We start from the raw sequence: 72089 nt of genomic DNA, 5'->3' as shown, positions 1-72089 counted from the left end.
TCTCACCTCTATTCCACCACCATGTCACCACATCAGCTTCACTTTCATTATTAAATAGGTTACCATTGTGTTTTCCAAAACATTATTAATTCTTAGTATTTTTAAGTGAATTTGTGGTTAAACTTTAAAAAATAATATCCATATACTTATACCTAACAATTAGAATGAGTTTCTTGACATGTGTAGGTACAAAGGAAGCTTCTAAGGCACCCTTATGTGGCACTTTATGATTAAATTCGAATTTGAAGAGATCATGGACCTCATGGATAAGATCATGGACCTCATTGATAAGATCATGGACCTCATGGAGAAGATCATGGAGGATAGGGTTATGTGTCACCATTGGTTGAGAGATATGTGGATTTGAAGCGGGAATAGTGGATCCACATTTATGAGTTTGTTATCATAACTTTTGTAAAAATAAGTGTGTTATCTCCTTTATTTGTAATTTGGAATTTAGAATTGAGAATTGTGAAGTTAGAATTTAGAACCTTAGGATCTTATAAGTTTGTAATGAGAAGTTAGAATTAGAATCATTGTAATGGAGATTTTAGAACCTCTTGGAATGTAGAACTTGTAATTGCAATTTGCAATTGATGATAAATAAAATGGAGCTTCTTTGATCTTCTACATTTGACTTCTCTTTTGATGTGCTTCTGAATCCTTGGAAGGGCCCCCATTGTCTAGCAAGTACACTTTTGTTTTGGTAAGCATTCATTTTATGTTTGTTTGTAAAATTAGAATGATTAGAAATATTAATGAATAGTCTCCTGTAAGGGAGCTTTAATATTTCTTACACTTACACTTTAAATAGGTGTTGGAGATCCTAATGAAAGACTTCCTGTAAGGGAGCTTTGGCATTTCTTCACCTAACTTAGTTTATTTTGTCTCTAAGTCCATATATATTGGATGATCCTCAAAGTTTACTTACCTAGATTGATAGAAAATGAAACTCTAATTTGCATCTACATTTTAGGCCCAACACACTAGAAAAAAAAGTTTGCACCTCGAGAGATTGGCTCCCTCTCGGCACTTGATAGATCTGGGGTTGAGATGGATCAAGGTCGGTTAATATGAAATTAAAGTAGTTTTTATTTGATATTATAGTCTTAAAAGTTAAGAAATTTCTTCAAAGTAATTTCAAATTGGAACTAGATCCAATTAGATTCAATGAATAGATTTTTAAAAAATACATAAAATATTTTTTTTTATTAAAAAAATATATTTTTAAAATTACAAATTACTAGATATAAATAATGCAAAATTAGCTCACCTATACACCATGTGAGGATGAAGAAGTGTTTAAAGAAGGATAACCTTTCAACCAATCTTTAACAGCCTTTCAAGCCCCTATCACTTGTAAGTTTAGATTACTTTACACAATTAAGATAACTAACATAAAAAAACGGATTCATACTATTGTAGTACTTGTTAGGTAGTTGTATTTTTGTTCTTAGACTAAATTAGTCATTCATGTTAGTCATTTTTAGTTGTATTACTTATTAGATAGTCACATATTTTAACCGCGACTAAATTAGTGGTTTATGTTAGTCGTTTTTAGTTCGGTCACTTAAGATTTCTCATTTTTGGTAGTATTTCACTTGGAAAAGCTGCGGTGACTAACGTTTTTAGTCACCTAGTCACTAATTTCTCATTTTCTACTAGTGTTAAATCTACAAGATAATTCTCTTTACTGACTTTATATATGATATCAAAATCATATCCATCTAACCACAAAGCCCATCTTAAAACTCTCGAATTACCTTGTTCTAGCAACCTTTTGTTTTGCAGCATTTTTTTCATGTGCCTGAGATCTGTCTTAACAATGAAGTGGACACTTTTAAGGAATAACCTTAATCTTTTATACCTTCTTTACTGCTAGAATTTCTTTATGGGAAGAAGGATAATTTTTTTCAGCTTCTGAGAATGTGCCAGAGGCATATGCACATACTTCTTCCTTTTTTCCATGTTTCTGCAATAAAATTACTGCCAAACAATAATCTGAGGCATCTGTTTCAAGAATGAATGGTAGGTCACTGTGGGGAAGAGCCAAAGGTGAAAGTTGTTTGATTTTCTACTTTATGTTTATGACTGCTTTGGTCATCTGGTCATTCCAATTGCTGCTCTTTTTTAATCTTTGTTGTAGAAGCTTTGTATCTGTGGCTTGCTCTGGAAAAAAATTCTTGATGTAATTCAAACATCCTAAAAATCTTTGCACAGTCTTAACATCTGGAAGATAGTCTAGAAAATTTGATAAAGAATTCAATACATGTGGTTGTAATTCTATTTTCCCTTGGGATATGATTAAACCCAAATACTCAATCCGGATTTGTGCAATGATGAACTTATCTGGGGAGGCAGAGAGAACTAGACCATGCTTGAAAACAACCTCATAAAATTTCTCTAAGCGTTTCTTATGTTCATTAATAACTTTGATATCATAACTTTGCTGAAAATTAACAAATCATCGATGTAGACAATAGTAAAGAGTAATCTTTGAAAAGATTTTCCTTTCTCTTTTGGAATTCTGATGGAGCATTCTTCAAACCAAATGGCATAATTGTCCATTGAAACTGTCCTTTAGGTAGCATGAATGTTGTTTTATATCTATCCTCAGGATTAATGCCAATTTGCCAAAACCCACTTCTAAGATCAAACTTATTGAACATATTTGCTTTGGCGATCTTTGATAACAACATTTCTTTATTATGCAGAGGATATTTAATGGGCACAAGAGCTTCATTTAGATCTTTGTAGTTGATAACTAACCTCTTTTTTTCCACGTTTTTGTTCTGAGTGCTTGTTGACATAAAAAGTTGGAAATGCCCAAGAACTCTTGCACGGTTCTATCAATTTCTTTCTACCAGACTGTTAATTTATGCTTTGCAAAGCTCTTGTTCGAACGGGCTCATGTGATTTGCTAATGCCTTTTGTGCTTTAATGGAGCCTTCTTTTTGGAATGGAAGTGAAACAAAATACTTTTCCCTGAACCAGAATGCGTCATGGTCTTCTGCTATACAATAATTTTTCAATTTGTTTACAATATCAGACAAAATGGCAGGGCCATGGATTTCTGCATGTTTGACAATTTTTTGGATCTTGGAAAGATCTATTACTGCTTCATCAAAATTGCTTACCTCATCAAGTTTTACCCTGAGTGTGTATTTACTCTTAGCAGGGACTTTCACCTTGTTTCCTTGAATGCTGGAAATTATCATATTCTTTTCAATAGTGATTGGCATGAATTTCTTCATAAAATCTTGTCCAAGTAACATATCAGCACCAATATCATAATTATATAATGTGACATATACTTCTTGTGAACCTAAGAGTATTGGGAAGTCTGAAGCAATATATGGGATTTTTATCAGTTGTTTGTTAACTGCTCTAAACTGGACTTGAGTGGGTTTCCAATAGTAAGCAAGAATGACCTTGAATTTGCAACAACTGCTCATAGTTCCAGTATCAATCTGAGCATCAAGAGTATATTCTTTATAGCTTGGCACTTTTATTTTTACAGGGATGACCATCCTATCATCAATACCACTGATGTCATGAATGTTTTCATTACTGTATTGACTAGATGATAGTAATGGAGTTTGAGAGGAAAGGAAAGTAGAAGAAACAAACTGTGAATTCAGACTATCAAGTTCTTTCATGTTGGCTTGAATCCGTTGTGCAAGCTGCTTCATCTGGTTTCTATCTCTTTGGAGATCTTCTTCTACCCTTTTAATTTTATCCAATAATTTTTCTGTAGTATTATCTATGGATTCTTATGATGCTTTCGGTGTTATATGCCAATCTGAAATCTCAAATTCTTCTCCATCAGTTATTTTGTGAGGAATAGAAGCTTGCAACTGGTCAATCTTTTCTTGGAGACGTCTCCGAGGAATAATCAAGCTGGGATGAAGAGAGGCCTTTTGTCTTTGGATTTCTTCAATTTGATGTTGGAGATCGTAAAATGAAAACATAAAACAATTAGACAGATATGTACATTCGTTGCTGTCACTATTACTGTCTGAAAGAGAAACCTTTTGGAAATTTTCATCAATGTCATAGCTATTATCTGAATCAGTACTATGTACAGAAAAACATTCAAAATCAGAATCAGTCTAGGAAACTATGTCCCAGTTAGCTGGGTCATAAGAGGATTTAAAAACTTTTGCAATCTTTTTCTAGATCCCTTTCTTTCCTTTGTTGGGACATTTGTTAGCCCAATGACCAGTCTGACCACAAATAAAGCATTTGGACTGCTTAGCTGGTTTAGACCTTTTCTTGAAAATAAATCTTGATCTTCCGATTGTGGGAGATTTTGACCGATATTGCTTTTTCTTAGTAGGAGGTCTCGACCTACAAGAACACTTACCACTTTGGTCTTTTTGAGAACCCTTTCTGGAGTGGTTCTTATAACACCCAAAATGATATGTTTCAGTAAAGGAGTCATAGATGGTGGGGCTGAAATGCAACTGCTTTTTGACATTCTTACGAGTTTTGTTGGCGGCACATTCATTTTTCATAATGGTAAGAATGTGTTGGTGAAGTGCGACTAGTGACAATGTATCTATGGCAATGTGTTGTGCGGACAATGACTATTGAACTAATTCAGGTATTTTGCCTGGCATGGAGGCTATGTAGTGCTTGAGATAAGCCACATTATGGTGATCAGGGATTTTATAATAAATATTTTGCATTGTGCAATAATATTCTGATAATAAATCTAAATTTCACAATCTTTTACTCATAAACATTTGGGCATAATGTTCATTGTCAGAGGAAATAACTTCCAGAAATTCATGGGAGAGAGCCATCAAGATAGCTTCCAAAAGATCATCATTTTCAAGAATTTTTGTTTGCTCTTCTTTCTTAAGTGTTTCCCACCATATTCTGGCATTCCTTGTTAGGTTGCATGTGATTAATATGACTACCTCTTTCCATGAAGCTTTAGTGTCTGCTTTCTTCTGAGAAGCCCATGCATTAATCTGTTGCAGGAGAATTAATGTCTGATCCCTGTTTAGGCAATCAAAATTGATAAAGAAAGTATTGTTTTGATTTCAAAATTTCGTTTGGACATTCATATCATCTCTAAATTCTGCAGATGTTGAGGCAAGATGTTGAGTCCAAGAATGGAATGGACTCTTTTTATGATGAGAGCTAACATCACCTTCTGATGACTTTGCAACTTTGTTAGAAAAGTTGAAAGAACTTGTTCTTTTCTGCTTAGTTGTAGAGGATACACCTTCATCCCCTGACTGGCTTGCCATCTTTATTTCTCTTGCTAACTCAGTACCCTTTGCTAAGGCTTCAAAATGGCTTTCATCCTTTTCAAAAACTTTGAGAGAGAGACTAGATGAGGACTAGGAAGCTTTTATCAAGGTGAATTTGGGGCCTTCTTCTTCTATCTCAGAATATCTAGGGGGAGATCTTGATCTACTCATAGCAGTTTCAAAACTTGTGACTACTTTGCTTATTACCCCCAATTGATCATTAATTGCTCTTAACTGACTTTCATGAGTATTCTGGTGAGCATACATTGTATCTATGCTCTGGTGGATATTTATGACATGCTCTTTTACTTCTACAATGTCTCTTGCTAGATCATCTATGTTTTGGGCCACACAAACATACATGTAGTTAGCATAATTCTGCATTTTTAAGTATTCTAATGGTTTAGGCTCTGTGGCTGATCGATAATGCGGAAATTGCAAATCGCTTTGGATAACGCCATCTTTGAATTTAGGAGTACTATTACCATGTTCCAGTCTCCTTTCCGACAATTATGCTTTTGTGCCTGTCTTTTCTCTAGGTAAACTGAACATTTTCAGGTCTCGGACAAGGAACGTAATGCATTCGGGGACAATCTAAATGTTGTCCATGGTGTGATGGTTTGGTATTTATTTTTTGAATTTTCTTTTTTCTTGTTCATGGAAATATACACAATCTGGTAACTAACGATGATTATGGCTACTTGAAGATACTAACAGTCTAGGTGGTATTTGTACAGAACAAGGGACTCTAACTGATTGACTTCTTGGTAATTGTTTTTGTGAAGTAGTTGGTTGGAAACATAAATTGGTGCTACCATCGGGGTTTGGAACTAACCTTAATTGGTTTGGAGATGAAGAGCTGGCTAGCTGTGGATACTTTTGAGACATCGAAGTATACTCACTATTCCATTCAGATGGCAGACTTAGTTCACAAAATCCTACTTGCAATGGAGTAGTATTACCGGAACCAACAATGACACCTTCTTTTAATGCTCATTGTGATAGATTGGGATGAAGTGGAGGCATAGTAGAGGAAACAAATATAATACATACATTAGATTGGAGTTGTGTTATTTGTGTATGAGGAGCGGTGTCATATCCATGGAATTGTATGTAAGCTTGGAGAAATTCATTAATATATGGATCTGTAAGTGACACTTGGTATCTTGGGATGGTTGAAGACCAAACAGGACCATTATTTAAGGGACTTTGGAATCCTCCTATCAATGCGTCTTCAAACTTATTATGTCTGGTATCAAGAACACAAGTTAGACATGAGTTATCTAACCCTGGTCGTACAAGAGGATTAATCCCAAATTGTATGAGTCTGATATGTATGTATTTGTAATCATGACTCAGACCCCATTCTACATCTTCCTTTCTAATGAGAGGAATTTGATATACACTCTGACCAATAGAAACAAGAACATTTACAGAGGAAAATCTAAATAGTGTAGCAATGCGGAACTGAAAAACTGGGAGTTTATATATTTTTTCCATCTCAATGTTTGGTAGTTCCCAATTAGGCTGTGGATTAAATTCTTACTCTACATCTCTAGTATCAAACAAAACAACTGTATTACTTTCGTTCAAAAACTTTGTAAGCCATACCCATTTTTTCTCATGTGCTGCTTTACGAGATTTAGTAGAGAAATTAAAACTTTGCCTAGAAGCCATACTATTGAGGATAAAAGGATTAAAAGCACTTGAAAATTGCAGATTACACACTCTTTATATGCAACACGCACTCGCGCACTCAAAGATCACATAACACAAAATTCAAAGATCACAGAACACAGAATGCAGATGTTTTGAACTTAAAACTCAAAGAGAACTTCTTTCATATTATAGAAAAACTCGGAAATTTACAAGTGTCTTGAGCTAAGGCTCATGCTTCCTTATATAGGATGGACCCTCGGGGTGTTGCTCCAGCTTTGGAATCTTTCCCCTCCCCTAAGAGATTTTTCATATCACATAAAATCTTAATGATATGATACAAAGTGGAGATTCTGACGAGGGGAATCCATGACAGCCATAATGCATGTACTAAAAGGTTATATACAGTAGATGTTTCTTCACGGAAGAAATCATATATGTACTAAAAGTTGATACATAGTGGATATTCCAATATCTTGAAACCCACGAAAGAAAAACTAAGTACAATGATTATTGACACAGAGGATATTCCTTTTAGGGGAACCCTTGAAAGCCTAAAATAAAGTAAATTAGGTACAATGGTTATCAACATAGAGGAGATTCTTTTAAGGAGAACCCTCGAAAGCCTAAAATAAAATCTCTTTGAAGATTTGGTTACCAGCCTTTGGGGCTATGGTCAGAGTCATAGTTAGGATCATAGTCAGACTTGTATTCTTCAACATACCTGTCAAGACTTAACCCAAGAAGCTATTGTAACCATGATGGTTCCCTTCTGAAGCTAGTTGAAACAGCTGAGAAACACATGAATGGATCTAGCTTATCTGGGGGAATTCCGACTTCACTAAAATAGTCAATTTCAATAGTAAAATTATAACCTATAGGGTACTATCCTGGTTTATCTTCATGATGGTGCCCTTATATAATAAATCAAATTCAAATATATCATATCTTTTTGCTCCATCATGCATGTCATTATACAAAATAGAAAGGGCAAAATTGCTAACAGAGCCTGCCTTGATCTTCTTTTCTGGGAACAAATGAAACAAGTAGGAGATTCATCCAACAACTCCAATGACTGAATGGAGACATGATGTCTTCACAATACATGATGATTTAAACTCTTTCATAGGCACGCGCATATTGAAGAATGGCATAATAATCTATCCATCTCATATTATGATCATAAATATAAACAAGTCTATGATATGGATATCTTACTACACCAAAATAAGCACATTTATTGTTGATAGGTGCTAATGGAATATCATAGTTTTGTCTTGTATCTTAGACCCAAAACCATTTCTCAAGAATGATCTTCTGGATTTCCATGGGTAAAGACAAAACTTTTTCTAAAAGACAATCCACACAAAAAGAATAATGGCCAAAAGAGCATAATGTAACTTGGGATTTGTTCTTGGAGGATGATGAACATTCACCAAATTCAAATTTTTTAACTGCATATTTTTTTTGTATAATTTCTCCTTCTCTGGTCATTAAATCTGCAAGATAATTCTCTTTACCGGCTTTATATATGATATCAAAATCATATCCATCTAACCACAAAGCCCATCTTAAAACTCTAGAATTACCTTGTTCTAGCAACCTTTTGTTTTGTAGCATTCCTTTCATGTGCCTGAGATCTGTCTTAACAATGAAGTGGACACTTTTAAGGAATAACCTGAATCTTTTTATACCTTTCTTTACTGCTAGAATTTCTTTATGGGAAGAAGGATAATTTTTTTTCAGCTTCTGAGAATGTGCCAAAGGCATATGCACATACTTCTTCCTTTTTGCCATGTTTCTACAATAAGATTGTTGCCCAATAATAATATGAGTCATTTGTTTCAATAATGAATGGTATGTCACTATGGGGAATAGCCAAAAGTGGTAGTTGTTTGATTTTTTGCTTTATGTTTCTGACTGCTTTGGTCATCTGGTCATTCCAACTACTGCTCTTTTTTAATCTTTGTTGTAGAAGCTTTGTATCTGCAGCTTGCTTTGGATAAAACTGCCTGATGTAATTCAAACATCCTAAAAATCTTTGCACAGTCTTAACATTTGGAAGATAGTCTGGAAAATTTGATAAAGAATTCAATACATGTGGTTGTAATTCTATTTTCCCTTGGGATATGATTAAACCCAAGTACTCAATCAGGGTTTGTGCAATGAGGAACTTATCTGGGGAGGCAGAGAGAACTAGACCATGCTTGAAAACAACCTCATAAATTTTCTCTAAGTGTTTCTTATGTTCATTAATATATTTGATGAAAATTAACAAATCATCTATGTAGACAATAATAAAAGAATAATCTTTGAAAAGATCTTCCATTCTCTTTTGGAATTCTGATGGAGCATTCTTCAAACCAAATGGCATAACTGTCCATTGAAACTGTCCTCCAAGTACCACGAATGTTGTTTTATATCTACCCTCAAGATTAATGCCAATTTTCCAAAACCCACTTTTAAGATCAAACTTACTGAACACATTTTCTTTGGAAATCTTTGATAACAACATCTCTTTATTAGGCAAACGATATTTAAAGGGCACAAGAGCTTCATTCAGATCTTTGTAGTTGATAACTAACCTCTTTTTTCCATGTTTTTGTTCTGAGTGCTTGTTGACATAAAAAGCTGGACATGCCCAAGAACCCTTGCACGGTTCTGTCAATTTCCTTTCTATCAGACTGTTAATTTATGCTTTGGAAAGCTCTTGTTCGGACGGGCTCATGTGATTTGCTGATGACTTTTGTGCTTAACGGAGCCTTCTTTTTGGAATGGAAGTGAAACAAAATACTTTTCCCTGAACCATAATGCGTCAAGGTGTTCTGTTGTATAGTCTTTTTTCAATTTGTTTACAATATCAAGCAAAATGGCATGGCCATGGATTTCTGCATGTTTGAAAATTTTTTGGATCTTGGAAAGATCTGTAACTACTTCATCAAAATTGCTTACCTCATCAGGTTTTACCCTGAGTGTGTATTTACTCTTAGCAGGGACTTGCACCTTGTCTCCTTGAATGCTGAAGATTATCAGATTCTTTTCAATGGTGATTGGCCTACTATCCTCTTGAGCTTACAATTAGTAACCAAGGCCTACGGTCCTCATCCTTGTCGTATAATCATTCATCTGATTAAGAGAGGTCGACTACCTCCTCACACACCACTCATATTGACCATTCCACAACCTGCAGAAAATTTTAGGAATACAAAATTTATGAAGGAAAACATTCAAAATCATTTCAACACAAGGATTCCACACTTCTTATTGTTAACATGTGCCAATCTTTGACACGGTGACTATATATACCAATAGGTCAGTGAAAGTAATCGTTCATTAACAATGGTTTCTCTCTCTTCGTGCTCTAATAGTTTTAAGCTATCTCAAGCTCATAATATCAACAAGGAATGAACCATTTCATGACATCCAACACAAAACTTTGACAATCCTCACTTAACCAAGGAACAACACTCTTCATCAGTAGCATGACATCACTTCAATGCAATAAACAGAGACATAATAATAACTATAAGCACAAAACACAAGAGTGCACTTATCTTATAAGAGATTCAACAATTGAGAGTGGGACTCTAACTCTTCACTCGACCATATACAAGCTCCACCCACTATTACTTGTAGTTGCCACCCCCGAGCCAGATTTCAGAGCCAGATTCTAGTGGGTTCTTCATCCTTACAGGCAATTCACTGCTCTCTTACAATACTTTTTCACCTAGGAAGCCTATGCGAGGGTTCTTCAGCTGGTTTGATATCTCCAGACCTCAATTGTTGTGATTATGGTCGCTACTCTCCCTATGTTTTTCCAATGTTCTTCTCATTTTCCTATGTGTATGCCTAAGAGCTTGTTCTCTTGCACAACCTACGTACGCCATAGCGTGAGTGCCCCCCCCCTTTTTAAAACAACAATTCCCTCAAGCAATCTCCTTCCTCAAGCACTAAAATCCACATCCCTTCTCTCAAACTTTAATTAATTACAATTTATTTACAATGGGAAAATATTAACTAGGGGATGTCATAACTGCCAACATTTTTCATGGATTATGCAGTGCCTTCCGTCCTCAATCGTAAAGGACCGTCCACTATTTGGCTCCTCTACTCGTTCACATTTCGCATATGGCAAAAAACCACCCCTTTGTCCTGCGATCGATGCCTTGAAGCACCAGATGAGTGCCATCTCTCTTTCAAAAACCTTAGTCTGTCCTCAAAGATCTCCGAAGACCCTCTTTTTCGGCCAAAACTTCCCCTATTTGGTATTGTGGCTTTAATTAGTCCTCATGCATGTTTCCTATCTATTTATCATAAAGATGAATCAATCAAATACTATAAACTAAAGTTATCATTGATTATACTCTATCGAAGAACTAAACATTATGAAGCTTGATTTTTTCTCTTTTTTTGTTGTTTCTAAAAAATTATTCCTCCATAGTTCTAGTAATTTTTTGTACTCTATATTTTGATCATGTTAATTTGTAAAACCTAACTATAATTCAACATTTTATGGTTTATTCATGAGTTTAAATTAATATAACTTAGTTAATGGGCACCTACGGTTATTGGGTTTGTTAATGATAAGTATCCTTACAACCTCAAAAGTACTATTGAAGAGACGTGACTCCACAAGTCCCATGTGAATTCAACATTGGCTCCATTATAACGCACATTCTAAATTACCTATTCTACATTACCTCTACACACATGCCTTGATCTAAATTACATTGTACATTACCTTTACATATTGATGACCGACCAGGTCTATGCTCCATAATCGGTAGCCTCAAAACACTAAGACTACACTACAAGTCTTAACAAAGAGACTTCAACCCTTCATATTCCTCACTCTCTGATTAAAATTGCGCTCATATCAGTTATACATAAACAAGGAAGGATTGGTTTTCAAATTTTTACGCTATATGGAATACCTAGGCATGATTAAGAGAACACATGAGTATGTTGACCCTTTATTGCTCGAACTCCTATCTCAAAATATTTTTGACCAAGCGCGACGCTTCTACAAACTGATGCGACCCTTCTGTCACTCAACACAATCCTTCTGTCTCAGCGCAACCCTTCTATCTTAGGTGCGACCCATCTATTTTCTGGCGCGACCTTTTTGTTTTCCTACGTGACCCATCTACTCCTGGCAAGGCCCTTCTGTTTTTATGGAGCAACCCTTTCTCAACACATTCACAATTCTCTATCATTCATCCTTTGCCCTTCTAGATCACGATTTCCTTTGGCTTGTTGTCTGTTACCACAGATTCCTTCCTTATTTATTACCATTTGCATCGTTCTTCTATACGTTGGATTTAGAAGGATGACTTTTCTGATAGATATACACAGGTTCTCAGGGATGACTGGTCTCCAAAACGTTAACAAAAAAATCTCTATCACTAATCTGATAATCTAACTTTATGTTGACTCGAAAGAGGGTAAAATTGAGTATTCCCCCAATGCCTTTCAAGGTAAGCTCATATCTACAACAAACTCGAAATTTAGGTAGTAACTCAAATATATTCGATCACTAGCACTTAACTCAATGATCTTCGCTACCCTTGATAATTGGATGTTAGATTCAATTACTATTTAACTCCTAAAGAGATTGAATTCTCAATTTGATTACAAATACAGATTGCTGGAATTGAAAATCATATGCACCGTAAGTTACCAACTAGCCACTCCTTCAGAAACAATTATCCTATTGACAAGATAAACCAGAGATATTTGCCATACCATAAGCACACAATTTTCCATCTATTAATTGAATTCAAATACACATCAAACCTGACTAGTTATACAATGTGGGCACGCAACCCTAGTCTCTTCCATTCAAGCTCACTCCACACACACCTACTCTCTGCCTCTTCTCTACATGCCCATAGGTTTACAATTATATGAACAATTACATAATTAGGGATCATTCTAGGTCCATGAACTTCTCCATAGATCTCCCAACTAGTTCCTAAAATCTCTTAATGATCCCATGAGGATCTCAACAACATTTCTATATATAAATTCCGCCTTTATAGCAGATTATAGCAAATCTCTCAATCCACTTTTAACTCAACTAATTCCTATTCTAGGATCTCCTAATCTCCAAGATTTTCTATGAGATCTTCACAAGTCTAACATCTCTCATATTCTCACATAATTTGAGAATATTTACATTTAAAACCTCACACACATATTTCTCACTCAAATTATTAAAAATATACAAAATTTCCTATTAAGAAATAAAAAACATCAGATCCCCCAAGTCAACCAAATATACAATGTTTTTCTTGAGCAGGATGCTCCTGCATTAGACTCCCACATTAGAAAATAATTCATAGACTCGTATCTAAGAGGTCTTTCACTTTTATGTAGTAATGTGATAGTTACAAGTCTTAATGACTTGCTACCTCCAGGATCCAAAAACGTAATTTGTAATTGTCCAAATGCTCTGCACCTTTACTGCTGTTGCATGTCTGTTGTCTTCCGGTTCATTTTCATTTCTTCAATTAGTTTCAAATTCTGATTGATCATCCCTTCTGCTGCCAGTTGTCTCCATTTGGACTGTCTCATCATCAATTTCCACAGTTCTTCAATCACAAAATCAATTTTTGCTTCCTCATGGAATCCTTTTGTCTCAGCAACTTGCCTGAGATCCTTTCTCTACTGCAATTTTTCACATTCATTTTTAATCTGCTGGCTGCTCTTTTCAACTTTTTCTTCCATCCATACATCCTTAATGTCTTTGAAAACATCTTCCTCTGCAATTTTCATTTGCTGCTTCTTATCTTCAAATTTACTTTCAAGAAGTAAATTGTCTGTCATCTTTCTAACAACATACTCATCCACCTCTTCTTCTCGGTTAGTCAATACATCAGAAACTTGGCAACTAACACATATCTCTATCCCAATCAAATCTTGAGACACTCCCTCATTTCTGACTGCAGTTACACTCTCATACTCCGGTTCTTTCAACAAATACCCCAACAACTCAATTTCTCTTTGACACCTCACAAGTACTTCATCATGATGTTGTCTATAATCTATAATAGGTTATTTTTCTTTCTTAACATCTTTTAGTAGCTGTCCTTCCTCTTCATTCAGTCCTCTGACTGTCTTCTTTTTGTTCTGAGACAAATCTGCCTCACCTCCTTCTTCAACACATTTTGCATTACTGTCTTTTTGTAAGCCCTCTTCAAGAGCTATCCTTGCCATGTCTTCTGCCTTAGCATTCTCCCGCTTTTTTTCTTCATCAATAACATTAGTCCAATTCATTGGCTTACCTCTCTGAGACAATGTTCTTTCATCCTTCATCAGAATAAGATTACGATCTTCTATCTCCATGACAACTTAGATGATTGTCTTCTCCCATTAAGTCACTCATCAATGAACTCCTTCTACTGAAACCATTAAAATCCTTCCTCATCCAAGAGGCTTTCTTCTTCATATTTTACTTCAATATCTTCGTCCATCCTGAAGACATCTTCAAAAGTTTGCCTATCTCATGCAATACCTGCAATCATACACAAATTGCCAGTTTTAAGAACATAATACCTTGCGGTCTCACTCGATGCTTCAGCCACCAAGTCTTCTTACTGCTCTGAATCCTTCATATGATTCAAAAGATCCTCTGTAGATTTCTCCTCTGTATCTTCATTGCTTTCAAAAAGCAATGGGCCATGTTCTGGTTCACATACCAAAACTTTATTTACTCCCAGTAACTCTTCCTTCAACTGAGCATTCAATCTATGCTCCCACTTCACTTGCAATCTATGCCATTTGAATTTTATTTTCATAATCCAACCATACCTCTGGTCTTCCTTATTCCTCTGTAACATCTCCATTAATAACTCAAGACAAAATTTTATCTCAAATTTCTCTCTATCAATCTCTTCTTGACTCTTTCTCATGCCATGTGCCTTAGCATATTTCCTTCTATCGTGGCTTTCCTCTGAACCTTTGGAATGACTATCAACAACCATCTTCTCCTCCTCTGTGAACTCCATCTCGTTCACTTGTGGATTGCACCTACGCCTCTCTTTTCAGCAAGTCTCCATGCCTGCTTTTGATATATTAGCCTATTGACACCTTACCTTACCAAGCTATCTCCTTGAGCTTGATCTATGGTTCTCTGCCACTGGAACCATCTTCGGAGCAACTCTCTTGCTCCTCTTTACTTTTGCAACTTAAATCCACTTTTTCCTTCAGAGTATCCACTTAATTTGTCTTCAAGAACACAACTGGTTCTTCTTTTTACATCTCCTCTTGCTATTCTTTGTTGCTAACACCCTTTTTGTCTGCAACCTGAAATCTACAAACACAATCCTCAAAACCAAAGTTAAAAATAAAAACATACCATATCACCTTCAAGATCTCTGCATGATCTTGTTCCACCATTCATCTGCACTTTGAATGGACTATTCCTTGTTCATTTTCCTTTGTAAATTCTCCTTAAGAGTATCAATTACTTCCCAATATTCTGCCACACTTTATCTCTATGTGCCTGCTGCCTGTCAGATTTAAAATCTGATCCTTTCTTCCTGTGTAATATCTTTAACAAATGCACACAAAGCACACTAGCTTTGTTTTCCTGCTTTGTTCTGTCAGTCTTTACTGATCTCCTCTTTCTGCAATCACAATTGTATCTGCATATACAACTTCAAGAGCATAACTTTGTTCTAGTTTTCCCCAAAGAGCTTTTACTTGCTCTGATACCAAAATGATGACCTACTAGGTCTATGCTCCACAATCAGTAGCCTTAAAACACTAAGACTACACTACAAGTCTTAACAAAGAGACTTCAACCCTTCCTATCCCTCACTCTCTGATTAAAACTGCGCTCATATCAGTTATACATAAACAAGGAAGGATTGGTTTTCAGAGTTTTGTGCTATATGGAATACCTGAGCGTGATTAAGAGAACACATGAGTATGTTGACCCTTTATTGCTCAAACTTCTACCTCAAAATATTTTTGACCAAGCGCGACGCTTCTGCAAGCTAATGCGACCCTTCTGTCACCTAGCGCGATCCATGGTGCGACCCTTCGGTCTCAGGCGCGACCCATCTATTTTCTGGCGCGACCTTTTTGTTTGCGAGCACGACCCATCTACTCCTGGCGAGACTCATTTGTTTTTCTAGCGCGACCCTTTCTCAACGCATTCACAATTCTATGTCATTCATCCTTTGCCCTTCTAGATCACAATTTCCTTTGGCTTGTTGTCTGTTACTCCAGATTCCTTCCTTATTGATTACCATTCACATCGTTCTTCTCTACGTTAGATTGAGAAGGACAACTTTTTTGATAGATATACACAAAGGTTCTCAGGGATGATTGGTCTCCAAAACGTTAATAGAAAAATCTCTATCACTGATCTGATAATCTAACTTTCTATTGATTGGAAAGAGGGTAAAACTGAGTATTCCCCCAATGCCTTTCAAGGCAGGGTCATATCTACAACAGACTTGAAATTTAGGCAGTAACTCAAATATATTCGATCGCTAGCACTTAACTCAATGATCTTTGCGACCCTTGATAATTGGATGTTAGATTCAATTAGTATTTAACTCCCAAAGAGATTGAATTCTCAACTTGATTGCAAATACAAATTGTTGGAATTGAAAATCATATGTACCATACATTACCAACTAGCCACTCCTTCAGAAACAATTATCCTAGTGACAAGATAAATAAGAGATATTTGCCATACCCTAAGCACACAATTTTCCATCTATCAATTGAATTCAAATATACATCAAACGTGACCAGATATACAATGTGGGCACACAACACTGGTCTGTTCCATTCAAGCTCACTCCACTCACACCTACTCTTTGCCTCTTCTCTACATGCCCGTAAGTTTACAATTATAGGAACAATTACATAATTATGGATCATTCTAGGTCCATGATCTTTTCCATAGATCTCTCAACTAGTTCCTAAAATCTCTTAATGATCCCTTGAGGAGCTCAACAACTGTTCTATATGCAAATTCTGCCTTTATAAGCAGATTTGACCAAATCTCTCAATCCACTTTTAACTCAACTAATTCCTATTCTAGAATCTCCTAATCTCCAAGAATTTTTATGAGATCTTCACAAGTCTAACATCTCTCATATTCTCACATAATTTAAGAACATTTACATTTAAAACCTCACACACATATTTCTCACTCAAATTATTAAAAATATGCAAAATTTCTTATTAAGAAATAAAAAACATCAAATCCTCCAAATCAACTAAATATACAATATTTTTCTTCAGTAAGATACCCTTGCTTATATTGCATCACATATAAGCAAGCCTTGATTTAAACTCTATTTACAAATTTGCATATCAAATAACAAAAAAACCATTAAAACATGGTTTTCTATATATGAACCTTAATCTACACATTTCCATCTCAAAATAATAATAAAACATTGAAACCTTCTTTAACCATGCAATTCTTAACAAAATAATAATACAACATTGAAACCTCCTTTAACGATGCAATTCTTAAACATGTGCCTATGTCACTGAAATAAACATGTTACTTAAACAAACATGTGTCTATGTTTCTCATCATCCTTAGTTGTAAGTTCACATGTATTGAATAGAAAGTCTTAATTTCAAGTCTTATTCTTTATGATAAAGTCATTTAGAAAACATTATCTCAAAAAAGAGGGCATTAAAAAACAAACATATTCAACATATCAATATTATAACGACTTAGTTTAGGAAATATTTTTCTAGTCAACCTTACTTTCCATTAAATGGCATCTTGGAGCAATGTTGGGGAGACCTTTCAAGGAAATGTCCTCCCTCTTTCCATTGAAATGGGAACATGGCGCTATTGGTGTATAATCTTAAAAAATATGGCAAAGGACGCTGACCATTCCAAACCCTATGTCATTTTATCAAACGGATTTAAAGCCCCTTTACAAATCTTTTAATTTCACCAGATACCTTTGACCCTCTCTATATAGCCTGCTTTCTTGGCGTGCCTCTATTTTTGGGTGTCCAAGGCAGAGCAGCCGGCGCAATTTTGAGCTGTGTGGTGTCCAGAGATAATTTCGGGCGGCGTAGAAGCTACCTCTATCAAGTTTTGTATTGGTAGGTTCGCGTTTCCTCAATGACACTTCTCTTTTGGCAGAATTCTAGCCTCTGTTTTGCCCGGATTTGATGATTGGGGACTGCAGAATCTCTGCATGTTTTGATTTGAAATTGTTTTAAGTCTCTTCAATGTCTTCATGCTAGGGTTTTTTTTTTCGGTATTTCGAGGTTTGTTGGCAATTTGGAAGTATTTTCTATCATTTTTTTCTCCGTTGGCAGGATGACAGGGGTGTCTGCAATTTTAAGCCATTAGGGTTTCAGGTCTGGAATATTAGTGGAGCTTGCTTGCAATTCGTGCTGGACAGGGTCTGTAGCATCATGTACATTATATCTACTACATGGATATTTGGATTATTTGTATATTGTAAAACCCTCGGATTATTTGTGTATGGTAAAACCCTCATATATAGGCCGTTTGACAGAGTGCTGATTCCTCTAACGGCCTTCGGTGTGTGTTAGGTTTGCTGGAGTTGCTGGAGGAATTTTGTAAAAGTCCGTATTTATAAAATTTGTTGGCTGTTTGTTCTTCTGGTATGTCGCGGTGCTCTGCCGCCAAGAATAGTTGATTGAAATACTGGATCAACCTATTTTCCTGAAATAAATTTCAGTGGGTACTTTGTTTCTACCCCATTTAGGAGTTAGTTGGTCGTATGGAATTTCTTATCTTATGACATCTAGGTTGATTTTTTGCCTTATAACATTACACGTTCAGGATTTTTGCTATCGTGATTGCTTTAGATTACTGATTCAAAGAATGTGTCATTAAAATAATACGTACTGCCTTTTTTCTGACGGGTATATGTAGTTCCGGGGATTCTCTGGCTATTTAGTACGTGTCAAGGGGAATGCATGCTTGCATAGCATGGGCGCAACATTCAATATTTTGTAAGCTCTTGCATAAATGTCAGAGATAATGACAAAAGGGTCAATTCGGGCATTGTTAATTATAGCGGATAGCTATTGATTAGAAGTTACAGATGAAAGCACTCTACTAAATCTTTTCGGGCAAGGTATGGAAAAGGCAGGCTTGTCTTCCGCCTTAGTTTTTTTTTTTCACATTAACGGTTATGATTGCATTGAAAAACAAATTGCGGCCATATCATACAACGTAGATATACAAGCAGTAAAAAGGATCAGTTAATGTAGTAGAAATTCTTAACTTTAAAAGACTGGCTAGTGCACGTAATTTCTTTCATAACCTTGAATACATGAGTAAATGTGGACAAACTGTGGACATGCAAAATGCAAAAACATCACATGTTCAAAATAAGTTTTGATGGTGATTTTTTGTCATCATTAGTGGTAGAATTAAAGTGCTAGCCTCTTTTTTATTTCTTCGTCTAATATCATTCATTCCTCCTCAGCCCCCTTAATAGGTGTTACTAGGTTGGATGCTTTCCCTTTGTCTTGTTTTGTTTGCTCAAGTGAGGGTTCTTGTATCTAGCTCTTCCTCCTCGATCAGATTAACCCAAATCACTGAGCTTGGAGGTTGGGTTGAGGAATGTCTACCGGTTTAAGAGGGGGTAAGGGGAAGTCCTTTGCAACTAAGGAGAATGAGGGGGGTGGATTCTTGTGAAGAACTGTCTCAATAAATGCCTAAACTGAGGTTGGCATTGTTTGCTTAAATTGTGAATCTTGGCTGGTCAGAGGGTGGTTAGTTGGTTTACTTCTTTTGCATCTTCTTACCACTAAAATTTCACTCGGCTAGTTGCGATCTTTCACTTTTTAGGGATATTGGTATAGTGAGCAACAATATAGTCCTCGAGGGGAAACTGATTTGTGCTCCAAAATTTTAGGTCTATGTATAATCCTTAGCAACCAAGTCGGTTTTTGCGAGAAACTCTTTGCCAAAGTCCATGTTTACATATACATATGGGCATAAACAGTGGTGTATCTATGTTTCTTTTCCGTAGTTCTGAATTAAAATTTGCCAAGAGCATTACGAATGTCACTGAGTGAATCATAAACCCCAAAAATGAGAGGGAGATTAGAGAGCCTGACCCAAGTAGCACAGGGGTAGAGATGTCAGATGAAAGTGTCCTCTTTGATTTTTGGTTTCTAGGCACATGAGATTATTGGTGTAGATCTCCTATTGGTTTCTATAAAAGGTTGCCAGATGTGCAACATCTGTAGCAATGGGAAGGCTAGGGTCTCTTGAATGATGTGGATCCTAGGGGTTGGGATACCATGTCCTTGAGTGTAACACCAACACAACCTAAGGATGGAGCTACATCAATTGTAGAAGAAGAACATACTAATTGGATAGTTACCCCATTTTTTGAAAGAGTAGGTTGAATGTAGAGAGCTGCCCCCACCATGGGAGGACATTATGAAGACTTTGTCTATGGATGCTCTACATAGAGGTTTGGATGAAGGGAGGTTGCCAAGATGGCCATTGAGACTAGGGAAAAGCCACAATCATCAACTAGGGCTGAACCCTAACTATTGCTTGCTTGGAACTCAGATTGCAATATTCTTGTCATTCTTGCCTCTCAACAATTTAAGTCATATATCTAGCATGTAATTGTCATCATCATCATCATTATTATTTTTGTATGAACTGGTTGAGGGAATTGATAACTAGGTAGAAACTCACCAGCTCAACACATGGTTAAAACTTTTGGGATGCCATTATAATCTCCCATTTATTTCATGCAAAGCCCCTCATCATTAACACTGTGAGACCCATCCGCTCAGTCTGACCCAAAGGGGCTAGCATGTAATTATTCATTTCATGTAAGAAATTTTGTTTTTGGTGCACAGCTTTTGCCTTCCAGTGCTAGTGCTATACTGTTCCTTATTGTAAATTATCTCTATTGAACATTTTAGGAGTGCCACTCTTGTTTCAGTCATTGGCTTGCTGATATCTTATCAGGTTTCAAATGATCTATTTGTTCACGCTTGATGTTTGCTTACCATATAAGGCCAGATGCGTATCTTGACATTAGGCCAATGTCTTGTCAGCACATTCAAAAGTAAAATACTAATGTCATGTTAATGTGTATCAATTTGATCATTCCTTCTAGTATGTGTGTGTGTGTGTACAAGGGACACCTGTCAATGAGCCACACTTTTTACAAGCTGGATTGGAATATAATTGTGATTAGCTACATCCCATGGTGTTGTCATTAAGGCTGTTGTACAAATTGTTGTATAAAAATCTATAATGGTGTACCTTCTTTATATGTGGCTAGCTCTTCTTTGGTTCTTGTTGTCTCTGTACACTTTTTATGTTTCAAAAAATCCAACACTCTTATTGATGAAAGTGTTATCTGCCCACTGCAAGATACTTACCTTGCGTTTGGAATCTTCCCATTGTTAGGGGCTTGATCAAATGGTAGACCTCCAATGAATATGAACAAACATGAATCTGGATCATTGTTTCCTTCTGTATTCTGACCTCTCTTTAGGATCTTGAAGGCTAAATTCTTATATACAAGGAATGTTGCATCAACAACCTGGCAACCTCCTTTGCCCTTCATGCCATCTTCACTCGTTAAAATCTTCTCACACCCAATGTTATTAGAATTGGAATAGTTCTAGAAAAAAGTTGACAATTTGATTGATTCTGGGGTTGTATTAGTCTGATTGAAGGTTTCAAACTGGAAAAGGCTGCCCCCCATACAGAATCGACCATAAATGTTAGAATTGGACGGTTTTGAATGGAACCAAACAACAAGCGGTGGGGACCATTTGAACTTAAATTTAAAAAAATCAACAAAAAAATGCAAAACCCTAAGCCTAATTGTAGGCATACCTTAATGCTATTTAAATATGCTCCTATCCTCAATTTGACTCACACAATTCATTTGAGCCGTTTGGAGTGTTTGAGCTTAGTTTTTTAGGCTGATTTGGACAGCTTTTGAGCTTGGGTTTCTTGGGCTGATTTGGAGCTAATTCAAGGGTTTATTTGATTGTAGAGTCAAGGTCTAGACTATAGCTTTTAGTTAGTACTAAGCTTGTTTTTGAAATTTGGAGCCTTTTTGTTGATGTATTTTACTTCAAATATCAACTGCAGTTGAAGCATATTTTGGTTATATTATGGTTAAATCTGATCTTTTGTGCATAATGGTTTGGATTCACTGGACACATGTACAGCTGCATCTTAACTAAAATAAACCTAAACCCTAGATCTATTCATGGTTTTGGGGTTAGTGCCTTCAACATGCATGAGAGATTTATTCCTAGGAAAGTGTGCCCACTAGAAGAGAGTTCTAGTATGCATGCACCTAACATGAGGGGGCACTCGAGCATATGCCAGACTCGAGAGCTGACCTGACTTGAGGGCCCCCTCTGACTTGAGGGGCCCTGAGGGACAACTTGACAGAGTTATTTTTTTTTTAATCTTTTTCTTTTTTCTTTTTTTATCCCTATAAGGTGACCACCTTATGAGATTACCGATAAAGCAAAACTGAGAGGTACAACTGAATTGATAACTATGAGACAGCATCTGACTGGAAGTGAACTGATGATGGTGCATTCTGCCCTCTTTTCTCTCCTCTATAAATGCCCCAGCGCTCTTATTACCACTGAACAGATTTGCCTAAGGAGGACATACTGCTGCTTCTATCTAGGCTGTTGTATGGAATCTCTGCTGGAATACATTCTCTGTATGCGCCTAGATCAACTTTTCTTGTTGGTGCTATAATGGTGCTCTGCTGGATACTTTCCAAGGAAGTAAAAATCTAACAGCTTCATGGTGTTACCAGTTCCAAGCACAGGATCAAAACAAATTATCCTGAGAGTTATGTTAACATCTCAAAGCAGGCAAGGCTTCAAAATTGATAAAGAATTAACACACCATTGATGATTTTTTCGTATATAGAGGAATTGGCAACTGGGCTTGGCTTGTAGTTGTGTTACACATGGTTGATTCCAATTGCTACCACTATAGCCTCTTAGGTGCCTATGTACATCCTTTCTGCAGGCACAGGTGAATTGGGGGGATTTGAATGTTTAACCTCCTAGCACAACATGATAACACATAATTTTCTCGGCCATTGCCAACTGAGCTGCCCTCTGGGGGCTAACATTCCATTGATGATTAATACTGCAGGCATGTCGTGCTTCTGTAGGTCAAGCTGAGTCAGGGTCAAAGGCTGCTATGGTAGTTTAGGATATCAGACTGGTACTCAGGTCAAAAAGAAAATTACATATACTTCATCAATTGAATGTGTTGCAGACTTCATGCTTGTTTTCTATTCTTGCAGTTTCAATTTTTTTTAATAATACATGTATTAAATTCTTCTAGGGTTTTGGTATTACACTTCATGTTTTGTAATTGCATCTGTTTGGAAATAGTGATTGCACCTTTTATAACATTATTCCTATTTCTATAAGTTCATTGCTTAGTCTAATTGTTTTTCATTTATGTTTCAGATATTTGATTAGGTTTCAGTAACATCTGTGAAATATAATGGCGAGCATGCCCGTGATTACTGCTGATACAATTGCGTTGACTGAGAAAAAGATGGATATGACACTAGGTACTGCATAATTCCCAGATTATACTGTGTTGAGCATATCCAATTTAAAGGTAACTAATTGATTTGCTGTTGGCATTTGTTTGGTAAAATGCAGATGACATTATAAAGATGTCCAAAAAAACCAGTCAAAAGACAAGGAAGCAGCAAACTTCGGTAGGTACCAATGTTGTGTTCATATTAATTTTGTCAAGGGAAATTAATGCTGGTGTTTATAATTGGCTTCAGCTACTGAGAACCTACGGCATCTTGCAGAATAAGAGCCAGCGTGCAATTGCAAACAAGTATGGTGCCACAAACACGGCATCCAAGGTGCGAGTTCAACAATCTGTGGCTGCCAGGTCATCGGCACTAAGACAGGTATGGAGAGCTCTAATTTATTTATTATTGCATTCTTTATTGATACTGTCAACTTTTTTGTTAATTTATTCAAATGTAATAATGAGAGATTGCATGTCTGGTTGCAGGGCAAGCTTGCAGAGTTGAGGTCTAGAAATGGAACTAACCAGCTTGCAGCAGTAAAGGAGGCAGCAAGAAGGGCAACAGTAACACCCATAAGGACAACACCTGCTCAATGGAAGAAAAGAAGGTATTGCATTTTACATAGAATGTCTTCTGACAAGTTTTCTCTATTCCGTTAATCTGAATGCATTTTTATGTCACAGGTAATATTCTATCTTCCCCGAAGTACTAGTAGATGGCAAGTATGAACATTGTGACGCTATTTTTTAAATTAAAGTTGGAAGTTGATTAATTGTCCAGTTAATCACAGCACATTTGCCTAATCACATTACAACAGCATCAAATCAACATACTCTCTTGAAGACTGCAAGTCTAAATGCAGTATCTTTTGGAGCTTGAGCTAGTTGGAGAAACAAGATGGTTTATCACATCTGTTGAGGTTGAGGTGTTTGGTATGGCCTGAAAGTAGAAACAATAATCTACATGAAAGCTGCCTATGTTCTACATCAGCTCTTTGATTTAGTCGTGATGGTAAAAGGACTTCAAGTTGTTGGATGTTTGAGGTGGACTTAATTTGGATGTTTGGGGACTGAATTATTGGAGAACTAAGGAGGGTCTCTCTTTGTCAAAGTTTTTGGAAGTTAACGTGGCTTCTTGTTTCCTTTGAAGTTATACTGTGAAGGAGAAATCCTATTCTTCTTCCTTAATTATCTGGCACAGGAACTCGAACTCCATTCCATGATTGATTCATTGTTCCAATGATTGGTGAAGCTTTCAATTCAAGGCTTCTCTAGTTCTTAGCCATATGGTATTAAGACAACATTTGGAAGCTATAACACCCTCCCATTAGAAGTCTTGACAGTATCATAAGTATACTATTTACTGAAAACAGAATCTTCAGTCCAGGAGAAATAATCACTGTGAGTCTTGACAAGTGTTGAAGTTACTGATTCCTGTTAAGGCTTCTTAATCCACATGCTTTTCACACAGTTCTGGAAGACTCAATACCCGACTGTTGTAGGCCTTTACTGGATATCAAACAAAAAAATCCAGGAAATGTTTTTTTGTGATAAACTTCATTTAATCTCAATATAAAACGATGATTTCCATCATACAGGGTTTATAGTTGGAGGTTACTATTTTTGATGTTGCCCCATTTCATTATCAGTGTCGAGCAAATCTTTTGATTCCGCAAGATTTTTCTACTATAGCCTTGATGCCAACTTCAAGGAATCCAGTTACATTTATATGTATTGTTTGATCTGCATGTTATATATAAGTAGTTGAACTGGAATGCACCTAACAATGTAGCTATGAAACTTCCGACAGAGGCAGTGGTGCTAAAAGATGTCATCATATTTTCCTACCTGTCCACTTCTCTCTCCAAGAATGAAATTACCAAGGCTGCTTAAACAAAACTGCAGTCTAAGTTGTTGTTGAATGTGCAGAGTTTTCACCATTGGGCATTCTTCATTATACCAGTGGTCTCTCACAGGCAGAATGTACTGTAGAAAGAAAATTTTGTTCTTGTTTTTAGATTGTGAAGGTGATCTAAACAAGACTATGGAAGAAAAACAGATAACTGCTACTCAATAACCTTTTGGTTTGGATGCCTTTAGATGCTTGAGCTTTTGGCTGGCTTGTTTGCCTTTTTGTGTGTGTGTTGATTCAAGTAGTCATTATATGTGCTACAAAGATTTCTGCACAATGTTGTATCACAGCGGCATTTGAAATTCTGCTAAATCTTGGCAGTCAGACTCAATATTTTACATGGTTCTTGGTTTACCTAGACTGAAAAGTGGTTTTGGGATCCAGGGGTGCAACCAAACTGCATTATTCAGTTGTACTGTGCATTCCTTAGTCTAAGGATATGAGTTGAGGTGCCGAATTCCAGACTTGGGGACTATTGCTTTACCTGGCAGAAAAGTGGCCAAATATCCAGAATAGTTCTTTCGATGCGTTTTCTCCCTTTTCAGAGGCTTTACCCTCTACCATGCTGTGCTTGCATGACAATTAGTAAAAAAGAACAGGTGGATGAATTCATAAATTTACATGCTGATTGAATGTGAATTGCTGAATTACATCAGGCATTCTTTGTGGTCATCGATTTTTTGAGGCTGCGGGTTTCTTTTTGTAATCTAGATAATTTACTGAACCGAGGTAATATTTTTCTTGTAACTTGGCAGATAAAATGGTGAGATTCTCAATTCCTTTGGCCATCCTTTTTAATGCTGTTCTTTCATCTTTTACAAGATTCAAAATGTCCCAGATTAATTAGCATTATGTCAGAGAGATCTAGTTTTTCTAGTACTCAGGTCTGCCATGATTTATTAAAGATAGGGGTAAAAGAAGGCAAAGGCCAGTTTCTATCTTAGTACAGTGGCTGTCTGGACTCTGTTTATAGTATTGTTTGTAATTTGTAATTGTCACTGGATTTTCATGATGTCATTATCTTTTATATTGTTGATCTGTGTTAGTCTGTCTGTGACTTAATTTAAAATCAAATTTCTTTGACACACTTGTTTATTGTTTTAGGAATGGGCCTTTAATCACCCAAGGCAGCCGGCCTTTCTCCGTTGTTTCATCCACCAAGGTATAAATGTAGTAATCGCATTCTTTTTGGATGAGAAGAACCTTTTTTTGTTCAGAACATTGTTTAACGATATATTTGGCATGTAGGTCAATGCGCCTGTAAAGCAAAGGCCACAGACTCTTGATTCTCTTTTTGCGAACATGAAGGAGCAAAGGATGAGGGCACAGCAGGCTCAGACAGGTGGGAGACAAACAAACTTTGCTACTCAACAAAGAAACTTTGGAGGTTGGCAAAGGAACTTTTTTGGTTACCAAAGAAATTTCACAGGACGCCAGAGATCAAACTAATCTAGAGGTGTCATGATGCAGCAACTGCCTGTACTAATAACATCACTCCGAATGAAGTAGATACTAAATTGGTTTCGTAGTGCTCCTGATTCATGGTGGAGCATATGCTAGCAAAAGATAAGAAGGTGATGTGTTAAGTAGCACAAAATGATAGCTGCGAAGTTGCAAGCCTTCCAAGATTAAGCATATGGTATTTTGAGATTTTGGTTGTTCAGAAGTCCATTTGTTTTCCAGGTATTTTCTAGACAGATATTTTTTGACGAAAGTATTCTTCTTCAGTGAAGAAATATATTTTGTCAAAAGCTTGTGTCAGTTTTTGTATTGTGGAGCTGGCTAGTAAAGCATTCATTACGGGAAACTTAAACTTGCACCAGCAAATTGTTGGTGATTTATATACCATCACTGTCTAACGCTGTACAAAGGATCAATACAAAACTGTAGGTTTAAATTCAGAATATCAACCGTGTTAAACTCATTATACACTTTGGTAAAGGCTTCAGCAATTGAATTCATGACATTACTTTAGGCATACACAGGTTCAAATTATTTATGTGTTGGCTTTTCCTTTTAAGAGTGATCTTAAAACCAGTGCAAAATTCAAATCCCTGATTGCTCATCTGATTTGGGTAATTATATTTACATGTGTGGACTGCTGGGGGGTATGTTTTAAGAATATTTGGTTATGGTTGTGCGTATCACATTTCGTGCTTTGATTTCTCGCTTTTACTTCATTTGACAAAGGTGCCCATTGATACTGCTAATGGGATGATGGTGACGGGTCAATTAGTAGTCTTCTATATATTATAAATGACATCTGTTATGTATAAATGAGAAATTTCCTGTACGGTTTAAAGAGGATATTTTGTTGTTTGTGAATTAATGAGATCAGATGATGGGCATTTTGCAAAGCAGTCTAGCATGTGGGTATGCTGCTATAAAAATTTGAACACAATTTTTTCCTGGATACCATGCTTGGCAGTGGCTGAAATAACTCTTGAAAGGTTTGGAGGGATCCTGTCAAGTTCAGCTTATCAATTTTTATGTTTGTCACAAAACTGTTTTGCAAGGAATTTTTGTAAATCATTCTGGTATTTTGGTATCATGTTATATGAAGGCTTGTCCATTTTTTGGCATCGATGGATTAGGAGTGGTGTGGTTTCTTGAATTTGATTAAAAGCTACCATGCAGTTTTATTTGCTCCCAATTTTAATGCGGCTCTTAACCTCTTAAAGAATGTTTGGAAACCCTCTCTGTAGATCTATATAGGTTTGGTGCTCTTGAGGTGCCAATCTAGAAGCTTTCGTGGTTCAAGTTCCTGGCTTGATATGGTAGCATCCATCCTCGCTCCGGTACTAACATTGAAACGTTTTTTGAGTGGGTCCACTTGTCCCCAGGGCTGTTAAAATTCAGAGGCATATTCTTTGTTGGGAATTCTAATCCACGTTAATATGAGTACCATATTACTATAATAATTTATATAAAGGTGATAACATGATTAGATGAGTCAAAATCTTGACATGATGATATGATCTCAGAGATAGACCAATCCAAAGACAGTCTGTAAGAACTACAGAAAGATGTTACATGTATTCGCTAGTCCTGCCATGACTGGCAATGGGGATGTGCAGTAATCGAAGTGATTCAAGAAGAAATGGATGACATTGTTTAACAGTAAAATCAACACAATATATCTGCAGCATTAAGGACCAACCGATGTCATGCACACCAACTTTACAATAGGCTTTTGGCAAGGATGGCTTTTGAAACTGACCTGTTATTTGGGATTTTTCCTTTGGAGGGTCCTGTGTCACTTGGAATGAAAATAGTTGAGTTGTATGTTTGGGGTCCAGTGGAGGTCTGAAATATAAATTATTTAATGCTTGTACTTAGTTGGCGTTTCAGGCATGATGAGAATACTCACTGACTACATCTTATCGGCAAGGGTTGTCCGTCTCAAATGTTTTTGTTCTGTTTTGCTGGTTGTGCTTTGCCCTGTCTTGGGTGTTTTGTTGTTCTTTGCCTTGTTTGATTTATATTAGTTCAAGCACGTTGTTTGCTGAATGCAGCTTTGATTTGTTTCTTATTTAAATCTTTCCGAGCCCATGCACAATTGGTATATTGGGTCTAATGAGAATACTCACTGGCTACTTCTATCGGCAGGGGTGGTTCGTCTTAAACATTTTTGTTCTATTTTGCTTTGTTCTGCTCACTGGGGCTACTTTGCCCCGTCTTACACATTTTTGTTTTACTTTGCCTGGTTTGGTAATATTAGCATTTTTTCAAACAACGTTGTTTGCCTAATTGCAGCGTTCCTTTTGTTTATAGTTTAAATCGTTTTAAGCCGACGAGCCTTTGGTATATTGGGTTTGGTCTTGTGTTGATATCATAGTTTACCAGTGAAAGTGGGTTGGTAATTGAGATGTTTGTTTGGGTCTGCCTGAAGGATGGCCTTGGGTCATTTGTAGGGTGGCTGATTTTCATCTTCTCTCCATCCCCACTCGGTAGCACATGAGTGGTAATGCCATGCTCGTCCTGTTTCCTCGTGCCCATCCAAATGATAGAAGTGAAAGACATTTAAATGGTGGGTAAGGTAAGAGTACTAAACTAGTGGTATGGAACTTAAAAATACTAGCACTCAAGCAAGTTCTTTTTCACCACTCACCACATTCAATTTGGAAATGCTGCTCTCATTGTCCAGGGCACTTGGTTCGTCTTGTGCTAGGGACATAACTATAAATGTTAATATGCAGCAAGCTTTTGAGATAAGTGTGAATTGCATTTCCCTTAAAATGAAGGGCTGGTCCTCTTGAGCCAGAGACATAGGTATAGATGTTGGAGTGCATTAGGATTTGAGATAAATGTGAATTGCATTTTCATTAAACTTATAGACATAAATACATGTTTTCATTTTTCAAGGTCTCTTGGATTTCAGGTTTGTTCACTTGAAACTCTTCATATTCTTGAAACTGAATAATACAAATTATCATAAACCCAGGGATTAGGTCTTCAAGCGAGTCCAAGCAAAGAGCTAAAATTTGGAAGTGGATTGTTGCTAATCATTGAATGTGCTCTTTGAATTTGGTGGTATAAGGAAGCTCACAAACCATCTGGGGGCAGACACTGATGTCTTTTACTGAATGATGGTTTAAGGAAGACCATAAACCTCTAGAATCTGGCTGCTTTCCGCAATTCTTGGATTTTTGTTTGTTTGTTTAATTTTGCTAGAAGTTGATGTTTTGTCGATTGGAAGTGTTTGCAAATGGTGATTTGTGATGATTACAAGCTTTGGAACTTGGCTGCAAGGCTCAGTGGTTTGCAGAACATCCTAATTTAGCAATAAGTTGATGTCTGTCTTCTAATTGGAAGTGCACTCTTAAATGGTGGTTCGAAGATGACCACAAGTTGCTCTTCTAATTGGAAGTGCGCTCTTAAATGGTGGTTCGAAGATGATCACAAATTGTGGTTGAGCAGGACTCGTAAGTCTTCTACTAAATGGTGGTTTTAGGAGGACCGCAAACAGAATCATGTTCATGTCTCTGACCCCAGCTTTGGATAAAACTTCGACTATGGCTTGAGGCTCTGGTTCTGGCTTATTTCTCCCTGTTTCATTGACAGGACTTAAACTTTAAGTTTCACTGTCAATCATTGATATTATTCTCCCTGTTGGATACAAGGTGAGAAATAGAAAGTTTTTCCATGGTACTTGTAAGGATGAAATCAAAAACTCTGATCATGTGGTCCGCTCAATAAACGTGTTCATGTCTACTGAACATTCACCCATTTACAATGCAATTTAACTATTAAATTTTATCCCAAAAGAATGGTTGTTTATGTCTGCTGAACATTCACCCATTTACAATGCAATTTAACTAGTAAATTATCTCAAAAAAATGGTATTTGCAAAATATCAATATTTTTTATGCCAGAAGCAAATATAAATCTAGGAAGACCATCGATCTGGCTCTGTATTATCTATTTTCTCATAGATGACCTTTTACGTCAAAAGGTTTCTTTCCACAAAAAAAACATACACAGCACGATTCAATATGAATTTAAAATCTGTAAAAGCTGCTGCGGCACCAAATGCCCCTTTTCCAATCTTTCACTAGAAAAAAGTGCCAACATGTGAAGAGTTCCTGTACTTTGTATGAGAGACGTTTTCCAAAAGGTTTATTTCCACAAAAAAACATAACACGATTCCAATATGAATTTAAAATCTGTAAAGGTAGCAATATTTTTTATGCCAGAAGCAAATATAAATCTAGGAAGACCATCGATCTGGCTCTGTATTATCTATTTTCTCATAGATGACCTTTTACGTCAAAAGGTTTCTTTCCACAAAAAAAACATACACAGCACGATTCAATATGAATTTAAAATCTGTAAAAGCTGCTGCGGCACCAAATGCCCCTTTTCCAATCTTTCACTAGAAAAAAGTGCCAACATGTGAAGAAGAGTTCCTGTACTTTGTATGATAGACGTTTTCCAAAAGGTTTATTTCCACAAAAAAACATACACAACACTATTCAATATGAATTTAAAATCTGTAAAAGCTGTTCCGGCACCAAATGCCCCTTTTCCAATCTTTCACTAGAAAAGAGTGCCAACATGTGAAGAGTTCCTGTACTTTGTATGATAGACGTTTCTCACAACACTCTGAAACATTTTCTACATAACATCCTTGTGGTCACGGTCTCTAATCTTGATTTGGATCTGGACCAAGCTTGGGCTCGAACTTTGTAGACCTCTGCTTTTGACGTGGATCTGGATCCAATCTGGGGCTCGAACTAGGCAGACATTGGCTTCCGGACAAGGGGTCCTTCCCAAGTATTACCTTACGACCGTTGCCCACCTTCCAGGTAATCCAGGGGAAAGCCTCCAAAAGATCCTCCAAGTAATGGACCCTGAAGGGGATCTCTATATTTGAAAGGACCTCGTCCAATAAAAAAACCCTTGTTATGAAGATATTTGTCATAAATAATCCCGACTCCAAATACTAGTACCGAAACAACCCTCCAAAGACTTCGTAGCAAGCGTGAGGCCAAATCAATGAAGGTTTTTGAAACCCCAACCCCCCTTTTGAAACCCCAACCCCCTAGAACCTTTTGCGGGGAGAGAGCAGCTCCCATTTGACCAGATGCAGATGCAGGCCAACATTTTTCTTATCTGACGAGAGAAAATTTAACATACACTAGTGAATCCTTTTAATGATCGATTTGGGAATCTTTGATAGAGTAAGCGAATAAATCGGTAAACTTTCTAGAACAAATTTTACCAACGTCATTCGACCGCCTAGAGAGAGCTCTATAGCACCAATTGCTGATCCTGCATTCAATATTTTTATGAGCTTTCTAGAACAAATTTTACCAATGTCATTCAACCGCCTAGAGAGAGCTCTATAGCACCAATTGCTGATCCTGCATTCAATATTTTTTTATGAGCCATGACCTATCTTTGACATAGTAACAATTTGGTATGAGATGGTAACCCAAATAAATGGAACCAGTGTCTGAAGGGGCCACCTTAAATTGAAGAACAAAGGTGATGGAATCAATGGTTTGCTCCTGAACGTTGTACTGAAGAAATATGAATTTTGTACGCTGATCTCCATTTCAGTCACAAAACAAAAAGTAGAGAAAATGTGAAGCAAATTAACCATTTAGAAACAAAACCATTTCCAAAAAAAAGGGTATCATCTACAAAAAGTAGATGTGTTAAGTAAAGAAGTCTAGAAATTTTGATCCCCTGTCTTCCCTTGTCTTGGCCTTTGAAATCATCCTACTGAGACCTTCGATAACAAGAAATAAAATGGGGGGCAACCTTGACACTAGCCTCCGGAACAAGTGAAAAAAAGGTGGGGGTACTTTTGACCAAGACAACATAATTGGCAGACAAAACGCCATCCCATAATCCAATTGGTAACCTTAAGGTCCAAACATGTATGAAGGAGAACAACTTGAGAGTCCCAATTTGCCCTTGTCATATGTTTTAACCAGGTCCATCCCATAATCCAATTGGTAACCTTAAGGTCCAAACTTGTATGATGGAGCAACAACCTAAGAAAGTCCCAATTTGCCCTGCCATAGGTTTTAACCAGGTCCATTTTGAGGATCGTAGCACTTTGTTTTCGTCTTTATAGAATGGCGGGCCTCTTGTGTTGCTCCAATAGCGTCACGTATCGTGCGGTCAGGGAGGAAGGAAAATTGTTTAGGTGAAACGAATGAGGATAATAAATTTTTGAGTCTATTAGAAATGACCTTAGCTATGACCTTGTATATCAAGTTGCATAAAGATATCGACCAAAAGTCATTATAAGTGGGGTTTAGAGCATTTAGGGATATTAAGTGCTATGAATGTTGCATTGAATTCTCCAGACAACCTTCCCAATGTTCTGGCCTCCTCCCCAGGGTAGAAGCATTTTCCTCGGAGAAGAAATGAGGAAAATGATGAATAAACTAGAGGTGATCCTGTATCCTATTGACATTATCCTTGGTTTCCTCTTCCAAATCTTGTTGGGAGGCATAAGGAGGAACCAGAATCATCATGTAAGTCCCATATGGAATTTTTAATCCTTCTATGGTTTGTAAATTTGTGATTTTTTTTGAATTGCCATCACCTTCCCTCACCCAAACCAACCTGCTTTTTAGACGCCATCGTTTGACACATCATTTAAGAATATGCATTTTATTGTCCACAAGTCCATCACAAACATTAATGGATTCACTGTGATATGATTCCAACATGAGTATCGAAAATTTGAAAGATGCCTCCTTAATCCAAGAGATTGAATTTGAAGGGGTATTTAGAGAAGAGATATGTTAAACATCCAGCGGGAGAGATATTGGAAAGTGGCTTGAGTTGACCTTAGGCCTCATCTAAGATAGGTATCTACTCAAAATGATGACCAAAGAATCAACCATCAAGAATTGATCTAACCACTTGGCAATCACCTAATTACCCATTCTTCCAGTTCTCCATGTAGCCGCTATGGGAAAGGGGCAAACATCAATGAGATTTGAGTCGTATGAGCTGGGAAATGAACATAGTGAAAGGATTGGGTCTAGCATTTTCTCCCCAAATCTCACTCAAGGATGTGGTGAAGTTAAGATCCCTAGCGAGGATGAGAGAGCGTTCCCGCATCAACTCACTGTCATATAAGTCTCCAAAAAGCTTCTCTCTTTGTAGGGACCATCGCAGTTTACGAGAATGACCAAGTGAACCAAACATTTTAGATGTCCTTCCATTGTGATACTAGCCTTAGAGGAGAAGTTGAGGGATCCATGTCTAGGGTTCCATAAGACAATGAGCCCTCTGAAGTGACCCATAGTGTCGACCATGTAAATGCTACAATTAGGACATATTTTGAGAAGTTCTTCCTTGTTTTTTCGCCAGGGACCATGGTTTCCTGGAAGAAGATAACGCTTAGATTAGCGGGAGGCCAATTAGAAATGGATGATAAACAAATTGAGGACTTATAAAAGGGATCTAGAATGAGAGGGTTGGAGAAGAAGTACCCCCAAATCGGTCAGCGAGAGTCAGATCATATGGCTTGACCGATAGTGCAGGTATGGGTGTGGGAGGGAATTAGGTGGTCAGAGGATCTCAGACTGAAACAACGAGGATTGAGGGAGCCTAAACAAGCGAAGGAGAGGGTTTAAGTGAGAGGAGTCGAAAGATGGAGGGATAAAGGAAGGATTATAACTTTCTTTTAATGGGTGGAAAGTTCTCCAAGTAGGAGCATAAGGGATTAAAAACATATGTTATATTGGGGTTTTTTTGGGGAGACAAAAGATTTTAAAGCAAATCTGTCAATCAGAAGCATGTCTTCAGCAGAGAGAGAATTGATAAGCATACCAGAGAGAAGCAAATATGTCCGAAGGAAGCCCATCTGAGTGATGAATGGTAGGCAAACTGGTAGCAATCCCTAGAGAAATCTTGTGAGCCATTAAATTCACTATCTGATGGGTGACCAAGCTATGAGACAAGTGGCGACACGTTGGAGTGTGGAGCCAGCTGGGCCTCCATGCACAACACGAGTGCCTTAAAGGCCCGTTGGGACCTGGTCCGGACTCCCGCGAGCATTACATAATGTGCAACGTAGGTAGGAGGGTGGCCATTTGCAGTTGTTGGGCAATGAGGAGGGAGTGCTGGGCGAGACAAAGTAGTGGGGTATTGGCATCCTGGCTCAGGCTGTGGCTTGGGGCGACAATGTAGGACGAGCTCGGGGCAGGCAGATGTGCGGGGGACTAGAACCTGCAGTCAATTTGGCTGTGGGATTCGGGGGAGAATTGGAGTAGTAGGCGCGACGAGGGATATCGTTTCAGGGTTGGAGAATGGGGGTGGCGTGCATTCGTTTCCATTTCCTCACTTTGGTTCTATCTCTTGGTAGGGGCTGCTCCTCTGGAGAGGCAGTGCTGTGGAAAATTTGGGTCTTGGTCCAATCCTTGGAGCGGCTCGTCCACTTCAGACATTGGTGATGCGCCCCCTGTTCGCTGACAGATAGTGGAAAGGGATACAAGAATGGCATCGACTATTTAGGGCTCCCTGACGTCGGTGCGGTAAGCAACATGTTTTTGTATTTGGCTCATATTTGGATTGTGTGGTGGGTTGCATGGGGCAACCAAATTTGTCCTTGTGCTAGTGTAACTAGTGGTGGAGGAGCAGGTTGTATGCCAAGATAGAGAGGATGCACTTGCAGAGGGGGCACTGGCCATTGCATGGAAGATCGTTTGTAGCAGGGAGTGCCCACCTCGGGCTCAGAGTCGACTGAGAGCCGCCATTCTGATGCTGATGTAGCCATGTCCCTAGGTCGCTCCCCAAGCCACGTTGAGGCTCTGGCCACCTTGGACTCCATAGCGGCCCAATTGAACAATCTCCATCTGAGTATGGAAACTTTGAGGGAACAACGATATGATGACTGGAATGAACTGGTGGCCTACATCAATGACCTCCAACACACGCAGAACGAGCTCCTGGACTCCATAGATGGCCTTCGGCAGTAGCTCTGGCGCACAAACGACCACCTCTGTGCTTTGGAGACTCGGGTGGAACACATTGACCACTGCATAAATGAGTGGGCTGTGTTATTTGCTGCCCCGTCACTGTTTCCCTCTAACCCATCCTCGTAATGTGTATTCCTGGATTTTTTTTGTGCTACTTTTGTATCGGAAATAACCAACGACACAGGTTGTCTTGGCCTCTTCATAGGCTTAATATTGCTTAGAGCAGCACTCATGTCAACTCTTAAACCTGATACTCAGCCTTGTGCTACAACAATGATGTATTTTGATGATTTGGTGATGATGTATTTTGTTCTTGAAGTTGTGATAATATAATGCAGTTTTTTTGACTGAAAAAAAAATTAATAATTTAATTCATATAAAATAATTATCACTATTTTTTTTGTTTAAAAATGATAACACAGATATAAGTCTTCGGGATTAATCACATAGCTAGGATTTGGTTAACGTTTCAAACAAACTAATGTTGTTCATCCTCGGGACAAGGTGAGAAATCAATCGATCTACAAGAATAAATAGTATGGATGCATCATTACCCAGAGTTAGCCGTTGGGAATTCGCTGTTGGTAAATTAGTTAAGTAAAATATTATTTAAGAAGGAGAAATCTAATAAAATATTATATATTAGATTAAAAACTTGCTGTTATAGAGTATAAATTATTTTATTTCAACATTTTTGATTATTCATTAATAATATTTATGTATTTTTATTTGTTATGTGTTGACTAGTCCCCATTTAATTGAAAACTAGTTGTTGGGAATAATTTAATATGATTATTTATTACTATTTTCAATGATAATTGGACAGAGGTTAGCTTAAAATAAAATAGAAATAGAGTATTAGGTAAAGAATTGTTAATATTAGTAAGTTAGAAAGGAGGCTATATTATTGGGGGAATGCATATTATAGTAGTATCAATACACTTAATAATAATGCAAAAAATAATAAAAGGAAGAGGATGTTTTAGAATTCAGAGAGATAAAAGGTCGGGGAGATAAAACAAAAATAAAGGCCAAAAACCAGAGAGATGAAAAGGTCAAGAGGGGAGAAAAATCCAAAAGAAAAAAAAGAAGCATAATTTAAAGGGAGGAAATAAAACATCATAAATTAAAGAATGTTAATAAGGATAATAAGAGAAAATGATGAAACCAGACTGAAATAAAAGCAGAGCATGGATAAGAAAGGGTGGAAGAATCATGAAGAGAGCCAAATCCAACTCTTACTCAATTTCAAACCATCGTCCTTATTCATATTTTTGGCATGCCTCTTAATCTCAACCGCTTCCCTAAGTTGCCTATGATGGAAATGATCAACCCTAGCAATGACCTTGGAATCTTCAAGGCAGACACGGTGTTTTGATTTCTCAGCATGCTCGGCTAGGGCTGATGTGCGGGATCGAATGTGTCTAATCTTTGCAACATTTTCTTTGATTCTTTGTTTAATAGACCTACCTATTTCTCCAATATAGGGAATACCGCAGGTGCAGGGAATAAGATAAACACCTTTCATGTCCTTAGGGTCAATAGGATCTTTAATAGACCTAAGAGAATTTTTAATGGTGTTGAGAGGCTTGAACGAAGAAGAGATATTGATCTTCGTAAGGATATGGGCAATCCTATTCGTGGTTCCTTGGATATACGGGAGATAAACCTTGGAGATAGGATTCACATGAGCGGGTTTAACTCTTGGCGCTTTGTAGGCCTTGAGGCTTTGAGATATCCTATATCCATTATTTTTAAAAACATCGAGAAGATGAGATTTCTCCTGCTTGAGATGGCTATCATCGAGATTCTTAGAGCATGGGTAGCAAGAGTGCTGAGAACCCTGAGTTTATGAGCCGGTAAATGATGAGAACTAGCATGGAGATATTGTTCTGTGTGCGTTTTCTTTCGAAAAGCTTGGTGACTTACAAAACATCATCCATTATAGAGAGGATAATGTCAAGAAAGGGAAGGCGTCCATTCTCCTCAATTTCCATCGTGAACTTGATGGATTCTGATTGAGAATTTAGGTGGGTAAGAAACATATTCAGCGTCTCACGACCATGAGGCTAGACGACACCTGGCGTCCATTCTCCTCAATTTCCATTGTGAACTTGATGGACTCTAATTGAGAGTTTAGGTGGGTAAGATACACATACAACTTCTCATGACCAGGAGGCTAGATGACACCCTTCAACTTACCCTCTTTCGGCCCAGCATCACGCTGCTTTTCCCATTATGATCCTGTCTTCGTCCTCTATCGCCATCCCTACCCCTCTCCGTTTCCCTATCATGGATCATTGTATCTGACCCAACTCCGGTTCTCCATTGTCAAACCAGATCTCGTATTCTGTCTCCTCTATGGACTCCAATTTAAATGGCAACGCTTCCAATTCTAATGATACATATAATAATAATAATAATGAATATAATAACGATAGTAATATTTTATTTCCCCACACCTGATGAATAATATTAAGCATCATAACAATCTCAAGAATGATTTTAATAATAATAAATATAATCAAAATTCCATTAACTCGCTTAAGTATAGAGATAAGAATATTTTTAATATTAAGAATAACATGATTTCTTCCTCCTCTCATAATAATAATCATAACTTAGATTTATCTTCTTTATTTTATAATAATAATAATAATAATAATAATTCACTAATGTGTTTCAAGAATGTTATTAATCTTTCCAGCAGAAATTCCGATCCCTCTATCTTTAGTCTTCTTAATAAAGGTCTCGATTTTTCCCTTTCCCCTAATGAGACTCCCACTGATGACATTATTTGTAACATTGAGTACGGTATCCAAGACCTTCCAGATACTGTCAAGGAAACTATTAGGCAAGATTGTGTAGTTGTTCTTAGAAAGGCTAAGCCTCTCAAGAAAAACCTTAGCAAGGTAGAATTTCTTGCCCTTAAGTCCCTTAGGGACAACTCTGACATTGTCGTCCTTAAAGCGGACAAAAGTGGAGCAATTGTCATTCTTGATAACTTTGACTATGTTTGCAAGATGGTAGATCATCTATCTAATAGTGGGAGTTACATCATGCAAGGAAGTAGCAACCGCTATTAAATCGAATCTGTCTCTTAATCCTTTTTCTCGAAAGCTCATTGAGAGCAATCCCCTTACCCCCTAGGATCTATGGCCTCTCAAAGATTCATAAATCTGGGGCTCCCTTGAGGCCTATTGTTAACATAATAGGCGGGCCTACCTATCTTCTTGCTGAATTCTTAGCTCAAAAGCTTAAACTTCTTGTTGGTCGCACTGAATCTTTTGTTAGACTTGCCTCCTTTATCCAAGAGTGGAAAGGTATCAAGTTGGAACCTGGAGATTTATTGGTCAGTTTTGATGTTGTATCCTTATACAGCAAAATCCCCATCCAAGAGGCCATTGATACCATAAATCACATCACTGACAAAGACACTGCCAAGTTAGTTAGCCTCTGCCTCACCTCGACTTTCTTCAGTTTCCAAGGTGAGTTCTATGAGAAAACTTGTGGTGTTGTGATGGGTTCCCCTCCCTCCCCTATCATCGCTAACTTATTTATGGAAGATTTTGAGACCAAGCCCTTAGCCACAACTCAATTTCGCCCTAAAGAATGGAAGATGTTTGGTGATGATTCTTATGACGTCTGGCCTCATGGTCCTGAGAAGCTAGATATGTTTCTTACCCACCTCAATTCTCAATCAGAATCCATCAAGTACACGATGGAAATTGAGGAGAATGGACGCTTGCCATTTCTTGACATTCTCCTCTCTATAATGGATGATGGTTCTGTAAGTCACCAAGTTTTTCGAAAGAAAACACATACAACAATATCTCCATGCTAGTTCTCATCATTTCCCGGCTCATAAACTCAGGGTTTTCATCCCTCTTGCTACCCATGCTCTAAGAATCTCTGATGATATCCATCGCGAGTAGGAGAAATCTCATCTTCTCGATGTTTTTAAAAACAATGGATATAGAAGATCTCAAAGCCTCAAGGGATTTTACAAGGCCTGCAAAGCGCCAAGAGTTAAACCTGCTCGTGTCGATCTTATCTCCCAGGTTTATCTCTCGTATATTTGAGGAACCACAGATATGATTGCCCATATCCTTAGGAAGATAAATATCTCTTATTCGTTCAAGCCTCTCAACACCATTAAAAATTATCTTAGGTCTGTTAAAGACCATATTGAACCTAAGGACACAAAAGGTGTTTATCTTGTTCCCTGCTCTTGTGGTATTCCCTATATTAGAGAAACATGTAGGTCTATTAAACAGAGAATCAAAGAACATGTTGCAGATATTAGACACAGTCGATCCTGCACATCATCCCTAACCGAGCGTGTTGAGAAATCGAAACACCATGTCTGCTTGAATATTCCAAGGTCGTTGCTAGGGTTGATCATTTCCATCACAAGAAACTTAGGGAAGCAATTGAGATTGAGAGGCATGCCAAAAATCTGAATAGGGATGATGGTTGGAAATTGAGTAAGAGCTGGATTCCGACTCTCTCTTCATGATTCTTCCACCCTTTCTAATTCCTATTGTGCTTTTATTTCAGTCCAATTTCATCATTTTACCTTATTATCCTTATTAAAATTCTTTAATTTATGATGTTTTATTTCCTCTCTTTAAGTTTTTTATTTTTATTTATTTATTTATATTTATATTTATATTTTTCTGCCCTCTTGACCTTTTCATCTCTCTGTTTTTTGGTCTTTTTTGTTTTTGTTTTATCTCCCCTCTAGACCTTTTATCTCTCTGAATTCTGGAATATCCTCTTCCTTTTATTATTATTATTATTATTTTTGGTGAATAAGATAACATATATATCTGTGGAAACTGACAGATTACATAATTTGGGTTGTGTAGGAGAGGGAGCCCGACACAAGACCCAACTGAAAGCCCTGAAATGGCCATAGAATTGTCTTTTTTTTATAGTGCAACCATGACAAAAGTGGGTTCTGATTACAGAGGTGGAAATCAAGAGGAACCCTCATCATTCTCAAAACTGAGAGTATAGAAACCGAGAAAAGAGAAGAAACCCGTAGCGAGGCCGACCAAGAAAAATTCGCTTTTTTTTTTTTTTTTTTTTCCGTGACAGAAAGCTCTTCGCGGAGGAAAAAAAACAAAAAAGGAAGATGACGAAGTCGATCCTAGTTGATGGTTACCAGATCCTCATCCAAATGAATGGGAGTCTCCTGAGAGCTTCCCTCTTGCTGCCCGGTGGTGTTCTGTTGACTCGTGGTCGTGGAGGCCCCAATGGCCTCTTTCTTGATGCTTTGGGATACTTCAATAGTTTAATGGACCTTCGTCATCGACTTTTTCTTGATAACAGTGTATTGCGGTGCGTCCCGAGTAATAAATCTACAGTGGTGGATGGCTTTGACATACATCACAAACTTCTCATTCAGCCGGTCATCTTTGTTTCTAGAGCCTTGGTATGCTCCTCCTGCTCCTGCATTGCTAACCCCATGATGGTTTTCATTTTCCACCATGTTTTGATGGTTCGCGCGTATAGGTTTTTGTGCACTCGGGTGAAGGCAGGGTCCGAAATCCAGGCAAAGTCAACGTTGACTTCTTCAGTGGTGACCTCTCTACAGAGAATATTTGCTTGGGCTTCTAATTCGACAATTCGCTGCTAAGTTTCAGGATTTACTGTTGCCGCGTAGCACAGAGCTGCGCATCTTGTAGAGGTCTCGTGCGAGTGGTGGGGGCTGAACCCAGGGACTACCACCGGGAGGCTGCGCGACTGCGTGCACCTCCGCGACTGGAACTAGGGGTGGAGAAATTTTTTAGGGCCGTGAGAGAAGCAGATGGGCTAGGGAGTGAGGGGAACCAAAGTACAAAGGAACAATGAAGAGGGATAAAGGCAGAAAGAAGAATGAAGGGGAGAAGGGGAGGGGAAAATATATAGAAGCTGGGTGATGGTGGGAGGCCATGAGAAGGGAGAAGGGGCAGGAAGGGGAAGCATGCGAAGTTATGATGCATGGTGGAGGAGGAATGTCTGAGCAAAGAAGATGTGACTGGGAGGCGACAGTCACACAAGGGAGAGGGGAGGTGGCAACGCGAGCGTTAGAGTCAGGCGAGCCAAGGATGAGTCTGTCCGCATGCGCCTTCAACCTGTCCTTCCAACGGAACAAAGAATAAACCTTGAAATGATGAAGGGTACGCGAACAATTATTGTTCGATAGAGTGGTTATCTTCGTCATTGATTGATGCGCATTGCTGATGGAGTTCACCTTCCTCCAATTCCTGCCAAGCTCGGGACTTTAGGTGTAAGGTACCAGCCGTACCCTTATTTGCCAGTTTGTTCGCTAGTTTATTTCCCTTCCTTCTGATTGCTTGAAAGTTGAGGCCAACCAGGCTGCCAATTCCTTGCTTGATTTGTTGTATTATTTTGTTTAGGCACCAGTGTTTTGAAATTTTTTCCACCTCAATGCCCTGTTGAAGTTTTTTGCCAATCTGAGTGGCCAACGTGGAATCTCCTTCTACAATCAGAGGACTGAGCTTTAGGTTGTGCGCAGTGGTGTTGCCATTTTCGAGAGCATGAAGTTATGCAACATTGTTTGTGGTTGAACCTATATTGCCCTCATATATCCAGATTATCTCTCTTGTAGAGTTTTTGAAGACTCTTCCAAAACTGGCTGGGCCTGGATTCCCCTTAGCTGCGCCGTCGTAGTTGAGCTTGAAAGTCCACTTTTTTGGCGGCCTCCAGGGGTTATTTTTATTTTCAAACTTGGAGAGGGGGGTGACTTAGTGAACCTTGATCTGAAGGAGATCCAACATTGAGAGAATTTTCTTCGAAGAAGGTGGGAGGGGCTTTGATTGTCCAAGTGGGTAGAGAGGTCACTGTTTCCCGGATCGCACTTTTGATCTTCGAGATTATGATTTCTTCCTGGGTGGAGATGCCACGAAAGATTCTTGCGTTGCACTCCTTCCACAGAGCCTAGTAGATCAGACTAGGAATTAAATTCCATGCGTGTTTAACTAGAGGATGTGAGGAGAAAACCGATCTCTAGTTCGCGATGGTACTTTGAATAGATAAGGGGTCTCGATCAGAGTTGTTGAAGACCAGAGAAATCCAATCCCATAAATTGGACGCAAGTGGGCATACATTTAACAGATGATTGGGGGTTTCTTCTTCTTGCTGGCAAAGAGGACATCTCAATGGGCCAATAAAACATTTTCTTCTTAGGTTGTCCCATGTTAAAATCTTTCTATGCATGACTAACCATAGAAAGATAGATATTTTTGGCCAGTGCTTCCTGTCCAATATTTCGTTCCACTTCAGTTCTGGTTGAAGTTGATCTTGATTGGCTATGTCTCTGTAGAATTCTTTTAAATTGAAGTGGCCAACTGAGTTCTTCCCCCATTTGAGTTGATCCTTGCTAGAGTCAAGGAGGATTTGTCTTTTTGTAGTTCTGTTGAGAGGCCCGACCAAGCTTGGAGATTCACATGGGGAGTCCAATCCTCTTGTTCCATCCAAATTCTCCATCTGCCCTTTTCGTCACTCGTTTTCTAGTACTGGCTAACTTTTATTTTCCCTCTATTTTTCATATCAACCTTAATTTGGTGATAATAATCTTGATCGAGTTTCGACCTTTGTTGCCAAGCATCCTCCCAGAAAAGAGCCTTGTTTCCGTTGCCTATTTCCCATAAACTATGATTTTGAATGATATGCCTGTTCTCCCACGCTTGGTTCTAGATGACTGAACCTTTGATATTTCCATTTAGCCTGACGATTTTCCCTTGCGAGAAGGAGTGGGTATACTTTGCTTTCCATAGGATTCCCCAAGGGGAGTTGCCGTTTGCAATCCATCTTCATAATTTTTTGGCTCCCAAGGCCTTTCCTAGGAGGTCTATGTCTCTAAGGCCTAGGGTACCATCTTTTTTGGGCTTGCAAATTTTTTCCCATGCCACCAGAGCCCATATCTGTTTCACCTCCGCACATCTCCATAAGAAGTTCCTCTGAAGGTTTTTGATTTTGTTTGAAATCACTTTTGGGACTGCCAGAGCCGAGTACAAGTAGAGTGGGATGGCCTCTAAAACAGATTTGACCAGGATAAGATGGCCTGCCAAATTGAGAGATCTGAATGTCGAGTTGGCAATTCTTTTCTCCATATTGTTAATCATGTTCTCCCAAGTGGCCCGGGAGAGAGGCCTGTCTGTAAGGAACACCAAGGTAAGTGGAGGGGAGGGTACTATGGAATGGCCATGAGTCTGGCAATGTTCTTGAAAATGGGCAACATAGTGTTAAATAAGAACAACTTGGATTTCATAGGGTTGATGGAGGTTCCAGATGCAGTAGAGAAGTCCGATAGAATGGACATGAAATAGGAGGCTTCTTTAATAGATGGGAGGCCCATGAGAAGGGTATCATCAACAAATTGCAGGTGCGTTGATGGAGGAGCAGAGGCATGGGGCTGGAGATCAGAGAGCTTATTATCTTGTAGGGCAGCAGAGATAGAGCAACTTATCCCTTTAGCCATTATAACAAAGATGAAGGGAGAGATTGGATTCCCTTGCCTAATACCACTGGAAGGGTTAAAGGGTTGCAAAGGGGATCCATTCACGAGGATGGAGAAAAAAGCTCCCGACACCATAGCCATGATCCACTTGATGCTTTCTTTGTGGAACCCAAACGCTGCCAGGACTTGTCTCATATAGTTCCAACTAATTTTGTCAAAGGCTTTGGACATATCTAGCTGAATCATCATACTAGGTTTTTTTTTTGGGATTTAAGAGAGTGGATAAGCTCATGAGAGAGGATGATACTATCCATGATTTTCCTTCCTTCCACATAGCCAGACTGTTGATGGGAGATGAGGAGAGAGAGGATGAATTTAATTCAATTGGCGAGAACTTTGGAGATTATTTTGTAGATGACATTGTAGAGGGCTATGGGCCTAAATTTGTCCGGGGAATTAGCAGAACTGCCTTTGGGAATCAGAGTTAGGAAGGTGGAGTCAAGGGATTTAAGGATAGACTTCTGAATTCAAGATTCTTCCATAAGGGCATGCATTTCCAAATTGATGATAGGCCAGTAAGATTTGTAGAAATCAATGGTGAAACCATCTGGACCTGGTGCTTTTCCATTGGGAATTCCCATGACCACATCTTCCACTTCCTGGAGGGAGACTTTCCTTTGGAGCATTTTATTATGGTCCTTCGTGAGGATTTTGGGGATATTCTTGGTGATTTTTTTGATGTCCTGATCCTGGTCATTCCTTGGCTCTTTGAGAAGAGAGCTGAAATAGTGATTGAGCTCTGTTTCCAACTCCTCTTGAGAGTGAATGAGATGACCATCTTGGTTCTTCAAAGCCAGAATTCTGTTGTTTCTCCTATGTTGTATCATTGTTTTATGGAAAAAAGTTGTGTTCCTTTCCCCACATTTCAGCCAATTTATTCTAGATTTTTGTTGCCACAACTTTTCTTCCTGAATGGCTCTTTCCTCCCAGTTTTGTTGTAGTTGTTGTTCCTCTTGCTTACTGTTCTTCGTTAGCCCTTCTTCAATTATGTTTTGTTGGAGAAGTTCCAGTTGATGCTCCAAGTTTTTTTTATCTGTGATGATGTTACCAAATGTTTCTCTGTTCCATTTTTTGATTTCCTCTTTGATATGTTTTAACTTTTGTTGGAAAGTGTACATTTTGTTTCCAGTTCTGATGGGAGTGTAAGTCCACCATTGTTTCATTTTTTCCATGAAGTCTTGGTGATCCAACCAGAAAGTCTCGGATCTGAAAGGCTTATTTTTCAGACCATTGGAAATTTGAATATTGAGAGAGATCGGCCAGTGATTAGAGCCTGCTTGTGGTAGGATTCTCGCCTTCGTTTCCCAAGAGGTGAGATAAGTTGCCTCAGATAAAAGGAAGCTAAATGTGAGGCAATTTGATGGTCTCCTCCTCTTCTGTTATTCCAGGTGAAAATGCCATTGCTGGTGGGAATGTCGATGAGGTTGAGGTTTTCGATGATGGTGAGGAAAGCCTCCGAGTCCTTATCGAGCTTCCAGATACCTCCTTTCTTCTTAGACAAGTTAGTTATCATATTAAAATCACCTGCTATGAATTTGAGAGGACAGTGAAGAGGGTCGAGGAGATTGGAGATGATTTGAAGCATCTTGATACGGTCTGTCACCTTGTGCAGGGCATAAATATTAGCTATGAAAATGCTCTCATTGGTACCTATGATTTTCAAGATCACTGTTATGGATTGATGAGTGGCCAGAGAGGATATGAGGTCGAATTTGGAGTTTTTACAAAAGGTCATTATGCCCCCCACTGTACCTGTAGCCGTGTTGGCCAAGGAGCTATAAGGCTTGAAGCAAGAGTTGAGAAGGAGGGGTGGGGTGAGTCAAATTAAGTTTAGTTTCTTGAATTAGCAGGATGTCAGGATGATCAAACAGGATTATGTTTTTTAAGATACGTTTCTTCCCAGGACTGTTCAGTCCCCTAATATTCCAAGAGATGCAATTCATTGACATGGAGATGGGTATAGAGCCAGAGCCTTTACCTTTCCTTCATTGATTAATTTGGCACCCAGTTCTTGGAGGAGCTGACTAGTGGTCTTTCGACCTCGCTTTCAGCTTAAGCCTTTGAGGTTGAGTCCTTCTACTGGAATATTTGCTAATATGCCCTTTGAAACTGTGCTTTCTTGTGCTGGATGGTGAGCTTTGAGTTTTAGTTCTTCCTGGAGGAGATAAGCTCCTTCGATTTTTTGTAGCTGTTGTTCTGATATGGCATTTATTCCTTTTTGTTTCCATTCCTCTACAATTGTTGCAAGGTCTACCCCCTCTAGAGCTTCCTCTATGGCATTTTCCTCTAGTGTTTCCTATGTTTCTATTTGCTCCATTTCTGTATCCTCTTGCGCATGCTCCTTTCCTCTGTTGGTATAACTTGTATCCCTCTCATCGTGTTCGCTGTCTACTGGGATCATTTCTTCCTCTCCTGCTTCATCTCCTATCATTTCGTTGGGATGCCTTTCCTCCTGGGTACTGTTCAATACATTGAACTGGTTATGGCCTGCTTCTGTATTTTGGTTCTTCTTAGGGATAGCCTTTTTCCTGTTGTTCTTGTTCTGGGAGATGACTTTAGTAAATCCTTCGCTATCTTTTTGTTTACTTGCTTGCTCTTGCGATTGAGGGGTTTTATTCATTGGATAGTCTCAGAAGAGATGCCCATGCTCATGACACTTCCCACATCAGAAGGGAATATGTTCATAGTATATACTTTGTAGCCAGACTTCGTCCCTGAAGATTAATTTAATTTCTTCTGGGAGGGCACAAGAGATGTCTATATAATTGCAAATTCGGGCGTAGGAAACATAGTGACCCATTTTGGTGCCTTCGAACATTTTGATGTACTTCCCCAACTGGTCTCCAATAACTTTTAAGACTGAAGGAGCCCAATAATTAGTTGGCAAGGAGTAGAGGCGTACCTAGACTGGAACCCTTGTAAAATCCTCTTTTTTCTAGTGTGAAGTTCTTCCTCCAAAATCTCATGTATAAACTAGCTGAATTGTAGAAATAAGGTCCTCCTTCAAATATTTTGTCTCTATCTTCTAGGAGGTCGAAGATCACTGTGAAGAATCATTTGGAGCCCAATTGAAGTTTGATCTCCCCTTTGGGTGTCCATTTGCTTTGAATCCACTAGTTCAGGGATTTTTTTAGTTGGCCAAATGTCCATGAACTTGCATATTACTGTGTGTTCTTGCATGTATTCTCTATATTCTATTAGCCCGGGATCCTGGATTTCTAGTTCTGGGATTTTCTTGGCTTTGGGGTTGCAGTTATTATTAGTCTTTTCCCCTGATCATGCGGCTACTCCCAAGTTTTTGAAGGATTTATGTTAGCAGGTAAGGGCATGTCTCCGTCCTTGCCTTTTTTTGCCCGAGTATTCTTGGTTATCCTTTGTGCTGTGTCTTCGTTCCTCTTAGGCAACTCTTTTTGCTATGGATGTGTTGTTTCTTCATTGTTAGAGTTTCCTCCTGGTGGCGTACAAAAGGTGGAACTGGAGGCAAACTTGGTGAAGAATGAACCCTGGTTTGACGGCCAACCAAAGACCATATCCTTGAAGGAGTGGGCGCCAGGATGCTGTTTTCAATCCGCCATGGCGGACGGGGCACCGAAGGCCTGAGCCAAAGGCGCAAGGGGATGCCGTGGAGAGTGCTCAAACCCTAACTTCTTGTTTCGTCTTTGTTCATTTTAATTTCCATTAGAGTATTGATCATTATTTTTTGCATTATTATTAAGTGTATTGATACTACTAAAATATGTATTCCCCTAATAATATAACCTCCTTTTTAACTTACTAATATTAACAATCATATTAAATTATTCCCAACAACGAGTTTTCCACTAAATGGGGACTAGTCAACTCATAACAAATAAAAATACATAAATGTTAATAAATATTAATAATAAATAATAATAAATATTGAAATAAAATAGTTTATACTCTATAACAACTAGTTTTTAATCTAATATATAGTATTTTATTAGACATCTCCTTCTTAAATAATATTTTACTTAACTAATTTACCAACAACTAATTCTCAACTACTAACTCTAGGTAATGATGCATCCTTGCTATTTATTTTTGTAGATTGATTGATTTCTCACTTGTCCTGAAGATGAACTACATTAGTTGGTTCGAAATATCACCAAATCCTAGCTATGTGATTAATTTGGAAGATGAACCATACTTGCTGGTTCAAAACGCGTAGACGTGAATATCTCTTATGTGATTTTTACTGAAAGATGTGTTATAATTATTATGGATCACATAAGTCTAAATTCAAAGACTTATATCTACTTTATGAATCACAAAAGTCTTAGATCTAAAATGATAACATTTAAAGTTTTTTCCCAAAAAATGATTTAACTAAAATTTTAAGTAAAAATAACAAAAAATGTTTAAAAAAATAAAACATACAAATTAAAAAAAATAATAAAAAAATCCTTGAAAATAAAAACATAAAAATAAAAATATAATTAAATTAAAAAAAATTGAAAATAAAAAACATAAAAAACAATGAAAACATTAAGAAGAAAAAAAAACATTAAAATTAAAAAAAATTATTAAAACATTTTTGAGAAAAAAACATTAAAATATAAATTGGAAAAAAACACATTAAAAAGAAAAACACATCAAAAACAATTTAAAAAACATTAAAAACAATAAATGATGATGATGATGGTGGTTAACGTCCACTGAGACCATATTGGTCTATCGGACCTATAATGTTCTTAGTCTTTAATTATCTGGCTCCTCGTCTTTCTTGGCGAGATTGGTGCTGTAGCTTTCTTTTTTTTCTCTACGGTCTTCCAACTTTCTTTATCTTGGATCTCCTTCATCTCTTCTGGTTCTAGGGACATTGGCATCTTAGCTTCGCGATCTATTATGTTCGTCCTTTTGGAGATAGTCGAAAAAGAAGTTTGGTGTAGGAGATCTGCTTTGCTGTTAAATGAAGATTTATTTTGTGCAGTGTTCGAATCCTCATAACTGTTGATTTGTTGGGCGGGGCTTTCTCCCTGCTTGTCTTGAGAGTTGTTTCTTTCTTGCCCACTTTCTTTTGATTCAGAGTTTTCTGTAGAGTATTCTTCTTTGATGACAGTGTAGTGTTCTTTTTGAGCTCCTTCCCACCATGTAGATTTGTGGTGGTAGTAATTAAAAAATACTTTTAAAAGATTTAAAATCTAAATTTTTTTTGTTTTGTTTTGTTTTTTTTTAAATAAACTAAAAAACATTTAAAATAATAAAAATTAAAAAAGTTAAATTATTATTATTATTTTTTAAATATTTTCCGTTTGACCTTCGGCTGGCAGTCCTAGCTCGGGGACTTTTTTTTTTTTAAATTTAATTAATTACTTTTGTTTTTTAAAAATGCATTTTTAAAAACTTTTTTATTTGAAATTTTATATGATGTGTTTTATTTGGAATTTTATATAATGTTTTTAAATTTTTTTTTATTTGAATGATTTTTTATTACTATTATTTAAATTTTTATTTGTTATAAGTATTTTTGTCTAATTTTATTTTAATTTTTTTGGTTTTTTAACTAATTAATTTCTTTTTAGTTTTATTATTTAAATAATTTTTGAAAATAAATTTTAATTTGTATTTAATAATTTATTTTTTAATTAATTAATTTTCTTTTATTTATTTGTTTTTTTGCTATATTTTTTTATCATGTTTTTTTGAAATATCTCTTTTAAGCGAAGTCTTTCAGTAGAAATTACATAAGATAATTTTTTGGCTGATGCGCTTTGAACCAACAAGTGTGGTTCATCATTAGGACTAGAGGAAGAGGTAGACCACGACAAAGGCTTAAATAGAGAACAATGTAGAGACATAATTTCAAGTAACGACTATATTTGAACAATAATATTTAAATTATGATAATATATTAAAAACAAATATTATTAAGTAACAACTATATGAAACGATTAGTGTTTAAAAAATAAAATTTAGATAATGATATTATTTTATTAATTTATTAAAATATTAATAGTTAACGGCGATATTAAACGACTAGTTTTTGAACAATAATTTTTTAAATTAATTTATTAAGACTAAATATTACTAGTTTTTGAACAATAATATTTAAATTAATTTGTTAAAACTAAATATTACTAGTTTTTGAAAAATAATATTTGAATAATGATATTAATCTATTAACTTATTAAAAATATTAATAAATAACTACTATGTTAAACGGCTAGTTTTTGAAAAATAATATTTAAATTAATTTATTAAAACCAAGTATTACTAGTTTTAATAAATTAATTTAAATATTATTTTTCAAAAACTAGCCATTCAATATAGCCATTACTTATTAATATTTTTAATAAATTAATAAACTAATATCGTATTTAAATATTATTTTTCAAAAAATAGTCGTTTAATATAGCCGTTATCTATTAATATTTTAATAAATTAAAAAACTAATATCATTATTTAAATTTTATTTTTCAAAAACTAGCTTTTACTTAATAATATTTGTTTTTAATATATTAATATCATAATTTAAATATTATTGTTCAAATATAGCCATTACTTGAAATTATGTCTCTGCATTGCTCTTTATTTAAGCCTTTGCCATGGTCTGCCTCTTCATCTGGTCTTGCTCTTTATTTAAGCCTTTGCCATGGTCTGCCTCTTCATCTGGTCTTGCTTTTTATTTAAGCCTTTGCCATGGTCTGCCTCTTCATCTGGTCCTGATGATGGATTGCACTTGTTGTTTCGAAATGCGCCATCCAAAAATTTTTCTTATGTGATTTTTACTAGAAGACTTTGTTTAATTCATGATGGATCACAGAAGTCTGAATACATAAATATTTTTTTTGTTTTTGTTTTTTTTAAACATTTTTTATGTTTGATTTTAGAAAGTAGTTCCAAACATGTCCACCCTCGAAACTACTTCTTGATTTTTCCAAATGCAGAGTCTTTGACCAAAAACTTGGACCAAGTTGGGCTGCGCCCAACAGGCCCCCAACACTCACCCGTGACTTGTCCTAGGTCACTCAGCTTCGGTTCCCTTGATCTTCACTGCAATTCCGTTGTATACTGCTAGACTGTCTCAGCCATTTGTTTCTCTTTTTTGCGTGTATCCTCCAGCAATGCCTTTGCAGTTGGGCCAACAACTTTATGTCTCTCTTTTCTTCAATTATTTGAGCCTGTTGTCCACTTCCAGAGACAATTTGAGTGCCTCATCCTGCCATGGCTAAGTCCGTGATTTTAATATCTTCTACTTCCTCCAAAGCTCATCTATTTGCTTTTGGAGGTTCTTCCCTTTAGTAACGCTGGAGAGTGTTTGCAAGACAGTAAGGTCTTTACAGCTGCCAAGATCTCGTCGCACTTCTTCTGATTCACTTGTAGTTCTTTCTCGATTTTCTGTATGTTTGGATCCTCCTGCAGTGAGGTCCAAATCTGCATCGGGTCATTCAATAGCTTCCTGAAGTCCGCCATTGTGTCAGAGATGCCTTTAATTATTTCGATCTCTGCTCCTATACTTCTAGTGGCATGGCTGGTTGCAACCTTATTTGTAGCTATGATATCTGCACTTCATAGTCAAATTTGAGCTTTGCCAATGTGTTCTTTCATTCCTTAATTGTGAGGGCGAGCTTCACAACCTTTTCTACTAGTGGTTCCTCGTCACTGACCTTTACATACGAGACTATGCTGCAACTCTCATGGATGGTTTTTCCAACTGCTCTTATCGTTGAATTGCATCATCTCTGTGCTTAGCCACCTCCTCCAGCTACTTTTTCAGTGCAATTTTCTCCTTCTCCGTCTGCATTGTCATCGCCAAGGTTAGCTGCTTCTGCTCCTTGAACTCAGTTGTTAAACTTTGATGGAATTCATGCAACATTTGAATGGATAGTGTGACAATATTTATGCTAACATTCTTCTGTACTTTAGCTCGCTCTTTGTCCTCCGATGAGTACCAGTGAAGTTCCCCAGCTGGCACCTGCACAATTCTAATGCTAAATTACGTTTCTATCCTTTTCTATCCTTGTAGTGACTGAGCTCTTTGTTTTGGCTGTTTTTCTACTTGTAGCGATGCCTTTAGCTCTGTGATGCCTTTCTGTACTTCATTCAAGATCATTATATATCGATAATCAATTCTATCCTAGGTCTCTACCGTGATCTCCTGGACCTTCTCTCCGATCTCGTTGATGTCCCCATTAGTGAGGACAAGCATTTCTACGCCCTTAGGATTAACCACCTTCTTCTTTTTCCTTTTGCTTGCTGCAGTTGTGTCTCCTATTCTGACAATGAAATGTGACTCCTCTGGTACTCCTATGTCATTGAGGGGATCCTCATGGTCCTACTCTGTTTCCTCTATTTCCACCTCTGCATCCTTTCCACTTGTACCTATATCCTACGGGGTACCCTTCTCTGTTTCAACTAATCCACCTAGTGGAGTCATCATTCTTCCATCCACTGCTGTACTACGGTGAGAAAATCGTCTTCAGTCACTAAATATGGAAATGGGTGCCATGTCTCTGTTGGGTCCTTTGTCGCCTTCACATAAGCTCTGTGGAAGTCTGCTTTGAAATCTGCAATGTGACAATACTGCTTATACAAACTAGGTGACAACCTTGGATGCTGATTTACCACCATGTGTAGATCCATTGCCATCACCACAAAGAAAATCCTATTTGGTGGTGCACACGTTGTCTCCTTAGTAAACTAGAGGGAGACATACCTCGTTTCCTCACAAACATCCACCTTGACAGATGGAAACTGGGAGTCTTCTGGTTCCTTCCATGCGATCAACACGATGAGTATCGACAACCAAGCATAGTGGAATGGTTCCCCTTCTTCCTGTGCTTCCTACAGTCTATCAGAAATTCCTCGCATAGATAGGAAACCTAGTTAAACTGGAATCCTTTGCTGCACTACGCAACCAAGGATACTACCATTGTGGGCACCTCATTGTCCCTACACTTCCTCATTATCTTTCCTGCAAAGATGTGCATGGAAAAACACACTCCTTGGTCATCAATGGAGTTAATGTCATATCCCTCTGACTTCTTCACTAAGTCAAACTTTTCCTTCATCATTTGTGCCATCTCCTTATCCTTATTATTTCCCACAAATTATTTTGTGGGGTCCTTTCCTTGATGAGGCAACACTGTGATTTTTTTGATTAACATCTCATCAATCAGGATCCTCATCCCTAGACAAATGCATTCATCATGTACCAGTGCGAGGAGCTCTCACACACAGATTGTACTGGTTGTGCTTTGACTGAAGTGTAGCACCTTCAACATGTTTAGGAGGCTCGCTCTCTGCAATCCTACGACCCACTGGAATGAATCCAGTATCGTGACTCCACTATCTGGGTATCGAACCTACTTCAAATACCTACTTGGTTCAAATTTAGGGTATTTTCTTTGATCGTTGAAGTCCCAATCTTCCATTTTTAGCTGGGGGATCCTACCCAACACTTCACCCTCAAACGACACTTCCTCCAACAGTAACGAAATGAACACATCCAACTTTCCATCCTTGGGATCATTAACTGTCTTGGCGTTTAGTTTTCTTGGTGGCATGTACAGTGGGAGAAAAACAAGAATCTCTTCGTCCTCTGTCTGCATGCGTTGAAACTCAATATCCTCTTCATTATCGTTGATCTGCTGAGGCACATTCTGCTGTATAAGATTCTTTCCTTTATGTATCAGGTTCTTCCCCTTATCTTCTTTGTTATTCATGCGGACTTCCGTCTATGTTTTCTTCCTCGAGGATGTTATGAGTTTCGTTGTAGAGACCTCATCTGGTCTCTTTTCCTGCTTCTTTTGTGGCTATGGTTCCATGGGTACCTGATTTCTTAGCGACCTCTGGAATCTTGGGGACATGGGTACCTTTGCTCTTTGTGCCCCCATAATGCCTGTTAATCCTTTCTTTACAAATATTCTAACAAGTTCTTCAAAACTCCTCTTAGATATACATTAGCTCTCTTCTATGCAATTTATCAATTTCTCCAGAAAACAACATGTCAAATGTGGCACGAGATGTAGTTTTTATAACAAATTTGAATTCCAGCCTCTTGATTGCTTCAAGATTTTCTCATTTAATATAGGTATGGGTCTAAATACAACAATAAGTGCTTCATAAATGCTCTTGTCTCGCGTCCCTTAACGACAATTTATTTTTAATGATAACTTTTTCCTTCCGACGGTCATATTTCCGATCAACTTCGATGAATCATTCCTTGTGGTATAGTCGCCTTTTCTTTGTCGCAGTTCCTTTAGACTTCATCATATTCTTGAATATCGCACAGTAATATTTCTTTGGCGAAGTCCCTTTCTGAATAGTAGTTTATAGTCTCGTTCCCACTTTCAACTGCCATTGGCACTAAGACTTCCTTCCTTTCAATTTTCAGTGTGAAGTTCCAAGGACATAGTCATCCCTGTATATCTTCAATCTATTACCATTCACTCATCCTGGAATCAATTGACCATTCAACTTTGCGATCTGAACTACACCACCATCAGATATGTGCTTCAAAATATATGGTTCTAACCAATATTTCCTCTTCGCCCAAACATTAATATGATTGCATTCGCAGAATCCCCTTTTCACATAATAACATCTTAATCTAGAGAGTAAAAGATCTTAAGAACTTACCTCGTGTTCCTTTGAAAAATCTTCATTGAATTTCACTATAGGACATGATCGCATCTATTGCAAACTCAATGATAAATCCTCTCAAAATGCTATCGATCTAGAAATCAACAACCCTAGAGATACTGTTACTGACATTCTTGAGTCATCGTGTCAAGTCAAGCTTCCACTCCTTAGGTTCATCGTTCTTGAAACAAATCTTATTCTCATAAACTTAGATACCCACTTGTACAATTCAATGTGGAACAATCCAAATACGATTTCGTATTTCTCTTCGAAGATATATTTATGTAACCAGTCTTCAGTTTATAATCAAGGGTTTCTGTTCTCTTTTTCTGCAAATTCTCTTTCTTTCTGTTCAACTCACTCCTGGATTTCTTTCGTCGAAAGACGCCAAAACATATCCCTTAAGAAGATCCTGATCTCGACAACATAACCATTTTTTTGTTTGAGGGGTCTTGACCTGGGTTTTAGAGTGTGCTGCACACCAACAAAACCCTCAACTGCTGTCCCTTCCGGAAATGACCTGCAAGTAGATCGCAGTATCAATCGAAGCAGTTATGGGAGGCTGCAGAACCAGGTTTTTGTAACCAGAGTGATATGCGCGTTGTTGCGTCAGTGTATTTACTTATGTTTTCTACCTTCCTACAACTTCACGTTGATGATTAAATTTACAGAATTACTCTTATCACATCAAATAATAGAAAGAAGTATAACATGTATTCTTTCGCACAATTCAGTAAAAAACATGCATAACGATAATAAAAACAACAAAGAATGAACACAAAAAGATACACAATATTTCACTATAACTTCTTCTTTATTAATACAAATCTTAAATACATATACTTCTTTAACCTGAGCACCCAGTTGCAGGTGGTCTGTCCACTTAGCTGCAGACTCTTCCAGGCCTTGACGCACTCAGCTGTAGAGCCTTCCCCAAAATACAAACTCAAAAACAGAGAATACAATTCACTTATTATCTTCTATTATTGATTTAACATGATCGATAGATTCTATTACAAAGTATTACATCTCCTTATATACATTACATCATTATAAAAACCATGGTCCTACCACGGATTAAACAAAACCATGCTTAATACCCGAAATCCATTACAAAATAAGGGGATTTGACCCTCCTTAAAGCCCTTAAAACACCACGCGATGAATAAAACTTTGCTAACTTTGTGCATTTCGCTCCTCCAAATGTGGAGTCTTTGACCCAAAACTTGGACCAAGTTGGGCTGCGCTCAATAGTTCACAACTCCATTTGTGAACAAATATCAACTGGCCACTACTTCTCCTCAACTCCTTTGGGACTTTTTCCATCTAATTCCTTCCCGCGTTGCTCTAATGAAGAAAAAATTTGGGTTGAAGGTATGCCACCCATAACTGTCAAACATCCTTCTTCAAAAATGAACTTGGGATTTCAATCTAACTCTCTTTTCTAATCAGACCTTGATCTCAACTCTCTGCCACTCATAGCAAGCTTGTAGTCCTTTACAAGACCTGCACTTAGGGAACAATGGGTAACCATCTAACAATCCTACAATCCGTACTTTGGCTGCCATTCATTTGTCCAATATGGACTCCAATTCTTCACTACAACTCCATCTTCATATATGCCAATTCTTGAATCAATGCTTGACTGATATTGGGCATACAAGATTTCCCTCACCTAGTGCTTGTAGATTTGATATTCATAGCTATGAACAGACTGTTGAAAATGTAACTAGTTTCGGTCTTCATATTTGTTGTTTTTCTCATTTCAATATGTATCCTATGTAACAAACAAAAGAAGAAAAAAAAGTTATTATTATTAAAACATGAGTTTCATGCTTTTTATTGATGGTATTCTAGGTAAAATCATGTTCTTCATGCTTCTAAGGTTTGTTAAGTCTTAAGATTTATTGTCATGGGTCGATGGAGCCAACGTCATGTTTATAAGACCCTTTCAGGAAAAATATAATTGGAAATATAATTATTTTTGAGTCTAGAGAGTTCTGGAAACTCCAAGAGTACGAGTCGTCCATGAAAATATCAAGTCAACCTAAAGGAGGCAATTTGACCCCTTGAAAAGACTATACAAAGGAGTAGTTCGACCTCATTTGTCACTCACCCACTAAGAAGTTCAATCTCAAGGAAAAATTTTGATCTATAGTTGGGAAGAAAGAAGGAAAGAAGAGAAAAGGTCTAGAAGGCATAAGGAGGCAAATAAATCTTGTTTTTGGGTTCTATCTCTCCCACACTCCGCTCCTCAAAATGCAGAGTCTTTGACCCAAAACTTGGACGAAGTTAGGCTGTGACCAACAGTTCACACATCCATTTGTGAACAACTCTCAACTACCCACTACTGCTCCTCAACTCCTTTGGGAATTTTTCCATCTAATTCCTTCCTGCGTTGCTCTAATGAAGAAAAAATTTGGGCTGAAGGTATGCCGCCCATAAATGTCAAACATCCTTCTTCAACAATGAACTTGGGATTTCAATCTGACTCTCTTCACTAATCAGACCTTGATCTCAACTTCTTTGCCACTCCTAGCAAGCTTGTATTCCTTTACAAGGTTTGCACTTAGGGAACAATGGCTAACCATCTAACAATCCTCCAATATGTACTTTGGCTGCCATACATTTGTCCAATATGGACTGCAATTATTCACTACAACTCCATCGTCAGACTTCCAATTCTTCAATCAATGCTTAACTGATCTTGGGCCTACAAGAGTGCCCTCGCTTAGGGCTTATAGATTTGTTATTCATATCTATGAACATACTATTGAAAATGTAACTAGTTTCGGTCTTCATATTTGCTGTTTTACTCATTTCAATATGTATCCTTTGTAACAAACAAAAGAAGACAAAAAAAGTTATTATTATTAAAACATGAGTTTCATGCTTTTTATTGATGGTATTCTAGGTAAAATCATGTTCTTCATGCTTCTAGGGTTTGTTAGGTCTTAGGCCCTTTATTGTCATGAGTCGATGGAGCCACTGTCATGTTTATAAGACCCTTTCAAGAAAAATATAATTGGAAATATAATTATTTTTGAGTCTAGAGAGTCGTGGAAACTCCAAGAGTATGAGTCGTCCCAAAAAACATTAATTCGACATAAAGGAGGAAATTCAACCCCTTGGAAAGGCTATATAAAGGAGTAGTTTGACCTCATTTGTCACTCACTCACTAAGAAGTTCAATCTCAAGGAATAAGTTTGGTCCATAGTTGGGAAGAAAGAAGACAAGAAGATAAAAGGTCTAGAAAGCATAAGGAGGCAAATAAATCTTGTTATTGGGCTGTATCTCTCCCACACATGCAAATTTCTAGGTCGAAATTGAAAATCCAAGTTGTAGGAGGATTAAGTGCAGTATCTTGTTGCTGGAAGGAATAATACTCTATCTTGACCTCGTTGACCTTGGGAGGAGTTGTCTTGCTCAAGGAATGTCTCAATAGGAAGATGAACTAGGGTTTCTGCAATTGCTATAGGGGCTGAAGTTACAGATCGAAGTAGTAGTATTGAAGCTGGTTGATCGAAGTTGCAGTTTTAAGCTGGTTGGTACTACATCAAGGAGGGAATTGTTGGAAGGGTTGGCTTGGTACTTGGATAAGGATTTGGTCTAGGGTTTGGGTCTTTGTTATCTCATCTAAATAAAATTCTATAAGAAGAGAAGAGTTTTCCAGGTTTTCCCCTTGGAGGGGTTTTGTCTTGGATGAGAGCCTAATTTTTGTATCTTCTATTGTTACTATTTATATTCTTGATATTTGTTCAATAAAAATATCTAAGTAAAGAACACAAGAAGACTAACTAAGTTCACATGGAAATATTAAGGTTAAAGGAAAATTGACTTAATAAGCTACCACTTGGAATTTTCCAACATGGTATTAGAGGTAAGGTGAACGAGAAGGCAGTTGAAAGGATCATCTTATGGACACAAAGAAGAGTTTGCTTGTCAAGGGGAATCATTTGTGGACGAAAAGAAGTAGAAAACGTATTGATCTAGGAGGAAGGTTTCTACATTGTGTTATTTTTTATAGCATGAGATGGTGTTGTAGCCTTAAAAAATTATGGAGAGACTAAAACAGAGAGTACTCCAAAACCCAGAAATAATTTATGAAAATTCCACCTAGAAATGGCTCAATTAAATAAATCGACCACAATTAAAATTTCCTAAGTTTCACTTAAGAAAAATGGCTAATTAATAGAAATTAATTGAGAAAGGTGAGAATTCTTTAGAAACTCACAAATATTGACTTGGGGATGATCTCAACCATCAATTAAGTTTTAATCTTGGATGTTGGAGTCCCAACTAGAGATTATAAGAAGAGGTCAATGGGTAGATAAAAAAATTCACTTGGCGAGCTAGTTTCCTTAGCAATTCTATTTTCCAGAGAGCAACATCTACCGGAAGAGTTTGAGCTAGAGAGGGGGCACAAAGACAGTGAGTCCGGAGGAAGTCTTCAAGTTTCGAAGAGTCAACTACAGGGGGGTTGAGTTTCCTTAGTGACGCTATGCAGAAGCTTCAGAGGCAGAGTTCAATTTGGCCAGTTAGAGGGTCGATTCTATTGCTGGAGGTCAGGAGAAATTTTGGAAGGGGAAATCAAGTCATTCTCAAAGGCTGAGTTGGGAAAACAAATTGATCAGTTGCAGTTTCCACGCAGGGTGTAAAAGATCCTGTGCAGTTGTGATGCAGAGGCTGACATAGGGGTTTCGTGGAGCCCAAGAAGTGCCAATTTTGGAGCTGGCTCAGTGTCAGGTGAGACAAAATTTGTCTCACTAATTTTGTGGCCAGTTTCTCTTATAGAGGATTGCCATTTTTGGGCATCCAATTGTACTCATAATTTCTCGTTGTTGCATAATGATAAAACCCTCAGTTGCTGCACTAGTTTTTCCACATTGGGTTTTTTAGGGACATTTGTCCCAAAATAATTGTCATTCTTTTTATGTGTGTCAATATTTTCTTAGTTTCCAGTTTCTCTTCTGCAACATTTTATTTTGTGAAGAAATTGTAGTGTGATTAATTCAATATTAATCAACAAATTAATAAATTGAATAATCAATTAGGAGAATTAATTCCATTTGCTGCATTTTAAGGAATTTTCACATGGTATCAGTGCTAATTTGATCAAACAAGAAGCTGAGAAGCGGAAGGAAGAAATCGTCTAGTTTCGGAGGGAGTCTAACAGCTAAATTTCTAGATTTGTGCAGACGCTGGACAAATAGTTAAAACCGTTGGGTAGAGGGTTCAATTTTTCTAGTGCATGTGGCAGGAAAAATTTGCAGAGACCAATAGCATTTCCAACATGTAGTATTGAAGTCGAGAAGCAATTTTGGTGAAGTAGCTCAATCTTTTTTCGCTAAGAAGATTTCTTGTCTAGGCACAAAAGGTTTTGCAGTAGATTTATAAGAGCTGAATCAATGGGTGGAAGAGAAAGTTCACACATAAAGGGAATTTCTCTTAGAGGGTTTCTAGCTTTAGAAATCCAAATTTCCAGTTGTAGCAAGAAAATTTTCTCACTCCAGAAGGGAGTGCAAACAACATAGCTCCAGAGAGGGACATTTTAGCTTCAAGTAGATTTTTTGCAAAGATGGCCATAGTTGGGCTCAAAGATCAAGACGGATTGGATGATGCCTCCAAATATGTCATTTGGAAGGCCAAAATTTCCTTTTCCCTTAATGAGCATGGTCTAAAATTTATGTAGACAACATTGTATCATAACCTACATATCAACAATAGCTAGCAAACTTCAAAAAGGAAATGGCCAAGTTGAAGAAGATGATTCTCGATGGAATTCGAGATCATATAATCTCACATATAGCAACCAATAACACAACCAAATAGATGTGGGATGCGCTCGTAGGGTTATATCAAAATCCTTTCGAGCAGCGGAGGATGTTTCTGAAGGAGAAACTACAAAATGTCAGGATGCAGAAGGGTGAAGATATAGATCCCTTACTCACCATAATTCAAGATATCTATGACGATATTGCAACCGTAGGAGAAGCACCTCAAGCTACAGAGATTTTTCATTTGGTCCTAAAAAATGTCTCAGAGGAAAGGGAAATATTCATCCAAGGAAATTTGGAATGAGATACATTACCTGGGTGGGACCTGATGTGGTCATATATGTAACAAGAGGAGATGAGGCAATATCTAGTAAATAGATCCATCAATGACAACAATAGAAAGGGATTGAAGGGTGTGAAGGATGAATACAATGTGGCCTTTTTTATCGAAAGGGAAAGAAATAGGTCCTAGCCAAGGCTTGCAAGGAGAGAAGAAGAAGAAGGATATATTTAAGGTCAAGTGCTTCAGGTGTGGCAAGTTTGAGTACTACAATACTTAGTGTCCTTAAAGGAAGAATGAAAACCATGAGAAGCAAGATTAGGTGGTAGCATTCACAAATATAGACAAGTTTTCTTCCAGGATAGAGGAATATCTCACCATGTTTGAGCTATACATCTAGGAGTGAGGTGGGGCAATATGGAGATATAGTCACAGAGCAACGCAAATATTTGGTAGGGTCCCTTGAGGAATGCATCAGATGGTGTTTGCATCAGATTATGTTTCCACATGGATCATTACCCTTGTTATAGGGGCCCACAATATTCAATAGTAGGTGGGTTAGTGTCAGTAGTTGCAGTCAGTTCCAGAGTGACAGTTGCAGACTAGTGGCAGTCAGATGTTGAGGAGCACAAAGAAGTTTTGAAAACAGAGTAGGAGGATCAATGCAAAGTCAACAACAACACAAATTTCTTAGTGGACAGTGCAAATGATAGTAGTAGTCAGATGCTCAAGAGATAGTTGCAACAAAAAAACACATATGATTTAGTATTTTGGATGCTTCTTAGTTGCAATAGTTGCAATAACATCAACAAAAGTTGAGAATGAGTTGCAATGCAAATGTAGAGTTGGAAGAAATATAAGATGTATAATGCAATGTAAGCAACAACACAAATGCAACATGTAACAACCTCAGGTTAAAAGTTCATGTAATAAAATTAATAAAAGAAAAATAAGACCAAGGTCACATGATACGTATTCCAAGATGAATGTTGGGAAAAACATCGTAGTGGGCATCACTTGTTGTTTACTATGGCTAAGGGGAAATTGGCAAAGGCTTTGAAAAGGAAAAAATACATTATTGGCATTTTATTTATGAAAATAAAGGAAATTAGGATAAAAGGAAGATGAAAGGTCATAGGTTGCATGTGAGGAGGAAATTGAAGGAAAATAGAGGAAACATGAAGAAATTAGAGGCATAAATAATAAAAAGACACCAGAGCATCAATTTGGGGCCGTTTTTCAGTTGAGTTTTGGAATTGGATTCAGAGAAGAGAAGAGCACTAGAAGGAGAAAACAAGCAAGAGAGCAAAGGAAGGAAAATGAAATGAAGGAAGCAAAGGAAGGACAAGAAAGTAAAGGAAAACAAGGGTAAAGAAAGGAAGAGTTGGATCAAGTGGCTTCAACAAGAATACTTGCAGGCAACACGTTGCATGTATGATTTCCTAGCTATTTTTGGTATTCATGGTACCAAGGTGTGATGGGATTCATTCTTGGTTGATTTTTGGATTTCCAATAGGTTTTGGATCTAGGTGAGGTGCTCAGAAAAATCCCAAGGATTGGGGGTGGAGATGGTTTTCTCTAAGAAGCCCTCAATGAGAGGATGGAGACTGGAAAAATCCTCAAGGGATGGAGAGGTATTTTGAGACATCCAAGGTGGGTTTGGTTTTGTGATCTCGATACTGGTTTAGGTGATATCACGATAGTGCGAGGGTGGAGGTGGTTTAAACTATGGATTCCCTTATTTGGTTATACATTTGTTTATCCCATGAGATCCCGTTCATGCTTAGAATATGGCATGGGGGTGATTAGTTGAAATAAAGAATTGGTTCAACCCAATCTATGATCGGGCGGTACGTGGAAGTCCCTGACTTGGTTGGATTTTTCATATGTTAATAAAATATAATTTCATCTTTTATTTTATGAGTAAATTTACTTGTTATGATGTGGCTTTGATGATCGTTATATTATTATTATTGTTCTAGTTATATGTTGGTTATAACCATGGTCTTATGACAGATTCTAGTTATGGATCTTACCATGTTTTTATTGGTAAAGGAATGGTTATTGAATGCGTGACCTATTAGAAGTTATTGCATCTATTGTGAGAGGGAATTGGAACTTTTTGATGATTCTTAGATAAGTTTTAGATCTCTATGTTTAGATATGCATTGATAACCTATAGATTTCATGTTTTCCATGTGTTTGACATAATGACTATCATGGTTAGGCATGGTTAGGTCAAGTTCCTATCTAATTTTTGTGCTAATGGATTTTTCCTAGTGTCATTTATCATTCTGAAAAGTTCTATCAAGTTCTGGGCAGAGGCCTGGATCCTAGCCCTGAAAAAGTGGCTAAGATTATGGGGTCGCATGCACAAAACTGGAAATTATAGATTGTAGTTGTGGGAGACAAGGTTATCCATGTGACTGGAGGGTTATAGTCATTGGGTTTCCTTTTTATTCAAGCCACAAGGAGTCTAGGTGACTCAAGAGATAAGTTGGCTCAGGGTTTGGGCACTTGGAGTGGTTATTTAGCTCGTGTGGGTCCTGTAAATCTTGAGGAAGGTCAATAAAGTTTTGGTTGGTCAATTCCACTTCCTTAACTGTAATTAGGAGGTTAGGTCATGTTGTAGTATCCCTAAACTCATGTTTGAAAGGCCAATGAAAGTGGGTAAATGTGGGAGGTGGCATTACACAACAGTTTGATTAAGCTACAATTAGTGGAAGATGAATTAGAGTAAGCACAATATTTGGTGAACAGTGGAAGGAAGCTATAGTTGTCAGACACCAGAAATGTGGTTGGAGGATGTTATAGAGATAGGGTGTTGTGATAGTTGTGTAACACTATTTGGAGAGAACATCTTCCTCGCTATGAGGGAGTGTTAGTTTTTGTAGCATGAGATGATGTTCTAGTTTTAAAACTTTGTGGAGAGGAAAAAAAAGGAGTTCTCAAAACCCCATAAATTGTTTCTAGAAATTCTACCTAGAAAAGGCTCAATTAAATTAATTGACCACAATTAAAAATTTCCTAGGTTTGACTTAGGAAAAATGGTTAATTAATAGAAATTAGTTCAGAAAGGTGAGAATTCTCTATAAACTAACATGAATAGACTTGGATATGATCTCATCCATTGATTATGTTTTCATATTGGCCATTGGAGTCCCAACTAGAGATTATAAGAGGAGGTCAATGGGTAAATGGAAAAACACACTCAGAGAGCGAGTTTCCTTGGCAGTTCAATTTTCCAGAACATTCTGCCAGAAGAGTTCAGCCAGAGAAGGGAAACAAAGACAGAGAGGGGCAAAGATAGTGAGTCCATAGGAAGTCTTCTAGTTTTGGAGAGTTAGCTACAGGAAGGCTGAGTTTCCTAAGTGAGGTTGCGTAGGGCATGCACATAAGTTGCATAGGAAAAGTTTGATTTGGACAGTCAGAGGGCTGATTTAGTTGTTGGAAGCTGGTAGAATTTCCGGAAGGGGCCAATGAGTCATTCTCAGAGGATAAGTTGGGAAGATGACTTGAAAATGTCTAGTTTCCAGGTAGAGCGTACAAGAGCCTAAACAGGTGTGATGCAGAGGATGATGCAAGGGTTTCGTGGAGCCCAGGAAGTGCTAGTTTTGGAGCCGGATCAATGTCAAGTGAGACAAATTTTTTCACTAATTTTAGTGGCCAGTTTATCTTTTAGAGGATTTCCAATATTGGGAATCTAGTTGCACTCATAATTTCTCACTCCTGCATAATGATAAAACCCTCAACTGTTGTACTGGTTTTCCCACATTGGGCTTTTCCGGGGACATTTTCCAAAAAATAATTGTGCCATTGTTATATGTGTGTGCGTCAACATTTTATGAGTTTCTAGATTATCTTCCGCAATATTTTATTTTGTGAAGAAATTGCAGTGTGATTAATATGATATTATTAAGAAAATTAATAAACTGAATAATTATTTAGGAGAATTAATTCCAGTTGCTGCATTTTAAAGAATTTTCACACATTGAAGAAGATCAAGACTACAAGAAAGGTTGTCCCTTGAGAGAAGAATATTTGTTGAAAGGCTCATTGAAAGGCATCTTAGAAGGAAGCACCAAAAAGATCTTGATATCATTCATCACTCAAGGAAATTATTGAAGTTTCTTCAAAGGTCTTGAGGGCATCAAGAAAAATTGGAGATATCATCAAGGAAGAGGAGAATCTTGGTTATCGAGTATGTATCATATTATTAATGTAAGTATGAATCTAAATGTCATATGGGTTCTTTCTATAAAGAGAGAAATAAGATCATTGGAGCATCAATTTTCCTAGCATGGAAGAAAATGATTGACTTGACAATTATAGAACATGAGGTAATGGAATGTGCAACTGGGGAAATTAATAAACCTAGCATAGACAAGACTCAAGAACTAGAAAAGTAAAAGAAAGGGGAAGCAAGAACACAAAGGATCATAGTTGAATCCATCAAAGATCCTCTTGTTCAATTTGTTTCAAATTTGAAAAATTCTAAGACTATGTACGACAAACTAGTGAACTTGTACTCTGTAAGTACATCAGGACAAAATATTCCTTTGCAGAATAAACTATACAAGATGAAGAAATCAAAGGATGAGGACGTGGCCTCCTTTCTAATGAATATCTCTCAATTAATATATCACTCACAGGGGCTTGTAGAGACAATTTATAATTTGGAAATGACCATCTATGTATTAAATGCTTTGCCACCATAATGGAGCATCTTTGCAAGAAGCATCTACTGTAACAAAGATTCAACTAATTTTGATGAGTTGCGGGATCGATGCATTTTAGAAGAATCTAGAATCAAGGAAATATGAACAAATGTTGAAGTCTATATTTGCATTAGGGATACCCCCTCTATTCATGAGGTTTCCCCGTGATGGATCATAATGATTTCTTCTTTACTGTCACAAGGCTGCCTATGGAATTGATGCATGGATGAATGCTTTTAAAAGAGACCAGGGAGACTCTCATCCAGGTGACTTGCTGTTTAAGTTGATGGATAGCGATGGTAAATGAAAGGACAATAAAGTAGGGATTCCCCAAATAGGCATTAAAAAAAGCTAGGATCTTGGCTGTCCTAGGGTAAATTCCCACTTGAGAAAACCTGGAGTTGATCCCGTCAGTGGATATGGAAATATTTATGGAATGTGGAGAAAGCACTCTTTGTAATGAAAAAATGAAAAATTATTTCAAAGATAAGACTTATGAAGACATTTGGCTACCATTTGCGATACAAGGTACCGTGTGAAGGAGGATGTATCCTTAACTTCAAACAAGACAGATAGTAGAAAATGAAGATGGAAGAGGCTAAATTCCAGTAAGGGTAATAGATAACTACGCAACCATGTTTTATCCAGAACAACTCAGGTAGCAAAATATACATTTTATTACAGTTCATTTTGTGAAGTTCTATATTTCCTACCTATTTTAATGTTTTTCTTTCTTATCTTCTCATATTAAATATGCTTCTCATGGACACAAATTATAACAATCCTCAACAAGCATATATCTTTTATATTCAACTATAAACTATAATAGGCTTCTTCCTATATTTGTCTTCTTTATGATAACTAATTTTTTGCTTATCTCAAACTTTTGTGTGTTTTTCTTGTTTTGGTTTTCTCATGGCCTTCACAAAGCAAATGCATTGTTATCCCTCTCCCTTAGCTAGTCAAACCAATGGTTAGGGAGGACAAGTCTAGTTTTCATGGATTCAAGCAACGATTTTTTCCATTTTGATGTGAATTTTGGGCGTTGGGATGCATGTGCATTCTGGAAGATTGTAGCTTGTTATATGGTCATTACTTAGTCCTCTGAGAGTCAATTTTAGGATCTGCTAGGATTGTTTGAACTATTTCATGGCTAATAGTAAGAGCATATAGAAAATGTAGAAACTTTGCTTTGAATGTTGGAATTGGTCATTGATATTGTATTCAATTTTTTTTTGGAATTCTTTTTAAAGTAATGATAGTGGTAAATGTATTCAACATGAAGGTTCACTTTCTTTACGGTAATCTTCACTATCATGCTCCTGGTTTCCTTTTCATTATTTCCTTTGAATCAAATCTGGTTTATCGTAGTTAATAATCAAAATATTGCATCTCTGGAATTGCATTCAAAGTTACAAGCATTGTGGTGATGAGGGAAATGTCTTTTATAAAGGTTTTTTTCTTGGCAATTCAACTATGATTACTTTATCAATTTCATTGAATATGTTGGCCATCATATGAATTTTAGCAGGCAGAGGCATTGTGGAATGCCTAGAGTGGTCAACTGTGGAAAATTTGATGGAGGTCCTAGAGAATTTTTCCCACAATGATCTACCCAATAGCATACATCACACTTTGGATGGAAATTGTCAAAGGGATTCCACCAAAAATCACTGAGCCATGATTAAACTTACCAGACATTTATCAAATTATCTTGCGATGTCCTGACTCTGCACATGTAACTAAATGGTGAATCTTGTCTTGACACCATCATACTTGATGTGTATTGGAGTAAAAATCCATAGTCTATGTCTCCTAGAATGTATTTGAATGGTCTATAACTCCCACTCTGATTTTTTCACGATTTCTCTTACCATGGTCCACTGCTGCCCTAAAATTATTTATTATTTCTTCCTTGGATTGCACTGGGAATGGAAATTCAACTTCTATGATCAATGCTCCACAAGCTCCATGAAGATTTCATGCAGTGGCACTGATTCCACACATAGGTCTCAATGCATATCCAAACCCTATGGAATCTCTATGTATATTCATCTTTTACATATCCTCTACGCAACCTTTATGCTCCATGCAAGTTCCAAAGAAACCTACTCTCCCAGTTTCTTCCACCTATAGTGGCGTATCACACATAGATTGCTCATGCACAAAAAATTCTTATCCACGTTAAATATCTCACACACTAAATTCTACTATGATACCAATATGATGGCATCAAGAACCAAATCTATCATATTGAAACAAACTCAGACATAACTCCATCAATTCTCACAAAACAAACTTTTATTAGTATTAAATCTTGAGGATTTCTTTTCTTGCCAAGAAAAATCTAAAATTTTCAAGAGATAATCCCTCTCCTACATATTTGGAGGAAGTTATGAGAATACTCACAAACTTAGGAATCTATCCTAACTGATCTACTAAACAAATAAATTAGTTTCAATTACATTTCTTTTTTGGAATTTTATACAATCTACTATTTTCTAGATCTTTCTTAGACTTATGAAAATTTAAATATATATATTTTCATAAGGTAAGATGCTCCTGCATTATTTAAGCTCGATCGACTCTAGATCCCAATTTCCTTTTGCCCATCCTATGCTAGGATCGATTTTGTCCATCTCATAGACCTCTTTGTAGGAGAATTTTTCTTTAGTTCCATCCCTCTATCTTTTTGTCGACTCTTAGTCATAATGCCTCATCAAAGGGAACTTAGTATACAAGGCACTTCTTACTTCCATGAATAGGGTGGCACTCAATCCTAGCGTAGGGTGGGGAATTTCGCTCACTCCTATTGCAAACACACTCCTCGGTTAATCAAGCATGAATTGAACAAGTGAAATGAGAAATAACAAAGGAGTGGCACTGCTTAATTGAATTAGAGGCTTTGTAAACATAGGTGATTGGGTACTAAATATGTGCCATTTACATGAAAGATACACTGCATTAATGGATATTATAGATATATATTACCTCAAGATTTTACTTGGCTAAGTTCTATTAGATATGAATGAGGGAAAAGAAGAAACCTCGCTAATGTTGGATGAATTAAATATCATTATTTATACAATGGATCGAAGGTTAGGTCATGTGGAGACTCACTTGGGTATATACCTAGACTTTGACTGCTCTCCTGGTAGAAACAAGGAACTCATTGCCATGGAAGACTTTGATGCTAGTAACTCTAAATAACAATTTATTTCTAATTCTCTATTTTGGGTTCTCTTTATCAATTTCTGATTTTCAAGTTAGGAAATGGCCTTAGTGACCTTGCTTTAAAATCTAGTTCTTTAAGTCGGATAATAAACATAAGGAAATTGCTTATATAGTTGTTTATAAAACTTTAATACTATCTTTGATTTAGTTCCTAAATAACGAACTAAGACAAACATTTCTATATTTTGTTATATATAAACAATCTAAGATAGCAATATTAAAAAATAACAAAATAATATGAAAAACATATATATATATATATATATATTTTTTTTTTTTTTTTGTTTTTAATTATCTATCTATCTATCTAACAAAATAATATGAAAAACATATTTATTTTTTTTGTCGTTTTTAATTATATATATATATATATATATATATATATATATATATATATATATATATATATATATAACTATTTTTTTAATAATTATAATCATTTTTCAATTTCTTTATTTAAAAATACAATAAAGAAATATAATATATTTCAATTTTTAATTTTATTTTCATTTGTACATTTAATGTGTTTAAAATAAAGTTAAAAGACCTATATATATAATTAATATGATAAATTAACCAAATGCAATCTTCTTTCATACCATAAGAATTTAATGACTTTCAATATTAGTTATGCATATGAACCTAGAATAGAAGAAATTAAATTACAATCAAGGTGATTATTGGAGTAATTGAGCTCTAGTTTCTTTCTCCCATCAATAGCAACCAATTGAGAAGCCTAGTTTTGGGGTTATCTCTCCTTTCAAATAATCCTTCAATCGATAAAATCAAGAGCTCTATTTCATTAATCCATTCCAATTTCTTTTCTTATCTCTTTCTCGTCAACCCTAGTCTCCAAAGAAAAACCCCAAGGGTCAAGATCCTATAAGGATATGATTCCTTCTATCACCTTCTCGACGCCCACTAAACAACTTATTCCTCACATCCATCGATGCAAAAATTCCCATCACATAAACTCCACTTATCCCTCCATAAAATTTCATCTCTTTTTTTTATATTTTTTTTGAAAGAAAAAAATCGTAATTTTATTATGTATAAAAAAATTACATTTTGCATGGGAAAGAAGCCTTTCTAAAAAAGAAGAAGAAAGAAACAACATCTTGGAACATAAAAATCTTAGTTAATGTAAGGGAATCATGATTTTTATAATCATGTATATTCCCCTTTTTTCCTCTTTTTTTTTTTGCCAATTCACCCTTGTGGGATTTTGCCGGGAAAACTACCAAATTCATACCCAAGTTCACTTGGGGATATTCTTTATCTGATTTTGATCGTCCTGACTCGTGAGCCATTTTTCTACCTGTATACCTATCTGCATGTCTGACCAATGGACAAGGGTGAGCTTCCTTTTGTGGTTTCTCCCTATCCGTGTCCATCTAATCGATATGATGAGTGTCTTGTGCATTTGTTTTGTCTTCAACATCATGTTTTTTACCTTCTTCCTCAAGTTTTCCTCATTATCTGGGATATCGGATAGTTTCCATCCTTTCTTATTCTGTGCCACACCTTTCTTCTTCTTACAAGGTTTCTTGACCTAAGGGAGAGAGTCGTGTGAATGTCTTGTCTGAAAACAAAAATGACATCTAAAGGTTGTGTTCTCATAATCCAAGCTTTCATTCCACTAGAATGAACCAAACTTCGACATTATACTATCTGGTATACCTTTGTTCATATCTATCTTGATACAGATCTGTGCAAAAGTGAAGAAACCTTTCTTGATACTTTCTTCATCTATTTTTCTATATATTCCCAATTTATTTCCTATGTCTTTCAAGACCTGCTGGTGCCAAAAAGGCAATGACAAATTTGGTAACCTTACCCACACCAACATCCTAGTCACAACCATGGTTGTGGGTTCAAATTCTGGAAACCATGGGGTCATGGATAGACCAACATGCCCCCAAAACCATGGGCCATTTTTTATCACTTTGTCTACCACTTCCTGTGTTTCAAATTGGACTATAAAGAAACCATTTGAGCAGAGATAAATTTCACAGTTTTTTGTCCATGTGTTGTAGATCCATTGTTCTAGGGAATCAGATTTAGGCTAAAAACCATTGAATCTACAAACTAGAGCACTGGAATGAAAAACTGTAAATATATTTGTCACCTGTTGGTTTTGAACTTCTAAAATTGGTTATTATTATGCTTTCTCCACTATATGTGGTCTAGGTATTGCATGATCCAACTCCTATTGGGAATTTCCTTTTCCTTTATTTATTGATTTTTCTTTAACTTCCTCCTTGAACAATGTAAACTTTGAAACGAGAACTGATATTGTTACCCCTTTCGTAGAGATAGTAAAAACGTGACCCGATTTTGAAAAGGGGTGGTGCAAAACACACATATTTTTTTTAGAGCATAGTTTTTGGCATTTTAATTTTTTTATGTACATTACGTTTTAGAATGTTAGTGGTTTGCACGCTGATTTAAAAAAGTGGTGATTCTGCATCAAACCCTTTTTTAATAGACCTATTTTTTGACTTTAAATTTACTAATGTATGAAATGTGAATAATTATTTTCTAAATTTAACAATTTTTGAAGTGGTCTTCTTCATATTTTTTTTTTTTTTTTTTTGGAGTGAGGTTTTTATTGTTTTGCATATTTAAAGAAGAAGGTGAATATTTTGAAGTTTTGATATCTACATATTTATACATCGTTAATTAATTTTTCAATGCAAATGAAATAATTGTCTCTAAAAAACAATATTTTTTAACAATTGAAATAAAAACAACCATTTCCAACATAAATATAACTAAAAATTACACATTTTGACCATTTTTTGCTAGAAATGTTATGTCAAAATCACAATTTTATAGGAAATTTTTAACTAAAAATGGTTAAATAATAGTTTTTGTTATGAATTTCATGTCAAAAAAATAATAATAAGCACTGTTTTTTTCAAAAAATAATGATTAACATAAAAATTAATGCGAAAATCACATAATACAAATATTGAACACATAACAACATTAATTGAATGCTTGTTCTTCTCATAAAATGTCAAAGTCAAAACATTACAAGTATAACTAATTAATAGTTACAAAAAATGAGCTTGATTTCCAAGCATAATTTAAATTTA

The 72089-nt window shown here is 36.9% G+C and overlaps 1 protein-coding gene across 6 annotated transcripts; it reads left to right on the top strand.

Annotated features, from left to right (window-relative positions):
* The first annotated feature begins 17835 nt into the window (after positions 1–17835).
* LOC149180693 (uncharacterized) lies at positions 17836–27299 on the top strand. Of its 6 annotated transcripts, XM_089416229.1 has the most exons (9): positions 17840–18017; positions 18237–18323; positions 18477–18548; positions 23397–23503; positions 23598–23656; positions 23756–23860; positions 23968–24089; positions 26498–26555; positions 26642–27299. In XM_089416229.1, exons 4-9 carry the CDS (start codon positions 23434–23436, stop codon positions 26840–26842), a joined length of 615 nt encoding a protein of 204 aa, XP_089272355.1. In that variant the 5' UTR covers positions 17840–18017; positions 18237–18323; positions 18477–18548; positions 23397–23433; the 3' UTR covers positions 26843–27299. The 6 variants fall into 6 exon arrangements, with proteins under 6 accessions (XP_089272358.1, XP_089272355.1, XP_089272357.1 ...); XM_089416231.1 differs by lacking the exon at positions 18477–18548; XM_089416227.1 differs by lacking the exons at positions 18237–18323; positions 18477–18548 and having other exon boundaries at positions 17849–18017.
* Positions 27300–72089: the final 44790 nt, after the last annotated feature.

Source organism: Pinus tabuliformis, chromosome 3_2, assembly GCF_031772625.1.
Source record: "Pinus tabuliformis cultivar Carrire ecotype Pingquan chromosome 3_2, CPIR1, whole genome shotgun sequence".
Taxonomy (NCBI): Eukaryota; Viridiplantae; Streptophyta; class Pinopsida; order Pinales; family Pinaceae; genus Pinus; species Pinus tabuliformis.
The sequence above is the reverse complement of the archived record's forward strand: the minus strand, read 5'-3'. Positions and strand labels throughout refer to the sequence as shown.

Excerpts from the sequence above, each read along its gene's own strand:
- LOC149180693 (XM_089416231.1), top strand. The coding sequence starts at position 23,434 with ATGGCGAGCATGCCCGTGATTACTGCTGATACAATTGCGTTGACTGAG. Across the intron at positions 23,657-23,755 it reads CAAGGAAGCAGCAAACTTCG|AATAAGAGCCAGCGTGCAAT; the intron begins GTAGGTACCAAT and ends GGCATCTTGCAG. Across the intron at positions 26,556-26,641 it reads CCGTTGTTTCATCCACCAAG|GTCAATGCGCCTGTAAAGCA; the intron begins GTATAAATGTAG and ends TTTGGCATGTAG.